At 42.9% G+C, this 72089-nt stretch overlaps 1 protein-coding gene across 2 annotated transcripts; it reads right to left on the minus strand.

Moving 5' to 3' along the window:
- Window positions 1-13211: 13211 nt before the first annotated feature.
- Window positions 13212-49286, minus strand: LOC147880725 (uncharacterized). 2 transcript variants are annotated; one of them, XM_087371195.1, is made up of 4 exons: window positions 49018-49286; window positions 48730-48871; window positions 36693-36738; window positions 13212-13790 (listed from the first exon to the last, which is right to left on the minus strand). In XM_087371195.1, the coding sequence occupies exons 2-4, from the start codon at window positions 48830-48832 to the stop codon at window positions 13550-13552; spliced, it is 390 nt and encodes a 129-aa protein (XP_087227321.1). In that variant the 5' UTR covers window positions 48833-48871; window positions 49018-49286; the 3' UTR covers window positions 13212-13549. The 2 variants fall into 2 exon arrangements, with proteins under 2 accessions (XP_087227321.1, XP_087227320.1); XM_087371194.1 differs by having other exon boundaries at window positions 48730-48832; window positions 48934-49286.
- Window positions 49287-72089: the final 22803 nt, after the last annotated feature.

Consider the following 72089-nt stretch of genomic DNA (forward strand, 5'->3'; position numbering starts at 1 on the left):
GAGAAAGAGAGAGGAGAGAATGGGGAATGGAATGAGAGAGAGAGAGAGAGAGAGAGAGAGAGAGAGAGAGAGTACAAGAGAGAGAATGGGGAATGGAATGAGAGAGAAGAGAGAGAGGAGGGAGGATGTAGAGAGTAGGAGAACAAAATGAGAGAGAGGAGGGAGAATGTAGAAAAAAGAGAATTAAATGGGAGACTGGAGGAGAGAGGAATGGAAGGGACATGGGATGATGGGACGGAGGAAAGGCGATCATACCAAAGAGAATGCAGAATTGCGAATGTCAAATGTTGACAAGAAGGTCGAATGTCGAGAACAATGTCATAGTAATAGAACTAAGAAAGCTTGAGGACCAAAAAAATGTCATAGGAGAATATTGTGAACTGTGTTTCATTATTTTCAATTCAAATAACCAACAATGTAAATGGTACAATTTTCCCACTTTTCTTTCAAATTTTAAAGAATATTATTTTTTTATTTTAAAATTTAATAGTTACTTTTTTTAATTGCAGTTTGGTCTCCCCTAACATGTGACAACCACATTTAGTTAGGTTAGTTAGTTCAAATATATTTAAGTCAAGTAGTTAGTATATATTTAAAGAATACTTTAAACATATTTTAAATGAAATATAGTTTTAAATAGATACTAACTAATTGTCTTTATTTTATATTTTACTTTTCATAACATCTTATTTTTCTCCCCAAAAATGTATTTAAATTACCAATCATTATATATTAAATCTAATTTACTTATCTATAGTTTGAATGTAGGCACTTCTTTTGATTTGGTGTTTATGGTGGCGTGTTACTGCTATACATGGAAGCAAAAGCAAGGACTATGGTTGTTGATCCAAAAGGAAGAAATTGAGAGAGAGCCTCCAAAGGGGGGTACATACCCCTAAGCTTTTAGTGACCACTTAGGGATCCACCTTGCATGACTTCTTTACAAATATAAATTATCTACTGTAATTTCAAAGATACTCAAAACATATTTAGTTTAAAATATATTAGTTATAATTGGTTATGATTAGGTTATATTATAAGTATATTTAAAATAGTTTAAAGTATATTTAACATATATTTAAATTACTTAGTATTAGAATTAGAATATTAGTATTTTAATTTGTAATCCTAATTTAAATACTTATATTTGAATCTTAACACAGCATATTAGTTAGAACATATCAGCATAGTTAGTTTAGGATTAGAATATAAGTGTTTGAATTAGGATTCAATCTGTTCGTTTGAATTAGGTTATGATTTTGTTAAATTATAAGTATAATTAAAATATAATTAAAAGTAAATTTAATTAAAAATCTATTCAACATATATTTAATTTTTAATACTTAGTATTAGGTCAAACATTTTAGATTAGCTTATTTAGATTCATGAATTAAAAATATATATAATGTATATTAGTATTAGGATAGTATTCGTAGATTAGTTAGTATTAAATTAGTTAGCTTAGTATATAGTTATTTTAAATAAAAAAGTTTGTTTTTATTTAAAATATATTTATGTTAATTAGTTGATATATTTAAATGTATATTTAATTTACAATAGATTTAATTTATTTAGTACTAGGTTAGTATTAGATTTGCTTTTTTTTTTTGAGTATTAGATCAGTTAGTATATTAGATCCAGTGCTATTGAGGGATAAACTGCCTTGGATAAGTAGACACATGGGCTAGCCATCCCATACACACATACCCATCTCCACCACTAGGCTAGAACGTAGGCCATAACCTTAAGTATATTTCTTTAAACTTTTGACATTGTTATCCTTTTTTATGGACATAATTTATTAATGTAACTCATCCCAACCCTCAGGAACACAGGCTTTCTTGGTGCTTCGGGGTTCCCACCACCATGGGATAGGGGTCCTTACATTTGGAAATTTCTATGGTAGTTCATATATTTTAGAAAAATATGATCTAACCTTCTTAGATTTTTTTGATGGACATGATTTATCAATGAAACTCATCCCAACCCTTGGAAACAAAGAATTAGCTAGTAATTCTAGGCTCCCACATTGCACTAGGCAATGTATGTGCTGGTTCAAATATATTAGATAACCATAATCCCAACCTTGGTACCCTTATTGATTAAAACCATCTATTAACAAAACTCATTTGATATGAGTTTCCACCACCATGGGTAGGGATCATTGTAGTTTACAAGGCTCATTGTGACTTTTTAAAACTAACATAAGTTTTGACATGGTTCCTTATCTAAGTTTTGGTTTTTACTTATATCTATGCAAAGCCCTTATTAATTTTTCATATAGGTTCCCACATTATGGAGCAGTCTAAGGAATTTTCAAACCTCGAGATTAGAACATTTATCTCTACCATCACCTTAAATTATGATGGAAAAGAGTATGCTTCCAAGAGCTTTAGAAGGTGGATTGGACATAACATTGGTAGGAGAGCTCGATTTTTTCTTAAAAAGGAAAGAAAGCTATTCCTTGTGATGTCAAGGAAAGATTTTGAGAAAAACAAAGACCATGGGTTATGTCATTTTTCAAGAAAGATATGATTGTCAACCAAGCTTGTAGTAGATATAATGATGGAGTAAAAAAGGACTTTAGAGAATCTTTTTTGCAAAATCTTCAGATCCTAAAGTTTGGGTAACTATTTTATAGAGATTCTAAATGTTTTGTAATGTTGTCTCCTATGCATTGGAGGCTCTTGCAAATGTGTGGAGACAATTTTCAAGTGTAGAGGAAAATGGGATGCGTACAAAGATCATGGTTGAGTACTTTGAGAATACACAATATGTAGCTCCAATTCAAGGATGTCCGCAAGACGCAAGAAATGAAGATGAGTCATCTCATGCACCTTCAATTTAGGTATAGGGAAGACATGCACCTTTAGTTAAGGATAGGCAAAACATGGACCTTTGATTTCTAGACCTTCACGTAGATTTTCAAAGGGGTAATGGAAGGTGCAACTCAGGAACAAAATGAAGAAGTATCGTAATCATTGAGTGCATGGGGTTTACAAATGATACAGGAAGAGCAAAGATGATCCACAACGAAAAAAGCAACCACTTAAATGCTTATAGATTTCTATACTTGCCCAGGTGCAATTGTGCCATGGGAAAAACTAGCACACCAATTTGGCTAACTAGTTAGTTCATCTTATTTGTTTAACACACAAATTGATAGCCTCACACTTTGATGGTCAAAATTACTAGCTCCCTTGGTTTTAGTGGGAGAAGTCATGATCTTGGATCATGGTTTGATGAGACATGGTTTTGATAAGCTATTGTCCTCATACAAGATTTAGCGATCCATAGTTTGCCATTTAACCTAACCAGATGGGCGTAACTCCATATGTAACCAAACGAGATGAACTTAACTTAGTTCCATCCAATTGAACTAGGTGGGACTTAGTTCCCATCCAACTAAAATACATAAACTAAGTGTTTTCCTTCAAGTTAAACTTCTCTTCATTATCCATTCACATGTAATTATGTGAATTATCAATATTCCTATTTCAAAGCTTTGCCACATGGGCTATGGCCATTATCTACCTTTTCTTAGGATTTCACCATTACATATCTCAACATGGATCATACCTTATGCAATATGGCAAATTAACCTCAAAATCTACTATCTTTTGATATAACATGATTGTGAGTCATAATTTCTTTTAGCTACTACTACAATTCACATTGTGGCTTCATAGACCATCTATTCCATGCTTATATGTCTAAAAAGTATTCCATGCTAGAAGTTTGCATCTAAATATATTCATGGATATTATTACTCATAACAATATAACAATGTGCATACTTGGCTATAATAAGTGACAGAAACACACGTATCATTGATAGAATCAATATCTCGAATCAAAAAATAAAAAGTAGAAATTCTACCATAAATAGATCTATCATGTAGTGATATCAAAGTGCAAGGTCTGGGCAAGCCACATTGCAATTATTGACCTTGTCCTTCAAAAGTAGATAAAACTAATGTAGGAAGTAAATAATTGTAGGAGTAACACATTGACTCAAAAGGATTAAGAAACGGTGTTTATATAAGGAAGGTACACTAAAAAAAAGAATGATGTTCCAGATGGCTTGAGACACTGGTTAGATCATGTCAAATTTCCTCATAGAGGGTTAACACAAGTAGCAAATGCCTTTTTTTGTGTGATACTTGTCTATTGTACTTTTTATAACCCAATTTAATGCTGTGATATTATTGTGTGATTGACTTGAAAGGCATTGAAAAGACAAATGAACTATAAAAAATCTCATAATCATGCTATTTGGAGGATGACTACATTGTGAACAAAGGTGGTGACTTTGAAGGGAACTCACAAAGATATCAATCTTTAAATCATACTTGTGTTTCTTTGTTACTTATATGGTTTCATAACCATACCTTTGCTCCCCACATTAAGGAATAAATTACATGGAATTCATAAGAAAATCTTGACCATGGGTCAAGAAGATGCCAACACTCAAACATGCAACAAGCAAAGAACTATTTTTAAACACTTGAAAGAAGAAAAACCTAAAGAGCAATGGAAAGCCAGTGATTTTTCATTTATATGAATATCTTTTAACTTAAATTCTCTAACCTAAATAATTGCAAAATAATATCAAATACTTTCCTTGATTACATTTCAATCTTTCTCCCATTCTCCCTCTACCCGTGCAAGCAAATAGGCAAATAAAAGACATTTCTTGCACTTGATAGGGCTATGACTTAAGCTAGAATTCTCGTATTTAACCAAATTGAAATCCGTAGTTAGGTTTTCATATGTACTATCTAAAATTTATGTGAATGATCAAGGTATCCTAAAAGCCACTAAAAGATTATTGGTTCCAAGATTATGTCGCTCTTAGAGATTCAACTACATAAGCTTGTTCTATCCTCATTAACTATGCATTTTTGCCTAGAACACCAAGACTCACCCCCAAAGTCCAATTTGATTGTGATAACTATAGGATGTATCATATAGTTCACAAAACCCTATTGATATGCAAAACATCACACTCCCTCTAGGCCTCATTCTCTCTAGGCATGCTCATTCCCCATGTTAAGTATCATGTTTTGGGTGAAATGTGGGTTTTATAATCAATTTCAACCCTCAAATGCTTCACGATCTTTTTTCCCATAAAACTATTGACCTCAAAGAGCTTACTCATTTTGTGGGAAAAAGTTGGGGGAAAAAAGTGGGGAACCCACAAACTACCTTAGCATGTTTCCAATTCCCACAAAACTACCACAATGTCTTAAGGTCTAAGTATGTCACAATCCAGTATGAGACATTCGATCTCAATGGTCAAGTCATGTGTTGTACCTTGGAGGCACCAGCCTTCAAGGCTTCCATAGTAGGTGTAGCAAGAGCTATTAGTTATCAATGGCATCCCATATGCGAGAACACTTCCATGCACTCAAGAACAAGTCCTCTTATTAAGTAATATTTGTAGCAAGATTTGATCTACACCTGTGCAAGTTTATGTAAGGAGAATAGGGTCAAAACCACCCCTTAAACTCTAGACTTCATCAAGTTAAATATATACTACTTAGTAAAAGTCTAACCCCAATCTCCAAAATTCTTGTCTAAAACTCTTATGACTAACTTGCATCGTGGCCTCTCTAGTGTAGCTAAGTAACGATCTCACTTGGCTCTAACCATGATAAAGTTAAGTTGCCCGATTTTATTAACACTATATCATTAGTGAAGTTGATCCTAAAGTTACCAAGGGAAACTCTCAAGGACGGAAAGTTCATAAAACTACCAAAGAAACATAATTATATACAAGAATTCAAGGATGTAGACACACACATGTGTGTATGTGTGTGTGTGTGTGTGTGTGTGTGTGTGTGTGTGTGTGTGTGTGTGTGTGTGTGTGCATGCATGTACAATGTGCATGGGTGTGTACACGTGTACATACGTCCATGCACGTGTATGTGTGTGTGTGTATGCATGGGTGCATACATGTGTGCGTGGTTGTGTGTGTGTGTGCACATGAGAGAGCATGCACACATGTGTGGGTGTGTGTGTGTGCGCACGTGCGCCCATGCATGCAAGAGAGAGAGAGAGAGAGAGAGAGAGAGAGAGAGAGAGAGAGATTCTTTTTTAGTTTTAGTAAAATACCATAGACACACACACACACATACATAAGAAGGCAACATCTAGCTATACATGAATGACCTTTCATCACTCATTGTGATAATCTCCGCACATAATTAATCAAGATAAAGGGACCTCAAATAATAAACTAAGAGATCTACAAAAGAGGTATGCTACAAAAAATTGCTCTAGTGAGCAGCTATTTCATGGATACATCTATTAGCATTCTCTAGAAAAGATTTTTTTCATGAAGTTGATAAAGGAAAAGGGAGGAGGAGAGAAGTGAAGGAGGAAACAATGCTGCATGTCAGCTTCTTCTTGCTCACTATTGTGGCTCCCCCCTCTCCCCTCCCTCGCCTCAGCTCTCCTTCAGTTGCCTCTCTTCCCCCTTGTGCCCCCCTCTCTAGCAGCCTTTGCGCTCCTCCCTTCAGCCTTGCGACAACCTCATTCCCCCTCCTCAACACCTTTACTTTCCACACATAGAGGCTCTGGTGGCTCCTTTAGTGCAACCGAGACCACAGCCGCCTGGTTCGCGGCTTACTTTGAGTAGCCATTTGTAGGCTGGACTACCCTCGAGTGTGGTGAGATCCATTGCGAAGCTGTGTGCTGTCCCCTAAGGCCACCTCTAGGGACCGAAGCTCTCTAACATGATGACTTGCCCTTGTGGTGGTTTTCCTTAAGGCAAACATCCCCTTCCAATGCTGCCTTAGTAGGTGGTGAGGGCCTTTGCCATAGGCCTCAGTCTCAAGAGGGCCTATTTCAAAGGTTTTTTCTTGCCCTTTTGATGTTGTTTCAACCATTGGGAGAAGCCCAGAACTAGCCTTCTCTTTGGGCTCACTATGTTCCTATTTGGGAGTCTTTTTGGCAAAGGTTTCGAATGGCCTTTGTCTCTCATACCATTGCTAAGAACTTCCTTTTTGCTGGCCTCTTCCACTAGCCTTTGGGGCTCTTTTGAGAAAGCCCAAATCCTCTCCTAGCCTCCTACTTTTCCCTCTTTTGCTTTTCCCTTCCTTCTTGTAGCACAACAGTTGTGTTTATTCTTCTGAGGAACAAATCTTCAACTTTCCCAACTGTTATAGTTCTTCTCTCTCTAAGTATGTGATTCAATTCAGGCAAGCTTATCATTGGATGGAGACCATACACAGGAGGTCGCTATCTATGGGAGAGGGGTCTCCCTTCTCCAGTTGAGCTCCCCCAACACCACCCGATCACTTGTGGAGCAAAGCCTTCTTTTAGTGGGCAAGCACTCTTGTCCTATCTCATCCCCCGGTACCATGGGTTCACTGTTGATGACATGTCACTACATGCCTCACTTCCCAGTGACTCTCCGATTTGAGAGGCTCCCCAAGGAGTATAGACCCATCCTTCACTCCATTGGAGGAGCCTTTGGCACAGTGGTGGAGTCACCACTCAGACAGCAGCGATGGTGGTTGCAGATGATGGAGTCTCTCGACTCATGTTGATTGTTGAGTGCCAAGATACTCTTCCATAGATCTTCCTAGAGACCCTTGATGGAGTCGCCATAAACCTTGTTCTCCACCAAGTGTTATGCACAACCGTGAAAAAATAGTAATTGAGGTGTGTTATTCGTATGGGCACATACCCGATAGGAGTGATACTTTACACCCACATCAATGCACATGAGATATGCTTTGGATGGTCGAGGTTGCCACAAACCCCGTTTTTTACCGTGTTATGCACAACTGCCAATAAACATTCTCTCAGGTGTATTATTCGAACGTGCTCATACTTGATGGGGGCAAGTTACTTTGCACGCACGCAGAACCTCCTGTGTTGAGGTGCATGCAAAGTATCATGCACATCAAATAGTGCTCTGGATGGCGTAGTCGCCATAAACCTGTTCCTCTAGTGTTATGCATACCGTCAAAAAATGTGATCTGAGGTGTGTTATTCGTATGCACACATAACCGATGGAAACAACACCTTGCACACATCTCAATCGCACCTATGTTGAGGTGCGTGCACAGTATCCCGCCCATCAGATATGATTTGGATGGTCTAAATCACCATAAACCCCGTATTTGACCAAGTGGTATGCACACCATCCAAAAACACGCTCTGAGGTCTAAGTCACCATAAACCTCGCATTTCACGGAGTGTTATGCACACCATCCAAAAACACGCTCTGAGGTCTCTTATTTGTATACGCAGATACCCGATGGCCACGATACTTTGCACGTGCTTCAATCCCACCTATGTTGAGGTACATGCAAGTATAGATAGCACATTGAGATCTGGGGGTTGCTAGGCCAGTTGTTACGCTAAGGCAGATGGGACCCTTGGCTAGGGATTGCAAGAGGGGTGTAGGCAGGGATCCCCCTCAGTCGTGCCAAGAGCCAAGGGTCGCTCACCCAGAGAGAGCGAAAAAATCCCAACAAGTATGCTTTGAAGATTCAATAGATGATGAGACAGAAGTCGAGAGCATAAGGTACCTCCCCAGTCTCAGGGGAAGTAGTCAGCCCATGTACCTCAAAGGATGATACCTTCTTCGACGTTCAGATAGATCTACCAGCAGTAGGAGGACTAAGTCCCTAGGAGACAACCCAATAGATCCAACCTAACAGCAAGATTCGGAGGGTCTCTCAATCACGGCGGCCACGTCTCTAGTGGCTTACTTCGTCTCTCCGTCAGTCTTGCATGTCCTCCCCCCCCCGCCTCAACTATACCTACCCCCACGCACCCTCCTCCCCCTTCCTTCTCCCTCCCCCCCACCCCCTCCGCCTACCCCCAACTATTGTCACCCTCACTACCCATCCTCCCTCCATTAGCTATCCACCTCCTCCTCCTCCTCCTCCTCCTGTTGTTGCAGTGTCGGATTCTTCCTCCTTTCGCCCCCCACGTTCCCTCACCCTGACTCGGAGCCCCCACACTCCCTCTCAGGCCATAGCCTTGCAGCCTCAGTCCTCCTCTAATCTTTAGGATTCTGCTTCCTTGCAGAAGGCATCCTCACAAGATCTCTTCTCGCAACTTCCAAGCTCGAAGCCTCACCCTGGGCAACCCTTATCGAGAGATTTCTGGAGGATTGGACCATGGAACTACCTAGACGTACCAAATGAGTATCCCCTCGCCCTGGACATGATAATTGTGATTTTGTAGCCCCATAAAGAGGGCTCGATTGGAGTGGTAGGTTCTCGCACTCGCCCCTAAAGGGGTTCAAATTTTCCTCAAGGAAGAAACCCCCTGACTGTTAGATTGTACAATGAAGGAGCACATATGCCGCAAGATAGAGTAGATGGGCCCTCAGAGGATCGACATTTGGCTCAACCGTTGGCGATGTTGCTACTTTCAACTAGGTTTCTCCACTGAGAGATCGGGAATAGGTTTCACAATGTGGGTGTAATCCACTAAGGACTAGAGATACATTATACAGAGGTCACGCGTGACACAATGAGTGCGCAACCAAGTTGGGCGTCGATGTTTTTTTAATGATGCAGTGGGCCCTCGAGATAGGCATGGAGCATGTCATGCGTTTGGTACGATGATGCACAGATGTAGAATACTCCCCGGCCAATTCCCCTTCGTAGTCTCAAAGGTTAGACGTGGTGGTGCAAGCTCCTACTCGTAAGCGAGCCTTGTTCTCTCAAGCCTCTCCATAATAAGCTAGGCTTTACTGAGTTGGAACGTGCACGGGCTCCATGATTGTGCACGTTAACAACTGTAGAGGTCAGTGATAAGACAAGCGGTGCATTTTCTTTTGATACAAGAACATATGTTTTTAGCAAGAGATATCAGCCGATTCCGGCCATCACCATCTCTTGCCAGGGAGAGGGCCAAATGTGTGATCCCTTGTAGTACATAGGAGCGAAGGGGTCTGCATCTCAATCTTGCAAGCGATGGTAGTAGATGTCTGACCAAGGGGAGTTGATCATAGACACGATAATTTGGATAGGCATTTACTCTAGTTACTCCAAGATAGGCATCTTGAATGTCTACGCGTCGTCTTGTAGGCATATCGGCCTATCTTTAGGAGGCGAGCCTTCTAGATGTAGACTCCTAGGATGTTGGAGGTAACTTTAGCAATCTAGAATTTCGGGAGGACAAGCAAGGCAGAGCTCCTTCTCGAAGATGTCGATAGTAGAGAGGAGCACTTGGGAGGATTTCATTTTCTCTATTGCAAGACCAAGAGGTCCATGAGGTAGTGGCAGAGATCTGGAGTCAACAGGTTGATGGCCCAAATGGAGGATGGGCCATTTGGGCTACAAAGGTGATCTAGAGGATCAGTGAAGCATTGCGCTGCCACCATCTCCTCCAAGCACATGAAAGAGCTTTGAGACGAGACCCGGCCTCCATCGAGCATCTCACAGAGCAGGACACAAGGTTGGGGTGGCTAGCAGACATACACAAGCGCGTGCAGCTAGACCACCAAGACATGGAGACTCATCGTTGGGAAAAGTTCTCCTATCATTCTTCCAAGACCCTGTTGGGTGTAGTAGAGTGATAGGATGACTAGGTAGTTCTTTCAAACCACAAGACCTAGGTCAGTGCGAATACAATTGCAGAGATTGAGAGACACGGACGGTCACATGCATTTGGACCCCCAAGAGTTCTATAAGATTTTGTTTTTGGTTGAGGAGTCTCCCCTAGTGATCATAGCCAAGGAAATTATATGGGGTCACATCTCGATAATAGAGTCGCAGAGCATGAGCAAACAACTTGAGATGCCTTTCATAGATGATGAGCTCTTTGAGGCTCTTAAGGCCCTTCCCTCGCAAAACTACTTCGGAGAGGACAGTTTAACTCCAGTTTTCTTTCAAATGCTCTTGGAGCACATCTGCTAGCCTTTTAGGAGACCTTTGATGTAGGCTCGCTACATCTGTCTTTGAGTGGATTTATTTAACCTAATAGGGGGTGCCAAAGCTGACTCACTCCATGCTAGTGATATGGGATCTCACTCCATGCTCTGGGCAAGCTAGTGATATGGGGTCTCACTCCATGCTCTGAACCCTGGAAGCTCCTGCTGTAGCAAGGGCTTGCAGCACCAAGTCGGCAAAGATAGATGCAATGATTTCGAACTCATGGTGTGAGAGACTTAGCACTATCTCGACCTCACATCTTTGGTATGAGAAAATACTATAGGACTAGAGTGCCTCTCAAGGTGCAATTTCTATAGCAGCCATGGGCCTTCTACTGTCGTAGATACTATAGAAGATTTGGGAGGCCTTTTGACAACAAAGCTAAAGAGAGACCACTGAAATGACGGCGTTTTGGATGGGCTGCCTAGCAGTAAATTAGAATTGTGGGCCGCTTGGGCAAGGCCTAGACTATTGACCCCAAACTCCGTTTTTTCATATTAGAAGAGAGCACACTGAAGACTGGTTATGGAAGGGTCGCCCTCTCCAAGACAGTCAATGGGATCCAAGGGAGTGGTTTTGGCCTGTTCGAGTAGAAGAGGTGCTCTTTTTCTCCTAAACAACACTTATTGACCGACGCTTGCAAATGGAGACAGTATCCAGAACCCCCTCAAGGGAGCCACACTGTTTTGCGCAAGAGGTCCCCATAGGGGTTATCTCTTGCTTATGATCACGTCGTTAGACTACCTAAGACCATGGAAGATTTCCTATTTCTTCTAGATGCTAGCTCACAGAGACCTACCCATTGACCCTTGGTTGAAGCAAATACGGGTGGATGGCAACTACCACTGTTGTACGAAGAGTGATAGAGGCAATACCCCACTGTCTCTGGGAATGCCCAATAGTGCAAAGGAGTTAGTCAACAACTTTGAGGATAAACGCTAGCACCCAACAGATGCAGAGGGACATGAGGCAGCTCCTCCCATCCGTGTTCACCATGTACTTTCGACAAAGGATAGTGTGTGGGAGACAATTTTCAACATCACTACCTCAAAAATCTAGATCGTCCCACTGCAACTAATGGAAGGACAACATACCACTCTGACAACCACTCTTGTCACTACCTAACAAAGCATTATCTATACCCTGCGTGTCATTTGGGAGCACGAGACTCCAAGTTCCAAAGCGATTGTCAAAAGCCAAGAGCATTCTGCAAGGCATGGCCTGCAAGCATTTTATCTATCCTCACCGTGAGGTATTTGTTGGTTACATAGCCCACCACCGTGGTTGATAGTCCCCAAGGATGTTTTTATCGAAGCTATGCTTATATATTAATATAAAATCTTGAAGTTTTCAAGATCATTTTTAAAGTTTCACAATATTATCATTAGAGTGTAGTACATTTTTATATATTTTCTTTTCAATTTCGAAGGAAAAAATGTAAATCCTTGCAAAACTTTAAATTTTTTTTGCTTAAAAGTTTCAAATCTTGACGAATGTTGCAGACATTTATTTTTATTAGGGCATACAAACTTTCGACACCAATATAAAAGTTTAGCTTCTTAACAAAACTAACTTGAAAAAATCATCCTTGATAGCCCTTGTTCCAAAGACTCCCTAAGCAGTGTGATGGGTTCTCAAGAAACAGGCTGGTTTTCTCTTGGCAACGACTAATTTTTCATTTTTTCCTTTTTCCCATGATAAGCCCCGATCTGGTTTTTGCTAATTGTATGGTGGTTTATTTCAAGCATAAACAGAAGTTCCTTTTCTTGGGGTGGGGTGGGGTGGGGTGGGGTGGGGGGGCGGGGGGAGGAAGTTGATAAAGACCAGATGCAATGTGTCCAGAGTTAACCTTCTCTTGTATAGCATCGATGTCAAGCTGTGGCATCCAAAAGTTATGTCCATAATTGTAGAAATCAAATGATCTAGACCGAGATCAATAAACGAATCGACATGCTAAGCTCCAGCACTTCCATGAAGCCTAGTTCCACAATAGTTTGCACACACGCACCACACATGTCTTTATGCACCTATAATATGTATCCAGCATAATATTACTTAAGGAAATTGTGGCTTGATAGAAATTATTTGTGAGTACATGTGGAAGAGAGGGCCTACATACTAGTATAAAATATTGAAAAAAGACTAAATATTAGACAAGTATTAGTACTAGATATAAATTAGAACTTCAAAATACAACTATGAAATATATTATCAAACATAAGATACGTATGCTGCAAAAACCTTGCTGAAGTGAGCAACTGTTTAAAGGAAAGACATACCAGAAAGCATTCTCCAGAAGTTACTTTTTCTATAAAAGTTAATGAAGACCTGTCTTGATATTAATATATTCCAATGTTGACCTTATCACATACAGCATCAACTCCAATCTGTGACATTGAGACGCCATCTGCATCCATAATTGCGGAGCTCACAGATACAAATCCATGTGAAATAGACCCAGTAGAAAGGGGTGAAGGCGTTCATTAGTACAAGGCAAAAATGTTATTCATGTTCTCTGGAGAAACTTCAGTAAATTAGGGTGCTCAAGATAACATAAAGCTTAAAAATGAACACCTAATATCATCATATTTTTTGGGAGGAGTTACCAAAATGAATCTGTCCACATAACCTAGATTGTAGGCGTTAGTTTTCATACTTCAAAGAAGAATCACTAGAATCAGAATCTGAGCTATCCGAACTTGAGTCCTCATCTGATTCAGGTTCAGGTTTTTTAATTTTAGACCTCTTTTTGGATAGCTTTTTTACGTAGTCCACAGTAAAGAAACTTTCATATTCCTTATCCAACTCTTCCATTTGTCTTTTTACTTCACGAAGCTCATCCATCTTCTTTCTAAATTCGTCTCCTTCATCGCGTGTACCAGCACTGCAGAAATAAAATAAAAAGGAAGAAATTAAAAAACTGCAAAAATAACATATATACACACTTACCTTCTTGGAGGCATGTCTTGTGCTTCCAGGAACTATTATGTACTAAAATTTTGGCAGAGGTCTAAGACAGCACAAGCGAGCAAGCAAAACAGTCTTATGTATCCTGCACACCTACAAAACTAGAGGCAAAACAAAGCACTGAAAAGCACACAACTGGACATACACGTTTAAGTGAAATATGACTCACATTACACCAAAAAATGTATCTAAAAGGGTGTAGGTTAGCAATCTACCTTGCTACTTTGTGCTGAAGGCTAACGTGATGGATGCCCAGTCATGGAGGTTACTCAGTCCTTTTAGCTACACGCTGATTTTGTCAGTTCCCAAAGACCTAAGTGCCTCTCAGAGTTTTCATCTTGTAGCAAGACCACAACAATCCCTACCCGGTTTTCTTTAGCATCACAGCAGCGGGTCACTCGAATGGAACCAAAGCAAGAAATAGGGACAATCGGGGGTCTTGTACTCAGTGGCAGAGGATCAGAGAGGTTGGATGTTTGAGGTGGAGCTCGACCATTGACCTCAAACCACTCTGGATTGGGCAAGATCATTCTCAATGGTGCCTCGGATTATGAGAGGGCAGACCCCTGTGTATGGTGCAGTGGGGACCTAGGCAAGCAGTTTCAGCCACCCACACTACTAGACAACTTCAGCTCAATGTGCTGGCTTGGACTCCTTCAAAATGAGAGCGGCACTGGCTCGAGCAGCAAATGCCACATGAGATCCTTACCAAGTTTCGGTCCCACCTCTGGACTAGCCTCCACCCTAGGAAGATCTCTTATTTCTTCTAGCTCATAGAGGTCTACCCATAGGACTATGGTTAGAACAGATGAGGGCAGATGGGCTTGTCATTGTTTTGACGCCAAGGACCCTGAGACGATAGCTCACTGCTTGAAGAGCTGTCTGACAGCACAGAGGATCAGGCAGTGCTCTTTCAAGATTGTGGCTAGGATGCAACGGATTTGACAAGTCTTCACAGGGAGCACGCCCTCCAGTCTGCTTTTACAATGGCTTCAACACCTTGGCTCATAGAGATTTAAAACTTGACAATTAGGGCCAAAATCATGTTATGTCCCCATACGTGCCAACAACTCCTAGTAGATACTTGACTAAGAGTTCACACACAGATCGAATAACAAAAGAATCAGATACCTAGCTCACATTCCAGTCATAGACATGGAGTTGAGAAGCTTCAGGTTCTCATCCTGTCACGGATGATCCACAGTAAGCCCTCCGTTCCACATCAGATAGTTCTAGCTGAGTTCAGGGCATCCTCACTACAGCTCGATGCAGCATTCAAGATCACATATCTCTTCCACATTTGGCAATATGGATCTTGCACCACAAGACGACACAGGCTTCCTCGGTTTGCTTTATACTCCTCCATGACATGCCAGTAGAAGGGGACCAGAGGTGTTTTTATGCCCGTACTCGCAGATGGTTTGAAAGCCTTGGGCTCAATATAGACAGGCTACCGCCATTCCAGTATAGTGTTGAGGCCTCCTCTACCTCCCTCACCTATCACGAGGTGAACCAGGTCATAAAGCTAGCAACATAGCTAGCTAGTTAGCTAGCTGCACCACTAGCAGCCAACCAACAGCGCCACCACAGCTGCAGAACCACCACCATCACCATTCTGAACAGAAATGGTAGTGTTTTTAGGGAACAACCCCTTACTTATAAAAATCTCCCTCATTCCTGTTTTCTGTGTGGACTTTCCACTCATGTGGTTAAAAGCTGTCCTCTCAAGAGATCCAAAGCCAAGGAGCCAGAAGCCAATGCTGCCAAACAGTCCTCTCCCACTGAAAAGTGGGTACCTAAAACACAGAACCCTCCTACTAAAAGCCAGCCCACTGGTCAGAATCCCACTAGAGGTAGTGATAAGGATATCAGACAGACAGAAACAGTCAATAAGAATTTTTGTGATCCTCTCAAAGATCAAGAGGAGAGTCTGGAGAAGAGGGACAATGTAAATCAAGATGATAACATGGTTATAGAGGCTGGTTGGTCCAAAGAATTTGAGGAGGATGTCAATAGGGAAGATGCAATGGAAGATGCAGAAGCTAGTTAGTCAGAGGATAATCAAGGAAAGGCTTCTATACCTTCTCAGGAAGATACTAGTCAAGGCAAGGCATTCACAGTAGTTCAACATAAGAGAAGACAATCCAAAGCAGCCACAGTGCCAATAAACAGCCCCAACCCCAAGGCTAAAAAGGGGCAAAAAAAGAATGTTAGATAAAGCAATGACCTTCTTGACTCTCAATGTTAGAGGACTTATGGACCCTGACAGAAGTGAAGAATTAGCCTTCTGGCTAAGAGCTAATTCTCTATCACCTCTCTTCTTAGCATTGCAAGAGGTCAAGGCAATTAGGTCTATCCTTGAGGATAGACTAAAAGTAATAGATAGAAGAAGAATCTGGTACTTCACTGCTCGTGAAGATGGCAAAGGAGGTACAGCTTTAGGAATCTTGTCCCATTATAAGGATAGTATTACTCAAGTTATTACAGATGTCCATAACAGATGGTTAATTCTATAGTATTGTATGAAAGGAATTGATATCTCTATCATTTCTATTTATGCTCCTAACTCAGCTTCAGAAAGGAGGTTTATGGGATTCTCTACAGTGTTCAGATGGCAATTGCATAATTATGGGTGTGAAAAGAGTGTAAAGAACACTAGCAGCTGGTTGATGTCAGTAACAACAGAGAGTTTACTTGGTGCAACAGTGAATTAGGGGGGAAAAAAAGGAAGGCTAGACTAGACAAATTCTATGTTTCCCAAAGCTTGTTGAACAGGCATCTATCTTTAAGGGTGGTGACATACTCTTTCTTAAGCTTGTCAGATCACAAGCCTATTTTGTTGAAATGTGATTTTGGATCTAGTGAGAGGAGTCCCTCTTGGTTCAAAGCTGACCCCAAACTTTTCTAGTTTAAGAGTGTACAAAAATTAATAAGATGGCTTGGAAAAGTGCTTTTTCAAAACACACCTCAGCCTCACATGCTTGGGAACTCGCTGTCAAGGATACTCAAAATATTTTAAGAGCAGCCACAAAGAAAAGGGCATAGATCAGAGCTCAAAGGATGGATGGCTTTCAAGATCATATATGCACTTTAAAACAAGAAGCCAGAGAAGGGGATGAAGAGGCCCATGCAGACCTGAACAAGGCAAAAAAAGAGCTCAGGAAGCAAGAACAGCTCAGACTAAATGACTCCAAAGTTTATTATAGAGACAAGTGGGCTGGAAAGATTGATAGGCCCACTGAGGAAACCTTCAAATAATCAGGAGAAAAAGGTGTCAAGAAGAGACCCCTCCTCAAAAGACCAAATGGCCCCTACCTAAATAACTCTGAGAAGAATATTGAATACATCCAGAACCACTTCAAGGATCTACTCTCCAACACTTGTCCTCTAAATGAGGACACTCAAAGAGCAAGGCAGCTCTGTCAAATAATAAGGGATAAAGCTGTTAAGTCTTTTGACCTCCCTTACCTAGAGAGACCCTTCAGTCTAGAGGAGTTAAAAGAAGCTGTGGCTGTCATGGCAGATGGGAAGACTCTAAGGGAAGATGGTCTACCCATTGAGTTCTACAAATTTTTTGGGAGCTAATTGGACCATATCTTTTACTGCTATGGCAGGAAAGTGTTATGAAAGGCTTTCTTTCTCTTCACATTAATGGAGGCATTATAAAACTGACTCCTAAGGAGGGCCCTAAGGATGAGATAAAAAATTGGAGACCTCTTACAATGTTGAGCTGCAGCTACAAAATATTTGCCAAATCTTTAGCCCTAAGGATTCAAGGCAAAATGAAGGATTCGATTCTCTCAGAGCAAAAGGGTTTTATCAAAGGACGTCATCTTTTGGAAGCAATCATCAATATTTGGGAAGGATGTGAGAATGCCAAGGAAACCAAGCAGGATACTTATTTTCTTAAGGTTGATTTTGATAAAGCTTATGACAGGCTGGAGTGGGACTTTATAATCCAATCTTTGCAGGACATGGGAATGGGCCTCTTTTTTATTTCTAGTGTCAAGCTTCTAATCACTAATGCTACAGCTAGGGTCAATGTAAATGGTATCATGAGTGACCCCTTCCTTCTTAAGAGATCAATCAGACAAGGCTGCCCTCTAGCCCCTTTGCTATTTGCCATAGCTGCAGATTCTCTAGGTTGGCTTCTCAGAAGCCAAATACAAGACGGATCTGTGAAGGGGATAGAATTGATTAATGGTAAACAACTAGTATGCCAACACTTTGCTGATGACACTGCTTTGACTCCTAGAAACACACTACTGATCAAGATTTTAGGTGTGTCATGGACTACCTGGAAGTTTTCTGTCAAGCCTCGGGCTCATGTATTAACCACTCCAAAACAGGCTATGATACTCTCAGTGGGAAAGATCAGGGGATTCTCCAACAGTTAGGTTGCATTAAGATACAAAAAGGGACAATTTTCAGACTTTTGGGGATCCCAATGGGGTTTGATGTCACAATGAAACAGAGGTGGGACTGGGTCTTGGACAGATTCCAAAAAAAGCTGGACAAATGGAGAAGCTTTCAGGCCAACTTGGCTGGTAGGAAATTGGTCCTCAACCATTGCCTCTATCCTATTGTTATTTTCTCTCTCTCTTGTTGGTCTCCATCCAAAACTGGTTTAGACAGATTCATCAAACTATGTAGATCCTTTTTATGGGAAGGTTCTAACAAAATCTCCAAGGTAAGATGGGAATACTGTATCAAACCCAAAGAAGAAGGGGGTCTAGGGGTGATTGACATTTCCTCTGCTACCAAAAAACTTTCTACTACTTGGACTATCAAAGCTGCTCTTCACCCAGAGGAGGATTGGTCACAACTGCTGTTGAGAAACATGAGATATATTAGACCTTTGCAGGGCACCTAACTGGAAAATGTATCCTTTTATCTCTGATCTGTTTACCCCTAAACCCTATAAATCCAAGGGAAGTCCCCTATGGAAGTCTATCTAGGGAGCTTTTGAAGAGATAAAATCCTAACTCATTTTCTTTGGCAAAGGCACCTTTATGGCTATTGATTCTATTTGGGTGTCATCAATATTTAGATCTGCCACTCTGCCAGATGAACAGTTCACAGTTGCAGCCAGCTATTCAAGAAAGGTTTTCAGTCTTGGAGTCAACTTTGGAATAGAGAACATATCAGATGGAAATCCTGGCTTGAAATCAGAAGAGAGTTCTCCTTAACTGATCAACATCAAAGACTGATTATGGGAAGACTAGAATTATGGCAAGGAGATGTGATTTGGAAGGGAGGCTTAGTACTATGCATGCACAAGGAGTTTAGCTGGGTGGGGTGCTCCTCTTTATTACCTATTCCAACTCCCACTGCTGATATGGAGAATCTATTTAGAACTCTCAACAGCAGGTGGAAATTGAATGATGACAGGAAATTGAATGATGACAGATCCAAATGGTACCTTAGATTCCACAGAATTTGGACTAGAAGTTTCCAGGGTTTTCACAACTGGACGTTGAACCCGTTTCATATGATGGGAGTCGCCGGAGTCCTTGGTGCTGCTCTTTCGTGTGCCATTCATGGCGCCACGGTGGAAAACACCTTATTTGAAGACGGTGATGGCGCAAATACATTCCGTGCTTTTAACCCAACTCAATCCGAAGAGACCTACCTGAGAAAATGTCATGTCTTGCTTGGCTAATTCTACATAAGGCAGTATGGTCTAACTCAAGAGGACTCACCATTGGTAAAGGGGATGGCAAGTGTATGAGATGCTTAAACTCTGTTGAAAATGTCTTCCATCTTTTTGTTGCTTGCCCTCATGCTAGAAAAGTATGGAAATTCATTTAGATGGAGTGTGGGGAGCCTGTTAACTGAAAAGCTATTCTGCTAGGAGATGGTTGCAAAATAAGGCATGAGCCTTGGTTTCTCATCAAGGCCCATGCTCTCTGGTTCATCTGGGTCTCTAGAAATAATTTTCAATTTAATCAAAAAGATATTTGTATTGATGCTATGTTTGTTGCATGGTGGGACAGAGAAAAAGGAGACTTGACTTCTTTATTAGTGCATACAACCTTGAACACCACCCAGTACCTCCGGCACAAATAGGAAAAGAAAGGGAGCTAGGGGACAGCCTTGGCGGACCGAGCGAGAGAGAGAAAAGGCCTCGCCCATGTGTTCCACAAATAAGCATCTGACTAGAGCTCCTCACATAAAGCGCAAAGACTCCTCTAATCCATCTATCTGAGAAACCCAACCTCTGCATAGTACCCTCCAGGAAAGACCACTCCACTGTGTTGTAAGCCTTCTCAAAATCCAAGAGAAGGATGGCCAAAAGTTGTGATGCCTCCCTGGCCCAATCCACTGCCTCCCAGAACGTGAAAATGTTATCTAGGATGTTGCGCTCCTGTACGCCAGTCTGTGTATCATGGATGCGATGAGGTCACAACCGCAAACTTAAGACCTTAGCGAGGATCTTGTATGCCGTGCCAAGTAGGGTGATCGGTCTCCACTACTGGATGTCTGACCTATCTCCCCCTTTCGGGATCAAACTAATCCCCCCCTGCTCAAGGACTGAGGAAGGGAGCCCGTGTCAAAGATCTCCTGGTAGGATGAGCGGGAAAGGGTGGAGATGATCTCCCAAAAGTTGCGAAAGAAGGTCGGAATCAAGCCATCTTCGCCCAGACACTTCTGGGTCGGAAGGGCCTTAAGGGCTTCCCAGAGCTCCTCATCCGTGAAAGGCTCCTCCACTCTCCTACACCAACTCCCACGAGACTACTGTCGGAACATGTACTGTCGCATCTGTTGCCCACGAAGCTCAGCCCTCACAGGGTCTGGCTGCTGCCAAATCTCTGCAATAACTAGCTGAATCTCCTCATCCTGTAGTAGGTCCTTTGGGATGCGTACCCCCTTTTGGGGAAGATCACGACGGGGCTGCTCTAGGTGTAATACTGCTGGAGAGTGGTCTGACATCGTAGTACCTTCTAGAATCCCTACAGAGCCACCTCTGTGTATTGCACAGTCCCCGACATAGAAGCGATCCAGCCTCTTAAGCAATCCCTCATGTCGCCTCTGGCCGAATGAGATCAGGGATCCTACTGAACTCTGACTCTCTCCACAGGTCTCTGTCACCGATCATGAAGATGAATTGTTCCCATGTGCTCTGCTTTGCTACTATTGGCAGTTCAGAGATGGCAGTTCAGAGAATGAGGCACCACCCTGCTTGTCCTCCCCAAACTCCAGGTTTTTGAAGTCTTCTTTAACAATCCAAGAGTCAACATCTAAAAGACACTTTGTCAGTCTCCTCCAAAAGTCCGGAGGGTGGTGTCTGCACGTTGGGGCATACACATTCAAGATCCCAATCCTGGACTCTCCCATCCTGGCTCCCATCCAAACCGCCCATCTTGGGATAAGCTCCCCCTGATCGTAGACCTATGAGGCCACCGCCTAGGAGACCGAGATGCAAACCCCTCCGCTCCGTCCTATGACAGGAGACCACACCTCTGGGCCTCTACCTAGAAGAAGGTGGTGGTGCCGTTGGATGTCTAATGCTAAGAACATGTGATCATGTACCAAAAAGAAGTCCACTACTTGCCCTACCACTGTGATCTGCAACTCCTGCCAATCTTCCATCATGCATAAGATCTGATCCCCCATCATAGCATCAAATACTGCTGGGGTCCACTTCTCCAACCCTGTGGAGGTGAACTGGAATCGCCAAACTGGATGCGTCTATGAGCCCACTACGCTGATCGAACCCCCTTTCGGGGCTGCAAGATCATGAGCGTCACCTCCAATGGCAGGGGGTAAGAGTCTGGGATCTCTAGGTAATTCCAAGCCCCAATCTCCAAAAGTCCCTTGGAAGAGGGCGACCAAGATGGAGTTTGGGAGCTGACCGGGAGGACGAGCCCCTTCCCTCCGTATCCCACCCCGAATGGGAGCACTGAGAGGGGGGCGGGGACAGGACATTGAGACGAGGAAGCGAAAGGGGATGCAAATGTGTCCTTGCCTACTGGCAGGGGAGCCAAGGCAAGTCCAATAGGGGGGAGGGAGGGGGGAGAGGCTAAAGAAGTTGTGGTGGAAAAGGCAGAGGGGGGAGGGGGGACGACAGAGGGAGGGGGGCAAGTGGTGAGGATGACCATAGCAGGAGGGGCGAGGGGGGGAGAAAGGGGAGTGGGGAGCTCGGGAGGACGGGGAGGGCATGGAGGGGGAGAGGGATCCAGGGGGGAGGGGGCCGGGGAGGACTATGGACCACGGCTCTGGATCTCCTCCTCGACCATTACCGGAGTACCCTCTACAGCTTCTGCCGCAACGTCAGAAGCTCCTGAGGCACGCTCCTGACGCAAGGGTGACTGTGGTTGCTGGACCTCCACTACGGGAGGGTCACCTGGCTAGTTGAGAGCCCATATTCCCTCCCAAAGTTGATTCTCCTTGAGACCTATCGAGGTGGTACACTTCGACAGAGAGTGGAGTTCTCCGGTTTGCAAGGCCAGTGTCTTCGTTGCAAGCGGATGGGATATTTAGCTTGAAACTACCCTCGTGGTTAGGGACGGGCTCCTTCTCCTCCACCCCCGTAGGATAGGCAGAGTAAGTAGGCCAAGGTCCATCACCCCCTCAGATAGGAGCAGTAGGAGTCTCAGACCCCCTGGGTGACACTAGACCTAGGTGGACAAAAAGAAAAAGAAAAGAAGTGAATTGGCTTCCAATTGCCGAAGGCGGCGGGCTTGATGCAGGGAGAGAGAGAGAGAGAGCAGGTCGAGAGGTACCCACAGAGGAGCAGCAACAGAAGCCCTTGGTTAGAGACCCCTCCCCTCCACTGTGGCACCCTATTGTCTGCTATCACTAATGCTGTCGAACATGGCGGGGAGTCCAGCACCGTGCCTAATGCTATGCCAGTAGAAGGAGAGCTCAGTTGGATGAGGAAGACACCTCTTCCGTAGATGGTGACCTCCTAGATGTGGTCACCTTCTAGTGCCAAGCTCGCCTAAATCCACTCTCTCACTTGTCTCCTTGTCTGCCCACAACTGCCTTGTCCTGAAGTGACTGGACTGCATGCTGCACATGTTGCTTGTCGGCTAGAGAAAGGATAACCTTAACGGCTGTAGGATTCGAGGGTGCTGCCATAGAGCCCCTCTGGCCAGGCCAAGGGCTACCACCAAGATCTTTCTCCAAACAAGCCCAAAAACTCCCGCTACAAAGAAGAGAAAAGAAAAAGGCCATCTAGGAGGTGGGCAAGGAAGCTGCCTCACCCCCAGGAGAGGCTAGGGAGAGCCCTTGAAGAAGGAGGCACCTTGAAGAAGCCCCTGCGACCCAAACCCGAACTCACCCAAGACTCGAGGGTCGATGACGGAGACGAGAAAAGGTTGAAGGGCTGCAATGAGGTCCGTTAAAAGGAAACGGGAGGAGAGAGAAGGAGGGAACGAGGAAGCAAGGCGGGAAAAAAGAGGTGGGGGAGGAAGTGGAAGGGAAGGAGGCAAAGGGGAGTTGAGAATGGAGGCGGAGAGAGGGCGGGAAGGAGGCGGGGGAGGAGGCGGAGGGGAGGCAGAGATGGAGGCGGGGGAGGAGGCAGAGGGGAGGGGAGGGGAGGCGGAGATGGAGATGGAGGCGGGGAAGGAGACGGGGGAGGAGGTGGAGGGGAGGCGGAGATGGAGGTGGGGAAGGAGGCGGAGCTGGAGGAGGGAGGGAGGTGAAGATGGAAGCAGGATGGAGGCAGAGGCGGAGGCGGAGGCAAGGAAGAAGGCGGAGGCGGAGGCGGGGAGGGAGGCGGAGGTGGAGGCGGAATGAAGGTGGGGGAGGAGGCAAAGAAGAGGCAGGGATTGGGGCGAGAGGTGGCGGGGAGAGTGGAGGCAAAAGGGGTTGAGGGGAGGAGGGAGAAGGTAGGAAGGGTGGGCAGCGGGAGTAGCAGTATGCTCCTTTCCACCTGAGACATTCCACTTTGGCCGAGATGTCTATGAGAAGGCCGAGACGTCTCCATACGCAACCCTTTATCCGGACATTGTAGATTTCTCGAGCAGCACAGAAGTTCTTCTTGTTGGGGATTTCAACGTGGGGATTTCAACGCAAGGATAGGTGTACGTCAGGTACCGCTTCTTGACTACCGAGACGATGCTACCTAGCTACCGGATATCGACCTAGATGAAGCAGATATGATACGAGTCTCCATTGATAAACGGGCCCTGATCACATCGTATGGACACACTGTTGGATACAGGTAGGATACATGATCTTATTATTTACAATGGTCTCAGTTGTTGGCCTTCATCAAGTGGTTTCACCTGTTTCCCACATGGGGGAGACTCCAGTGTAGTTGACTACATCATGGGATTCCATGCCTTCACATCTCGTATCATTGACTTCTTTGTTGGACTACCTCCTCCAAGGGCAGACCACACCTATCTCTTATTTAGTCTCGTCTCACGATACCACCCACACCACCAATCCCTCCCACCACCTACCATGACATACACGTTCTCTTACCTAACTATTATGCCCGCCTATACACAATGCTCACATACATCGATCACATACCACGGTTAGAGGACAACGCTGCTCTGATCACTCGCTCGCTTCACGAGGCTGCCCTTCATGCCTTTCCCTACACCACCCACTCCACCCATTCCCCGCCTCTTGGTTCTGTCCCCTGCAACAGCTGGTACGATGATGAGTGCAAGGCACTTCGCCATCAACTCAGATTCAAGACCACGAATAGCCTTCCAAACAAACCCGAGACGATGTGTGAGTATCATTGATTGGTAAGCCAGAAGGCGCAGCCTTTTTTTCGTCGAAACAAGGAGTTAATAAACATTTTGTTTAGCAACAAATCCTAGAACTTTTAGAGAAAATTCCTTGAGCAACGATCCCCATCAACCCTTGTTGATGCTTCAATTCACTCACCCGCGACTAATTTAAGGTGCTCTGTAATAATCCGTCCTTGTACAATCCTCGGTGAAGATGCTCGCTCTTGCAATCCTAAGTACAACGTGCTCGGGTGATAGAACAAAGAACACTCAGAGTTCGCGGTTGGTTGTTCACAGAAGAACCGTATGATGACGAGAGAATTCCGAGTACACACACACTTAGGAAAGTAGCACTAAGTGCAATACACCAAAAAGGACAAGAAACTATAAACAAAGGGAATCAACTTATATTGATCTTTTGCTTTCAACCAAGGCGCCTAGGCTTGCAATCAACACTCAGTAAGCTTTGTAGCCTAGCAAGCTCAGGTAAGAGGGAGAGAACTCAGCACACTACTCTCTTGTTCTTTACCTCTCCTTGTTACAACCGCTTTCTACTAACTACCAAAAACCGCCTTCCACAAGACATCACGCTCCTGCTACTTGCTACTAGTCGATCTGCCGCAATTTCCTGCACCTTCAACTGCAAACAGTGCCCGGTCCAGAATCTTCCACCGCTTCTTTTGAGCAAGTCTGCACTCGGTAAATGCAACTTGGAAGCCTACCCATGTTAGCGTGACCCAAGGGCTTACATTTCGCCCCGGCTACCCTTGAGCCGTGTCCTCACGGACTGACAGGAACCAGCCGCTGCACGAGTGCTAAGACGTGTGGATTGAAACCGCAGGGGCATGTCGTCGTCGGGGTGGTGGATTGTCACCACAATGTAAATATCCTAAGTCAAAGTACAGTTGACCATTTATTTGATCATAATTAAAGAGTTTTATATGTGTTAATTATGGTCAAAGAATTCTTTTGATGGTCAAAGGATTGACTACGGCCAAAGATACTTGACTCTAGTCAAGTAAACCTGACTTCGGTCGGGGAGACTTGGTTTATTACCAAGAGGGTTAACTGCGGTTAACCAGAGAACTACAGAGCTGACTACGGTCAGAGAGTGTTGACTTCGGTCAACAAGACTTGGCATACGCCAAGAGGGTTAACTCCGGTTAACCAAGATGTGCCAACTTCGGTTGGAGAGTTATGCCAACTTCGGTTGGAGAGACTTGGCTATAATTAAGGCGCCTCGACCCTTGGTCAAAGCTCCTTAATTATAATCAAGAGTGTTGACTCCGGTCAACAAGAGAATAAATATATATTTTTATATTTGTTTAGGTGTGCACATGTATTCAGTGGGGACGCCCACCGTGACTAGAATTAGTCCACAGTGTGTTATTTGCATGCAAAGCGCTAACAATTAATGGGTGCCATGGTGGTGCGCTTTAATTAAGTGTTGCAGGTACTAAAAAGAGTTATTTTTCCTAAGCGCTACAGGAGCCTAACAAGCATCTAGGAGGTGGTTCGTGTGACCAAGTGCTTTGAAGACTCCAGAGTGGCCCTTAGTGGCATGTAATAGGACTTTTAGACAAGTGGCATGTTGCCAATTTGAAATGAGCTTGAAGCTCTTGTAATAAAGGGATTTTCACGTTTTGGAAATATAGAGGGGTATCAAACAATTTGAAATGAGCTTGAAGCTCTTGTAATAAAGGGATTTTCACGTTTTGGAAATATAGAGGGGTATCAGACAGCTCTACACTGAACTTTTGTAACAGATTCTCTTCAAGTAATAAAATACCTTTGGAGGGGTCCAGCCCGACATGTTGTCCTGGGCCCTAGTGTCTCTGTTGAGAGAGAGAGAGAGAGAGGGAGAGCAGAAAAGAAAGTGTACTTGCTGGTTATTACGAAGGAAGTTTCGTTCACAATAATTGCTGTCTCTCAGAAGAGCGAGATGGATTACATGGATTGGAACGAGCTAGCGAATCAGAAGGGGCAGCTTCATCTGCAGGTGAGGATCGGGGAGAAGTAGCTGAAGGCTCGGGGCCAAAACTCCGTTGCCCATGGGAAGGCCACGGATATAGTGAGCTAATGTCCATGGGGGACCTCTCCAAGTTGGTGAACCAGTCGACAGTCCACATCTCGACGACTGGATCCTCATGCGGATCGGTGATATCTAGTGCCGTCTCAAAATTAGTCACGTAGAGGCGAACCGAGGTCACCCTCTCCCGCCACTTGGTCAGCAGATCCTTGCATAGATCTCTTGGACGTTATTCCTTATTGTCGTTGCCTCGGTGACATGGCTCCTGATCAGCTTCTCGAGCTCCCACAAAATCTTTGAATAGAGTCGGTTTAAGGAGCTAGCGGATACGAGCAACGATTAACCGTCGCTAAGTGAAAATATTATGCTATCTCACGGCTCGCTCTTCTACAAAATGATTAAATGCCTTTATGGCCCAATCATACATAGAGATTACGGGCTGCACTAGCCCGGTATGATGGGGAGTAATCAATTCGACCTCTTCAATTTGCCGCCATGCACGATATCTGATAGGTATGTCACATGCACCCCTGCACTTGGGTGCAAGGTGACACACTGGCTACATCGACAAGTGCATTATAGTTCCCTGATAGGAAATTTTGTCGTATGCTGTGACCCCTTTGTGAGCCCTTGTCCAGGGACAGTCAGGCACAAGCTACGTAGGTCAGTCTCTCGGCCTTAGGTCAAGTCAGTAATTTATAGGCTGGTTGTAGGCCAACCAGTCTGTAAAACAGACCGACTCAGTCGCCTGTTTACAGACTGGGTTGGCTCAGTTCCAGCCCTATAAAAGGGCCCCTTGGCTGCCCTCTTTCCTCATTCAGTGCTCCTGCCTTCAGCTCTCCTACAGCTCCACTTCAGCCTCCTTGTGCAGCCCCTAAGATCCTCAGATCTGGTCCTGCTCTAGCCTCAGTCCCTTGGCCATCAGTTCAGCCTGATCTAAAGGTGACCACGCAGCACAACAGTCGGAGGTTTGGACCAGCAAACGGAGAGAGGTTTGGACACTGTTTCCTCAGCTTTCTCAGCTCTCTTTTACAATTTACACAGCTCACTCTCAGCTCTATATTTCAGTCATCTCTCAGTTCTCTCATAGGATCTATCACTCCTAGCTTTCACTCTCTCACTCACGCAGTAACGCTGCCTTCCGGTAGACAGCACAAGCCTCTTCCTTGCCTTGCAGAAGCATCCTACATCGTCACTGTGGACAGCATCAAGGTCTTGGTATTGGTCGGCGTTGCCTCTCAAGTCTTTGGGTTTGCTATACGTGTGCACAGTGAGCTCTTCAGAAGCGCGTTCCGTGCTCTCTTGAAGAGTGTTCTTTGTATTTCTCAGTTCTCTAAGTATAAAGCAAATTCTCCCCTGATTGGGGGAGGGGGCCCTCGGTGGGTACAGGGACCCAATCGGTTGTCGACTAAACCCTCATCTCCTTTCTCTCTCTATGGTAAACTACGCTCATTCCTCGCTAAAGGTTTAAAGAAGGTCTTGCTGTGAATTACACGATCAGATTACCGTTGCATGTTACAAGGTATCTCCTCCCAGCCGAGTACTCGATGCAAGACTTCAGTTACTGGAACGGCCTCGGAAAGATCCTGCCTTGGCAAAATTGGCTTGGCATCCATAACCTGCTCAAACATCTGGATCCCCTTGTCACATGTGTCTGCCAAAATTGTGACTTGTATTACGGCATCTGCAAAATCGCAGCAAATCTGGGTGGCCATACTCCTTTACTCGGCCCACTGGATCAAGCAGGAGCAGTGCTTGGGCAATTACTTCCTCCTCTGCCTTAAAGCCTAAGGTATCTTCACCGTCGATGGGCTTTAATCCCGAGATACCTGTCTGAGTGTTGGCCTGTGAGCGCTCACGCACACCAGCCTGGCTTGTTGAATCGTCGTGGCGTGGTGACTATCTTGGGGGCAGCTTGCAAGGTCATGAGGAGCTTGGAGAAAACGAATAAGAGATTGAAGTTGGGCATATTGCTCAAACTTCGCCTGTAGGCGAGTGTTCTCCTCCCTTAACTCTTCGGCATTAGCATCTGCTTGTCTTAGCCACCATTCTCTTTTTCCAGCATCTCCACTTGGGCTTGGGCCACCTAGTAGAGCTTTGGGTCAACCCTTGTTTGTTGTGTCTTCGCCAACATGTTTTGCAACTGAATGTTGGCCCCTGCAACACCCACAAGCACAATATGGGACTTGGCAACAACCATCCGTAGTTTGTCAACTTCGTATTTAAGATTGCCGAAGTCTGTTTGCATCTCGGTGTGGGTTTGGCTCAGTTGGAGTAGTTATGGAGCAACTCGTCATGCGCCACTCTCCTACTTTCCAACTGCTCCAATAGGCTCTTGCACTCCACTGTCAGGTCTGCCTCGGCTCGTCTCAAGCTCGCCGTCCGCTCTTCGAAAAGCTTGGCCAACTCCTCCCGGTATCGTGTCTGCAGAAATAGATTATGATTTAGAACTTGGGGAGGAAACTAGTGGTTGGCTAAGTAATCTGGAGCCTGTGCCGTGTGTGTACCATCATATTCTCCCTCAAAATTTGCCACTGGGACTCAATGGCACTCTGATCCTAGTGATTATTCCGCATTAGTAAGGGATCGAGGGAGAATGCCTCTAGCATTGGTAGATCTCGTAAAGGAGAGGGAGGCGAGGGTAGTGCAAGAGTTGTGGGCCAAGTCTTTGTACTGCCACGCTGTTGCTCGGGCCACTGCTGGGCGGGTGTCTGTGGAGACTGCTCGGTGTTGCCTTTGTTTGTTCCCTCGGTAGCTTCATCTGTCCTTTGCTCCCTGAGCATTTCACTTCCATCTAACCCCTTAGCATTCTTTTGAGCCAACTACTCCTCAAAGGTGCCCTTGCCACTATTCCCCTCCAGAGTTTGATCTTGCGCATGCTCCTCGGAGGTGCCCTTGTTTGCCATTGTTCCCCTACGGAGTTTGTTCATGTGCACTCCCCTTGCCATCCTAGCCCATGTTGTCTTCCTGCTCCTGCTGACCCTGCTCTTCCAAGTCTTATTCATTGTCCTTGGCTCCTGATGAGCCTACTCTACCAAATGCTAGAAGGACATTGGGCCACTGTACCTAACCAATTGTGAGACGGTAATACAGCATGCAGAGATGAGGGCCGAGCTTGCAGTGCGTCTGTCCCCTACTCATTGCCTTCAATTGGGACTCTAGCGCCTTTTCAAAAGTGGTGAACCAATCCACTGGAAGGTCGTCCTCCAATGTTGTCATCAACCAAGCTACATAGTGTCGTGGAACATAGCCCACGCTCTTCTTAAGGCCAATGAACTCAGATAAAAATCTGCAAACTACCCTTAGGCCGTCATTAAACGCCTCGCTGATGAGGTAGCCCTATGAATCGAGAAGTTATCCTCGTCATAGTAAGCATCGCACCTTTCAGCAGAGGCTAGCTGTCCTGGCCTTAGGTGTGCTTTGAAGTGGAATACCTCCTCTAGCAACTCTGAGCTCAAGCGGACATGCATATCATCTATCACAACGCTGTGATCTTCGTCGTATGAATCCAAGGTCTCTTCTGCCAAGGCTTCCTTCCACACCCGCATCCATGGTAGTCCGACGAACTTTAGGAGCTTATTGCTCCTCAAGATTCCTCTAAGGATCTGCTTCTCAAAGTTCTCCATCGGGTGCAGAGGCAACACACGAGAAGGTGCTCTTCGTCTCTTTTGTCGATCGAGTTCGCTCTTTGTACTCCTCCATGGCTACAAAGACTGCGTAAAAGCTGATTAGAGATAAAAATGACGAAGAATAGTGGAAAACACAGCAAACTTTTGGGCACAAGAGAGCTGTTGTAAACAACGGAGATACAAGAGCAGTGCAGAGTTGCAAAGCGAATGGAGATGACGACGGAAATCCCCAAACTAATGCAGCCAAACGGGATCTAAAATTGGACATCCCGTCACATTAATGGTTGCATGATAAAGTAGAGTTACCGCTTTCTTGGACACAATTATCATGTATTAATGTCCCCACAACGTTTAAACTGACACATGCTAGTATGCAATGCATCTCTTCCACTATCACTAAACAGCTAACTGGCACTCTTGTTGCCATAAAATTCACCAAAATTTGTCGACCGAGTAGTTTGCATCCGAGTCCTGCTTGGCCGAGGAACCTGTTGCTCGGTACGGCTTCAACCTTGCTTCCATTATAAAACTCCAGGAATACATTCCCTTACAAATCTTCAAGTTGAATCGTCCCATTGGAGAAAAATTCAGTTAACCGGTAGGGACTATTCCATCCCAGTTTGAAAGTTGAGTTAAGAGGTCTCAACTTGGAATTGTATAATAAGACGAGCCAGGGATGACCATTTTCCAAGCGAAATCTTCCGAGCGTCCGAGCGAAGGAAAAAAAAAACTTCCAACTATGTAAAAGTATGGCGAAAATGGATCGAAAGAAAACATAGTTTCACTTAGAAATATGCAAAGTATTATAGGAATTCCTATTTCACACACAAATCTTTACATGAATCTTTGGGAATGGTGAATAACATAATGGAATGGTTTTTGAAGAAACCCACATGTATATGAAAATTCCCTTATGATCCTTCCTACAACATTTACTTAATAGGGGGTGACATTGAAAACCCTCTCTCAACCTATCTTCATGAAAAGGTTTCTGAAACCAGCCTCAGGGATGTTTCTTAAAGAAATTATTTTTCAACACTCTTTTTACATAATAAAATGGGTATATAAAATTTAAGTTATGTGAAAGTGAATGAGTGACTATTCCATATATATTTATGATAAAGCAATCTAGTTCTTGTGAAAATTAATGTGTAAAAACCATGGTTCCTAAAGAAATACCATTTTTTACTTCTCTTGAAAAACATGCTCAGATAAAACTCCTCATAGGTTCTTGCTCATACAAATGATGCACCCAGACAAGCATACCCTTCTTCAAATGCTTAGGCACAATATGCCTTCATGCCATGCCTTTCTCCTGCATTGTATCACCTGCTGCGACCAAGTTGCTCGGAGCCGTAATTCATCCAGAGGCTTAGCTGATGCAATTACCCCTTGATTGCTTTTGATTCATCCAAGTGATGCTCAATAGCAATGCAAAGAATAGAACAATAAATTATAAAGGGGACTATTGCTTCTAACCAAAGGCCATACCAAAAGATAAGCTTGAGTGTTTTGTTCATAGACTCAGCTTCACCATTACCACGAGGATAATAAGTAGTGGAAACTGTAAGCATAATTTTGACTTTAATCTTGAGCAATTGCACAACGTCACTAAGGAAATGTAAACCTTGATCACTAACAAGCTGTAGAGGGCATCCGTATCTACAGATAATGTTTTCAAAAAAAAACTTAGTAGTGTTCCGAGCCGAGTTATCTCGGAGAACCGTAGCTTCAGCCCACTTAGTAGCATAGTCGACAGCTACAATGATGTATTTATTTTGTGTGAACCGTGTAGGTTTGAAGGGCCAACGGGATCAAAACCCCATCTCTAAAAAGTTTCCCAAGGACGAGTAGGCTGCAATAACATAGATTGATTAGCCAAAAACCGTCCAGTGCACTGACAAACATCACAATGCATACACTTAGTTTGAGCATCCATAAACAAGGTTTCCCACCATAATCCTGCTTTTTAACACTTTTTTGGCAATTAACTAAGTGAGCTTCCTGCGAACGATCGCTCGCTCGTGTGGCATAACCCATCTGTGAAGAACTCCATCTGCACACTGGCGATAAAGAAAAGTCCACACACAAGGACCTTACAACAGAATCTTTAACCATTGGGTTAATCATAAACACACCTATGGTACACACCCACTCCACACATACTTTACATTTATTTACATCTACGAGTTTACATTAAATCTCTATGGCCTCTTTGCAATGTGGAAGTGTGAATGTGATTTGCATAGGCTCTATAAGCCTTCAATCTTCTCCAATAGTCATAGGTTGCTACAAGCAAAGACCACTCTCTCCAATTGGGATAGATAGTTTCTCTTCTTTGCATGGAAAAGCGGCCATGTACTCTATTTTCTCTCACAAGGCAAAACAATGTAATCTTGTGAGAGCAACATCATGGCAATGTATCCTGACGTAAGAGCTGAGACTTCTTGTCTCACTAAGATACTAGTCAGATTTGAGTGTCTCCACTCAATGGGTCTTCCAAACGTCCAGCTAGACATGCTCCAAGAATTCCTTTATGGGCTATGCTTTAGATCTAGCTCCTACCATAGTTCCCGTGTGCACAAGGCCTGACATATAGGACCATCCCACTTTTGACCAATCCAAGAAATAGTCCATACCATTTGCCTCCAATGCCAAGTTTTGGCTGCATGAAAGATTACACTTGTAAAAAGTCACATGCATCTCGCTCTTTGCTTGCTTCTTGTTTAGTCCTCCCATTAAAATTCGGATGCCCCTTTGAACTCCAAGCCTTGCTGCTTGTGCCATTGAGAGGTAAGACGATGCTATTTCAATGGGAGCTTCCTTGCATATCTTAACCCCTTTGATTGAACCCCTCTCAAAACATGCCTTGATGCATGCCATGTCCCCTCCAAATTCTAAGATGGAGTAATTGCAGGTCATACGCTTCATACCTAGAGTAATCCACAATATTGACATGGCTCCAAGTTGCTTCACATGGGTGACCCATTGTACATATAGAGCTGGCTGCTCTACACTGAAGAAGGTCGTGTGATGAGCTGTGCTTGTGAAGATCAAGTACAAAATGTACAACAAGAGCATAGTAGGTATTGAACAGTAGGTATACCCATGGATGAAGCATAACTACACTGTATAGCAGCATAATCTACACAATGAGAAGAATGAAAACAGTTGGTTGCAAAGAGTCTATGTTTTGTTACAAGTGAAGATGCCCATCCAGGAGATGCAGTCATTGCTCCCCCGTGATAAAACCCTGAACTCTTTGCCAGAGACATATTTGAGTTTTCATACTTCCCTGAATTTGTCCATGAGGGGTAGTACAGTTCCACTCACTTTTCAAGAGCTTGCGGGGCTATTGTTGCAAGAAGAACGGACAAGCAAAAATATGCCTGTTAAGGTGCCAGATGGTGACCAAGCCTTGTTGGCTAAAGAAAATAATAAGCCTCACCTTGGTGGCTCTCAGCTCGTCCACCAAAGAAAAATTCGGAAAATGCAGGCCAGCCCACAAAAAAGGTAAATGCCATTATTGCAAGAAGCCTGGACGCCATATAAATGAATGCAAGAAAGGTTGAAGAAAGAAAGGAAAAAAAGGGAAGCTGGAATGACAGTTTCATACTCAATTGCATCACATGCAAACAAGGGTAGTGCCTCAGCAAACCTAGTTGCAAAAGATTGGTCCTTTTTAGTATGCCAACTTGTGATGCCAACCATGTGGTTGCCTCAAATAAGTGTGAGACACCCTGCTCCAATTGGCAAAAGAGTGTCTTGTGCCAACAATTCTTCATATCCCATGAAAGGAGTTGGAAGGATTTTGTTGTCATCAGTTGATGGGACTGATTTATGCCTTCCTAATGTCCTCATTTGCCAAGGATAAAGAAAAATTTACTTTATGTGTCCTCCTTTGGGAAAAGAGTCTTGATAGAGAAAAAGACTATCAAATAGTCTTTGGGAAAAGAGGCTTGACTGTCATTTTTGGATTGTACTTTGAATCAGGGTTTGTACCAGCTCAACAACCATAACAACTATCTATCTAATGCATGTGTGGCAATATTGACTGCAGAAATGACAAATGCAAAATTATGGCATGCAAGACTTGGCCGTGTGACTATGACAATTTGCAGTTGTGTTGCGAAGACATGGAATGGTACATGATATGCCTTCTTTGAAGATTCCTCCTGTCTGTCAAGGGTGAATATTGCAAAAAATACATAGGATAGTTTGCAGCTCATTCACATTGATGTTTGTGGTCCCTTAGGGACACCATGTTTGGGACGCATCTATATTTTCTTACCTTCATAGATGATTTTTCAATAATTCCATGGGTGTATCATTTGAAAGAAAAATATGATGTCTTTCAATGCTTCAAGCAATTTGAATCTAGATGTTTGTGGTCCCTTAGGGACACCATGTTTGGGACACATCTATATTTTCTTACCTTCATAGATGATTTTTCAATAATTCCATGGGTGTATCATTTGAAAGAAAAATATGATGTCTTTCAATGCTTCAAGCAATTTGAATCTAGGTGTAAAGTGCAGGCCTTGAGAACATACAGAGGAGGAGAATACATGTCAGATGCCTTCAAATAATTCTTGAGGAAAGAGGGATAATGCATCAGTGTACAGTGCCTTATACACCTCGGATCTTACATGGTCGCTGAGGCTGTCCATGCATGATGCACATGGAACTTTTGATTTTGTTGTATATAGTCAGGCTCTTAGATGCCTTATTTATCTTTGCAATACCTGCCTAGAATCCAGATATTCAGTTCAGTGTATCCCTGCATGCACAGCCCAAAGACACAACATTGGTGTGCCGTAAAGCATGTTTCCAGATATTTGCAAGGCACTCAGTCTCTTGGTCTGTTCCATGTCAGCGGGGTGACTCTGTGATTCAGATTGGGCTGGGGATTATGACACTAGACATCCACCACTAGTGGGAATTTTTTCTTGTTCGTGCATTTCTTGGTTGAGTAAGAAACATCCAGTAACAACTTCATCTTGTGAAGCTGAGTACAGGGCCGCTTTCACAACTTAGTTGAAGGTGTATAGCTCAAGAAATTAATGGCAAATTTTTGTGGTGGTCTGCAGCCATCTACTCCTCTACACACTGACAGCTAGAGTGCTATTGCGGTGACACGGAATCTTGTGTTTCATCCACACACTAAACACGTTGGGAACCATTATCATTATGCCAGAGACAGATTACATGCTGGAGAATCAGTTTGATTTACTGTCCTACACATAAGAACACTGTAGATATTTTCATCAAGGCCTTATTCAATGAAAAGTTTGAAGATCTCCACAAAGCTTTGAGCTTCTACTGGGTCTCCTCTATTTTCAGTGTACAAAATTCCGGAACACCTCTGCAAAAACTGCTTGCACACCTCTGTAACACGGCCAAAGTTGAGCTTTGTGCCTCGAGAATCGCCCCCCCCCCCCCCACCCCATCTCTCAATCACAATTAGCCTAAGTTATTCGTTTAATTTGTTACCTGCCATGCCTCTCCCCTCCCTCTCCGCCTCATTGCTCAGCCTGTGCCTCCCTCCCCCCTCTCCCTTTCTCTCAGCAGCGATCACTTTCTCTCAGCCTCTCCCTCCACACTCCTCCATCTCTCCCTCCCTCCCCTCTCTCTTGCTCTCCACTCTTCCTCCCTCTCTCAGCATTCTCTGAGCAACCTGAGCTCTCCTTCACGTTTACAAAAGATCTTGGATCCTTCGACCATTGCTCAGTGTCAAACATGAGCACGATGACCTCCTGACCCACACATCTAATCTCAGGCATACCCAGGGTAACCACTAAGAACAAATCCTCTTTAATTACCACATAAGCCTGACTTACTAGATCTCTACTCTTCATTGGCCTGGTCCCTCCGTTTTTTTTAACCCAGCCTTTTTCTTCCAGCAGCATGTTGCAATATAATTTTCCTTCTTGCTCTCCCCATCTATCATTACCTTTCTTCTTGTTATTGGGTTTTTCTTCCTCTTGCTTCCCTTACTTTTACCTTTGCCATTTTGATCAACTTCTTCTCTCACAATATATGTGCAACCAAGTGGCTCTGGATCTTTATTTGTCATACCGGATAGTTAGTCCCATCCAACATACCTCCATCGTCAAAATTTGAAACTCGTATGTAGACACCATGTCTGACAATGAGATTCACTACATAGGAAAAGTCACCTTCCTCTTTCACTTGATGTATCCAACAAAGGTATTTTGGCTTTACAGACCTAGATGGGATGATGTACCTTGGTGCATTGCTAAATCTTGAATATCCTTATTATTGAGGTAGTAAAATGCTCCTATGTGTAGCTGTAACATGCTATTGCATCATGAACGCACGGAGTAACAAACACACAAGGGTAGCAAGGGGAGGGGGGGGGGGGGGAGAGAGAGAGACTAAATCAATCATAAAATAGTAAACCAGATGATGTTGTAAGTGCATAAGGGTTCAACTTAACGTACAAAGTTCTTGTCATAAACCACAAAGCCACCCTCCGCAGAACCAGCCCTAAAAGAGCATCAAAGAAGGAGATAAGTTAATCAAGGTCTTGTGTACCATAAGATTGTACACTATTAGACAAACATTACATAATGATATTATTGGTGCCTACATAAAAGAGCAATCTAAGCTATTTATCATTTAAGCATATTGTGCTTTTATTATCAATAGCAAAGGATTTAAGGCATTTGACCATGGCATAAAAATCAACGTAAGAGTTTGAAATCTTATGCCAAGTGCACAATTACTTTTATGTGTCTCTAAAGTGTCAAATCTACATTCTATGTCCTTCAACAGCGAATACCTAAAGCTAACACAAAAACAATACATGAAGCTGACACAAAAACACCGGCAAACCACGAAGAGTGCCAAAACAAGAGGAAAAAGAAAGAAAGAAAGAAATATATACCTTTGTAAGACTAGAACAAGAGGAAAAAAGAAAGAAAGAAAGTTTATTAAAGTCTTCCAAACTCTGAAGGTTCTATAAGACTGAAAAAAACAGATAGAATGAGCTGAATGGATAGAGCAACTTAGTGGGCATCCACACCCAAGACAAATACAAATACTAGTACTACATATCATCTAAACCCATGGGAGAAAGATAGATTTGCAATGTGATACCACTGTGATTGTCCTCTACATGCTATCTCAAGAACCAGGTCCACTGGGTGCATGAAAATGGATACGAGAGTCTCAGTAGACAGAAGCTACAACGGAGATTGGTGCAAGGGAGAAATAAAACCCATTATATGTGCTATCTGACTGGAAAAAACCAATAATCACCTTCTGAGTGGAATTGGGCTAGGTCTCTCGATCTCGTCTCTATGTCTTGAAGAATAACTGGTCTATGTGTCATACAGCCTCGTAAAGGTCGTAAATGAAGATCGCTAGCCATCTCTGATCCGAGCAAACTAAGAGACTAGAGAGGGCTCTAAAAAGACGGTGATGGAGGCCTTGAACCTCATAGTACACAGGACATCTGAAAGTGTAGAGCTCCTCTGGCTCAACCTACTCTAGATTGCATAGTGTAGATGAGGCCCTCTCTAGGTATGCCCTCACCCTGCATGGAACTGTTCGATCAAGATCCTTAGGGAGTGGAGAAGGTGCATCTGTGTGTAGCTGGTGGGTAGATGATGTTAGAGTATGGCATCTCATAGTGAGAGAGGGCCTCATTGTTAGTGTACCCACCCAATGAGGATAGGTTAACCTTGTTCACGTGGAAGCTTGGTTTGGCTACTAGTAGCAAGGCCTGGTTAGGTTGGCTAGTAGGGCTGAGTTGGGACCCAATTTTGGGCTCCCAACCTGACTGGTGGGGTCAAACTAACCTAAGCCGACCTTGATTGGGTCGGGTCAACCGACCTGCTGGTTGGTCCATGTGGCCAGCCCGTGCTAGCCGACCAGGCTAGCTGGGAGCTAACTATATGCCCCCCCCCCCCCCCCTTCGCCACTCTTAGTACACACATTGGAGGTCAATTGTGTGAAGAACCTGGACTTTTCAAGAATGCAAATGTGTGCAATGCATGCAAAATTTGAATGCCAATTGGCCCTCCAATGGGACTCTTTAATGTGTGCAATGCATGCAGAATTTGAATGCCAATTGGCCCTTCAATGGGGAAAGAGCGCCCTCATGAGAGTACTTGTTTCTCTTATTCAACCTACATGCAAGGTGGAAGAGAGATGGCGGATAAATGCAATGTGGTAAAGAGAATTCTACGTTCAATTCACAATGAAGGGTGATACCCTTTCATTACTGTCCCTTGAGATCACTCAAGTTCCATCTTCCCATTTAGACCTACCTTAGTCTCTATGGCCCATGCATCTACCATAATGCACCATAATGCACCCTTCCCTTCCTGTTGCCCCTAGGACCTAGACACGTGGGTGCACATCTTTATTAATAGAATAAGTGTTACATGTCCAAATTTGATGCTGTCTGAAGTAGTGGCTCCAGCTTGACAGCCCTATCTACTCAGATGATCCACCGCCATAACAATTCGGTCGATGTCTATCATAAATACAAATACATGTTCCACCATTAGCATATAATATATATAATAATGTTCTAATGTCTACTAATCATGGATTAGTGATTTCTCTTCATATTACATCTGATGATACTCCCAGGGAGGTTGCCTATGGCCCTCTCTGTACTGATGTATAAGCAGGTCTCTTTTGTCCCATAGACCTTTTTAGGTCTCCAGTGGACATTAATAAACTTTCTTTCTTTCTTTCTTTCTTGTCATGACACTCCCTCCTACTTGAATGGGCAGGATTCCTCTTTTGGATCCTCTCTTGTCTCTTTCTCTTGCGTACGCTTTTCTCTTTTACTTCTACATTTGTATCTCCTCTTCATAATCTGCAAATCATAGTGCCCAAAAACGGCGTTTCTGGTCACCCGAAACGGTTCACCATTTTCGAAACCAGAAAGGGCGTTTTGGACAAGGCTTTTATTTTTTTTTTTGGGGGTGGGGGGTGGGGGGGGGTTGGGTTGTGCTTTTGCAGTGTCGCTCGAATTTATCCAAGGAAACATATATATAGAGCAGCAATGTAAGAGCTTGTAGACAGCAATGCTCAGCTATAGAAGCAAAAGTACCAACACACACACACACACCCGCCTCAACCACCGAGTAAGAAGTTAGAACCGCATCGGTAGGTAGGGCAGTTTTTGCTCTCCCTCTCCAGCCTCTCCTCTTGCTCTCCTCTCATCCTACAACCCCCCTCTCAGCCCACTGCCCCTCCTCCTTGCTCTCCTCTCTAGCATATCCTCGTTGCTCTCCTCATCCCTTGCCCCCTCCTCTCCTCTCCTCCTTGCTCTCCTCTCCAACCTCTCCTTCTTGCTCTCCTCTCCTCCTTGCTCTCCTCAGCCGTTGCTCTCTTCTCCTTGCTCTCCTCAGCCCTTGCCCTCTCCTCGCCTCCTTGTTGTCCTCTCAGGCCTTGTTGTATGACATGTGTATTTACCTTAAAAACCGAAACTCCGTTTCCACAGTTTCTTATGGTGCCCGAAACTCCGAAACACCATTTCCCGCCTATTTCCGTTTCCACATTTCCGAAACTCCTGGGAACTATGCTGCAAATAGTCTTTCTTAATAGTATACGATCTCTTCTGATTCAGAACATAAATCTCATCTTCAAGTTTTGGTTCCTCTTGATGCTAAACATTCGAAATGCAAAAGTGCCACTGCAGTGCCTCTTCAATATCTCTTTATGCTCAGAATCCTCTTCTAAATACCATGCTACTGAAATCTCTTCATAATAACCTGCTCAATAAGCTGAAACATATTCTTAACAAATTGGTTGTTAGAAACATAGTGGAGAGAGAGAAGAAGAAGAAGAAGAAGAATATATTATCGTCCTCTGAAGACCAAAAATCGGCCTATGGGACCTGAAACAATACAAAACCTTACATACATAAAGACTCCTCCCTCAAAGGGGAGGGTAATAAGAGAAACTACCTTTATGTCTAGGTGAGTTTCTGTGCTTAAAAAGCTTAGATACAAATGTTCCTAAAGCTGAGGGTGACGCCTTATGTAGCAAATCAGCCAGTCTGTTATGTCCCTCAAGAAGAGAGCTGAACTTTTTCCTAATGTGTGCATAGTAAGGGCATATCATTACCATGTGTTCTTCTGTTTCTGGCATACCCTGGTCACATAATTGGCATATTCTGCTCTCTCTTGGCATGTCTTTCCATCCTCCTATTTCAATTTGCAGCTGGTGTGATCGGGTGCGAAGTGAAGCCAAAGCCCTCCGCTTATGCATTGCCATAGGTGTGCAAATGTACTTCTGCGTGGCTGACTCCTCTGCCGCATAAGTGGGCCAATATTGGGGGTTGATAAATGTGCAGTATTAAGAGAGAGAGAGAGAGAGAGAAGGTTAGGATGTGAGGAAATGATGCTCAAATGAAGACATAAAGTAGGTTTTCATTCATTCATCAAGTATAACAAGACAAGTGAAGTACAAGCCTTATATAGGCTACACACTCACATACTAGTATCTAGTGCTTATGGGATAAGTCCCATAATGACACGTGGCACTCACCCATGACACACACATGAACTAGTACTAGATCAACTAGTACTACACACCAACACATCAATCCAACACACTCTTTGGCTATGATATCTCCAACGCCCCTCTTCAGAGCAAAGAGTGTGAGACCCAACCTGAAAGAGTAGACCGATCCCCCCTCCACCACAATACTGCAAAGAGCAAGTCCAACTATCTAACACCTCCCGTGTGATAGCGACTTCTCACTCAGCTTGCGACCGGCAAGGATAGACCAACACTCGTCACCCCCCCTTACTTTGAACTGGGTGGTCAATACCATCAAACCAAAATAAAAGACAATACATTCATTTTTGGGGGACAACCCAGGGCATACTATCTCTTATTGACTCCAAATCTATTCAGTTTAGAGGGACAACTCAAGGCTGAGAACCTTTATTGACTCGACACAAACGCACATAGCATAGGGGCCTAAAAAGCTCAACCCTGGTCAATGAGAGAGGCCATGAACCTCTGCTGTAGCTGCATGTATCTCCTTCGGGGGCTCTTCAGGTTCAGCTTGTTCTTCAGCCAAAAGATTGGCATCATGCTTCTCTTATTCCTGTTCCTTCTCCTTGAAGCAATGGGCTTCAATGTGTCCTTTTCTCTTGCAAAACCTGCAAATAATATTCTCCATTTGATTGTGGAAGCAAATGTGTGATCACCAAGAGAGGCAAGAGTGGCTTCCTTATTGCAACGGTCCTTCTCAATGAGGAGTGCTACCATATCATCAAACGTGGTAGTGGCAAGGCGAAGGACTTCAAGAGTGCTCTCAAAGCCAGAAATTTCATGCATAGTCTTCATAAGGACAACCATCTTATCTTCATCATTAGGTGGGCTCTTCAAACTTGAGAGTTATTGAACAAGAGATTGAAACCGGGCGAGATGATCACTCAACTCAGCGCTCTCTTCCATTTTCAAATCATAAAACTTGAGCTTCAAAAAGACTTTAGAGTTGGTGATTTTATTACCAAACAAGGTCTTGAGGCGATTCCAAATCTGCTTAGCTATCGGCTTGAAATCCACATGATGGATGAGAGAGTCAGCTAAGCAAAGACCAATGAGGGTAATGGCCTTAACATTCTGCTGCTTTCAAATCCTTTGATCAAGTAACTCAACTTGGTCATCCTCAACAACATCCCAAACTCCTTCACGCATAAGCAACAATTGCATCTTGGTTTGTATAAGGCGATCTACATGGAGGAAAAAATCATTTATTCTCAATCCATACTCTACAATGAATATACCTAAGTGTTGGCTGAATGGATAGCATTTACTCTTGGTTCTATGTTCACCACCGATTCCTGGGATAAGGAGGTAGAAGACTCACCCTCCTGCTTGGATGCTTTGCCTTTCCCTTTTACAGAATTGGTCTTGGCAATTTTGGCTAATAGAGGAGGACATTATGCCATGGATGCCCTGGCTTGTGTTTCTTACATCCAAAACATTTACCCTCCTTAATCAGCCTTGTTTTCTCATCGTCGTCGGTCATGGAAGGAAATGGCACCTTCAGTTGCTCTACAAAAGTGGACCATTGAAAAATAGGCTCTTTTCCTGTTTATAATAAGGACCACCACATCAAAGCTTCCTTCTATAGATGCACTGTGCCAAGAGCACGCTTCTCATTATCGGTCTTATCTTGATGGACAAAATATAGCTTAAAATGGTGAATCCAATTAAGGATTTTATCCGCCTCTCTTGCTCCATCATATTTTGAAAATTCTATTCTCTCTCGGGGTTGGAATTTGGCTCTCTTCAAGAGGGTATTTAAATCTTCACCACCAAAATTCAGCACTCTCTTAGTTCCAAATTTTGTCATAATGGACTATTCAATCATATTACTAAGCTGAGAAACCAGCATATCAACAGGAGACGCCTCTCTCCCTCTTGCACTTGAATTATAATCCATGTTTACAGGATTTTGAGTTAAAGGCGCGTTGCTCTTGGATGGACTCATTTCTCCCTTCATTTCTAAAGGAGAAGTCCCTATCAAGAGGTTCTTGAAGAAGAGATGAAAGTAATTCTATTCATGGGTTATCGTACTCGAGATGTTTGTAACTCTCATCTAAACTATCCTCTTCAGGAGGAGGTGAGTCCCCTTCTGGTTGTGGAAGAAAAAGGGCAAGTTAATTATTAAATCTCCCTTCCCCTTCCATTCTTCCTTTTAGTAGTACAAGAAAGAAAACAACTTGCTGTAATTTCAGAAAAGGGGTTTATTTTATAGAAAAAGTCAAGTGTTATAGAGTTGGTGGTACTTATCCACCAACTCCAACCTCGCTTCTGTTGTCATCATATCTTTATTTGATGTGAGCATAGGCCCCGCATCTTAGAAGTACATGCTGCTCCTTTTCCACCTCCCTGTAGGGCAAATTTTACATGTTCTTTCTTCTCTTGGGACCCTAGGTCTTCCCCACCTTCCCTTCTCCACTTCCAGATCATGTGAGCTGGTTCTCATTTTGCATTTGGATGTCTTTTTAACATTGATACCTCTTCCCCAAGGTATTTTTGCATCTGGCAGTAGTCCATTGGACTACTTTCATGTTTGTACATCAAGATTATTGCTAGCAATCCTCCTTTGCATGATTGCCCGATTGTTTCTCTTCTTACTTCTCTTTTGGGCTCTTCTTCTTGTTTTTCTGTTGTAACTAGTAAACTCGATATGGGCTACTTGTTTTGAGTGAATTGGACCTCTAGACACCGTATAGGGGGTACTTAGTGGGTGGATCACCCTCTTAAATCTTGTCCCAATCCGACATCCCGTTGGGGAGAAGGGGGGTCTATTTTCCTCACGGTTTAAGGGTTTTAAGGGTATATTCGCACAGGGGGTTCACACCGTTCCCGGTCCAAACACCAAAAATTTTCAAGAGATCCCTTCTCTCAGAACCTCTAGATTCAAAAATGATGGCACTTCCATCTCTGCTCGCTTATCGTGATAGTCAGGGAACAGGCGCAGAGAGACCTCCCGGCAACCAAACGAGGTCACCCTTCCCCTGCGCTCTCCTGCTTCCGGCCTACCTTCGCATGCGGCTTCCTGCTCTGTCTTACAGCTTCCTAGTGCACCTTGCGGCCTACTCGTACGCCGGCCTGCTTACCCCTTCGTAAGCTCACTGCCCGTGCACCTTCTTCTACGTCTCTCAACCCGTGCACTGCCCTACCGCCGTGCCTTTTCTCGCCCCAGCCAGTGGTGGACTGTCGCTACTGACTTGTCTAAACACTTCTTCTCGTCACGGTGCTTGACTTGTCTGCCCACTTCTTCTCATCTCGATGGTGGATTGTCACTCCTCTACTACCAAATGTGAAAAACCCAGACTTTTCAAGAATGCAAATGTGTGCAATCCATGCAGAATTTGAATGCCAATTGGCCCTCCAATGAGGAAAGAGTGCCCTCGTGAGGGTACTTGTTTCTTCTTGTTCGACCTACACGCAAGGTGGAAGAGAGATGGTGGATGAATGCAATGTGGTAGAGAGAACGCTACATTCGATTCACAATGAAGGGTGATACCCTTTCATTGATTCCCTAGAGATCACTCAAGTTCCATCTTCCCATTTAGACCTAGCCTTAGCCTATGACCCATTCATCTACGATCCAATGCACCTTAATGCCTTCCTATTTCCCCTAGGACCTAGACACATGGGTGCACATCTTTATTAATAGAATAAGTGTTACATGTCCAAATCTGATGCCGTGTGAAGCAGTGGCTCCAGCTCAACTAGCCCTATCTACTCAAATGATCCACTGCCATAACAATTCGGTCGGTGTCCATCATAGATACAAATACATGTTACACCATTGGCGTATGATATATATAATAATGTTCTAATGTATACTAATCACGGATTAGTGATTTCTCTTGTCATGACAAGTTGCAGCATTTCTCTTGACCAGCCCACTTGCTTGTGGTTGTATCCCTGGATCTATGTCTAGTTACTATTGCCTCTCTCTCTCTCTCTCTCTCTCTCTCTCTCTCTCTCTCACACACACACACACATGCTTCTGCACCTGCACAACTCTCACATGGTATCATAGGCATCGTTGATGAGGGACCACGAGAGGGACGAGCTGACCCAGATCTAAGGCATTGCTACGTAGATCGGGCTGCATTTCGGAGGGGCTGATTAAGCGATTGAAGAACTGCTTCAAGGTGATCTGACGCAAATACACTAAGCAGCTGTTTGGTGTAGTCTACACATGGCATGGACAGCCCAAGGGGTCTCGGTTGGAAGTTGGCAAAGCAGCCTGGTAAGATCCGAGACCTTTCATCCAAGGTGATCAGTGCTTGCAGCAGCCTGGCGCAAGGTGTTTTGAAGAAGAGGCAAAGTACGTTGTTCGATGGAGCTTGCCCTAGGCGTGGTCAAATCCAGCCGGTCGGCATCGTGTTGGACAACCTGCCTAAGGCGTGGACAGCCAAAGGGGTTTGTGTTTGAGACGTCAGCAGGGCAGTCTTTTAAACTCCTCCATCTCGCCTTTCCTCACTTCTTTTCTGCCTAGTAGGACTGCTCTTGTCAAGTTCAAGCAGAGGTTTAAGTGGAATTTGGAATAATTCCATGGGACCCCTATGTACGAGTAAGGAGCGGCATGAACTCCGCCAACTGGAAGATCTGGTTTATACACAAGGGCTTATCGGAAATAGTTCAGATCTACGAAAGGAAGCTGAAACGTCCCAAATACTTCCACGTCTGCCATGATGGCCATGTTGCAGACTATGATATAGATGCAGCAACAATAGTCCGAGGCTCTCTTAAACCGCATGACCCAACTTCGGGAAATGGGGGAAGATCGTGAGCAAACCGCTAGAGATCGCGATAAAGTAGCTCGAGAAGCAAAAGAGGAATGTGATCGAGAGGCTCGAGAAGCCAAGGAACTTCGGGACTACGAGGCCCATGAGGCCAAGGAGCTCAAGGAGCGTACCGCTTAAAAAGAAAAGGAAGAATGGGACATCTCCTCATTTCTCTACTCCGACCAGTGGGGGAGGAAAATCAGAGACTCCCACCTCCAGACAAGCCTTCTTTTCCAGGGGACCTCAACTTCATGCGGTATGATGGTAAGCAAGAACCTTTAGTATTGGCTTCGTGGCTCAATCAATTCAACAGTTATTTTTCAGTCATGCCTATGAAGAACGACGAGTGATGCATCCTAGCATCCATGCACCTTACAAGCGAGGCGGTCACTTGGTGGCTCAGGTGACACAAGAACCATATGATACAGACAAGGAGACACCTCTTTACAAATGGACAGAATTCGTGAAAGGCCTCCAATCATGGTTCCTACCACCCCAGTACCCGGACAGGCTCTAGAGTCTGTTCTACGAGCTACGCAAGGGAGACGGTGAATCATTATGCCAACAAATTCAGTCATATGTTCATATAGTTGCAGCTAGGCGGCATATCCCCTGCTCAATTAGGTCTGTAGCATCGCTAGTCTCATTGTGAAGATCGGGCCTAAGCTCTCTCATGCTTTCCCATCCTTTTCTCCCCTCTTCCTCGGCATGCCATTAAACACGTACATAGCTTCAAACTGTTGTCTTGAATAGTTCATCTATTGGGTGGTTGGCATTTTCCTTGACTCCCGCGAGGAAGCTAATATCTTATTTATAAGCCACATCCTTGAGGATGAACATTTCTTAGTGGTGGATGATATGATCAAGATTCAGTTTTTTCCCCCGGATCAAAACTAAGCCTACATCAATGACCAAGCCATGGACACGTTGTTGTATCATGACATTGCAACTCTTTTTGAAGAAGGAGGTAGCAATAAAAATCTAACTTGTCCCTTATAGACAAATTTAGAGAAGAAAAACCCAAGGTCTCATGAGCTTAAATGTTTACTCAACATGACTTGTGTACATACATGGCCAAAGCAATACGTAACTCTCCTTAACATAACTAAGTGCTAGAGAATTAAAGCCCAAAATCAAGTGTGCTTTTGGGAGGTATTTTATCCTTTGTTGGAGAGAGCTAGAGTATGGGATTATAGACAAATTAAAGTGACTTAATGAAAGGTCAAGGATCCCTTTGATTCCGCTAAGTTGTGTTGTGATAATGAAGTGCACTTGTGGATACAGAGGCTGCCGATTTAGTTGATTCCTCTAGGCTCCTAATATTTCTTACCCAATCACCCCCCCATGGCCCACAGCCTGAGACCTACGTTGCTAGGCAACAGGAGACATCCTACAGGATTTGAACTATGGCCTATGGCTTGAGCTTGCGAGTAGAGTCTCTAAGCTTCTTCTCCCATCAAGGTTGCATTTTCTCCATCGAATGGGACGCTGCCCCTAGGACCATTGAGCGTGACTACCCTAGATGTGTCGAAGATCATAACCTTGGTTTTACTAGGACTGACCTTCAAATCATGTGTCTCACAGAAGGTGTGAAGTGCATCCAAGTGTCACTCGAGGCCCTCAACACAAGAGGAGAGTAAGACCACATCGTCTACATAGAGGAGAATCTGAATCAAGGAACCGGCAAGAGATGAGTCCGTCTCTCCTAGTGTCTCGATGAGAGTCTCAAGCTCGTCGATGTGGAGGCTGAATAGAGTTAGTGACGGTGGACAACCTTGTTTGATGCCAACAGTACTATTGATCTCCTCCATCCATCTCGTAGAATGCTAGAGACCCTCTCATAATGTACCATAACTGCCCAAATAATCTCGACTGTATCCCAAATCCTACGAGCATCTAATGAGACGGACCCTCAACACTATGTCAAAAACCTTACGAAAATCCACAAAGCAGCAATGAACCCTATCTCTGTGCTCTAGCCTCCTCAATGCAAACATGAAAACATGGCAAAGGAGACAAAGGAGACAGAACATCAAAAAAATCTGTAGACCAAGCACAATAAGACAGTAGGACGCCATCGACAACCTGAATAATAGGTAGATGTGCAGCAGGCTCCCGACTGCTAGTACCAATGTGCATAAGCCTTACATTGTATGCATACTAACACACCCGTGGCTTCAAGAAGTTTTATGCCTTGACAGATCTCAAAGTGCAATCAGAGTTTGGATCGGTTAATTGGATCAACTTGGCTCCAAGTTCAGGAAGATAGATGCACCCATAAGAACAAGAAGGCCTAAGGTGGCACACTGATGCTTTCAGGCCTTGCAACAATAAAATTCTCCAAGAACCTGCCTTAGGAATTAAAATTAGTTATTACAGACGGAAAGTGGATAGTCTCACATCATGACAGTGGTAGAGGAGGCACTGCATTAGGAATTAAAGTAGTTTAGAAAGTAATATCTCAAAGGCCATCTCAGAATTAGGAAAACTGGCACACGTGTGTAATCTATTGGTAAGGACTTTCTTGATCTATAATTTCTGTATCCCCATATCTATGCAAGGGAGAGAGTTCTTATGTAGGAAACATGGAATCTTTATGGCCAGTTATCCTTCTAGGAGCAATAACTGCCTCAGATAACGTAATCAATCAGACATCGGAGAGTTGAAATGCTCTTGAACTATTCAGAGTCTTTTGTGAGGGTGAGTGGCAAATTGTGATGAATACAAACGTCAGACACCTTCTTATGCCAACAGTGGACTCATACTGGGAGCAGTTTTTTGTCTTGTAATAATCATCAGCCTCATCATGAGTGACCGTATGTTTATATCATGAGCTACTTATCCTTGGGCTGAAGAAATCAGGGAGGATGTCATAGCACTATTAGGGCTCCAAAAATTCAGGCATGATGCTAGAGTGCTAGAACTTAAGGAGACATGGCTACAACTGCTTTTAAATATAAAGATTACTCATTTGTTTCTCCCAAGAAATGAGTACTAGGTGAAATTGCTTACGCAACAGCATCAGGAGCCGAAAACAATTTGACAACATAATCTGACACTTGGTTAAATTTTAATCGAGTAGATTGAAATTCCACTATGCACAATCATCTCGTAATTAGTCCCCTCCACTGACACTTCGGAGCAGGATTTTGTACAACATTAAATGTAAGATGCCACTTACCGCTGTGACCAGCTACTTGCTCTTCAATATCTCTAGAGAACTGTGGGGAACCACTGAATCCCTGTTTTGATCCAAGGACTTTCCTGCAGATGCCTCGAAACATCTGCAGACGACGAGCACAATGAAACCGCTAACAAGGAACCTAGTTGAAGCAATAAAAGGATTTCAGTCAGTAATGAAGACAGCCCAAGTGCTTATATCTACCTTTCCACACTATCGATACTTTCCCTTGACAACGTAGTGAGAAGCACTAATTTGCACTCATTCCTCAACGGTGTCTATCGATACCTCAACGGTGTCTAGGGACCATTCTCACTTGCCGTATTGAGCTCAACATAATTGGGTTAGGCATGCATGGTAGAAATAGGTATCCCCTTACGATGTGCAAAATGCACCATGGGATTTCAAAATGTGGAAATGTGTAAAATGCAACAAAGGAAAATAGAGGAGAAATACACGGAACAAGGTGAATGATATTCAATCATTCATAAGGCCTGTCCAAGATCAAAAAAGTAAACAAAAAGGAATCCACTGAAAATGGTGTGAAGGAAAAGGAGATAAAGGGGACACACACACACACACACACACACAGAAAGAAGGGGGGGTGTGGGAGAAAAGGTGGAGATCGTGTGTAAGAAGACTTGAGGAGATAAAGAAGGGAAGAGAGAGAGAGAGAGAGAGAGAAAGTCGACCACTTTAAAGTCTGGGGAGAGAGAGAGAGAGAAGGGGGGGTGTGGGAGAAAAGGTGGAGATCGTGTGTAAGAAGACTTGAGGAGATAAAGAAGGGAAGAGAGAGAGAGAGAGAGAGAGAGAGAGAGAGAGAGAGAGAGAGAGAAAGTCAACCACTTTAAAGTCTGCATTAAAGTCCAATGAAGAAGAGCCAATAGGAAAAATGCACTTCCAAAAATTCAAGAAATGCCTAATTTCTGCTTTGCCAAAATCTCATCGTTGCTAAGGCTACCCTAAGGGCAAACCAAAAAGCTATTTTGATGAGAACCATTGATGTGACACTTCTCTACTATTAATGTGACATTTCTTTATAGCCCTCTCTCGATTCCCCTTGGATATGCACCAAAGGATAAATGTCCAAATTATGCTTTTCCAAGGGAAAAACATCCAAAAAGGTCATCCTTATTTCTCCTCTTATTTCCCCTCCATGATATAAGCCCCTTAGTTATGTTAAGATTAATGAGGCAATTGCATTTTTATTAGTTATGCAACAAGTGGCATTATATGTCATGCAAACTCGTTTATTTCCATGCTAGGGGTTCTTTTCTCTAATATCAAAATTAATATGCATACATGAGCTTTCAAAGGATCTTGGAAAAGACGATTTAATGCTAATAGAGGAAACTGATCATGTTTTGAAATTTTTAGAAGGGACCATGTTTTCAAATTTTGAGATGGTATTGACCCTCATAAATTCTTCAACTCTTTAATCTCATCAAGGACAAGCTTATGCTTCTCGCAAGTTGACCCTTGTTGCTAGCTTTCCATAAGTATGTCTAGCCATTCAATGGAGGACAGCTCCTAGCTCAGAGATCCTCTCACACCACTCTTGGCTATGAAGGTCTTCATGTCGTTAATATTTTCTTATGCCTTACTTATTCTTCTCTTTTTCTTTTCTTTTTCACTCTCTTGATTCTTTTCTTGTTTTCTTTCTATGCTTACATCCTGAAGTTCTAATCTCGGTAGCTCAATGCCTTCTTGGTGGGAGGAGAGCAAAATAACCATCATTTATAGTGTTAAAAATGCTATTAACCCAATCGTAGCACCTAGCCTTTGTATCATTTGTCCGCTCCAACAAGTTTCAAACTTTGCTCACACCTCCATCCAAGTGCTGCCACTAATCGATCAAGAGTAGTAGTAGAGAACCCGAGGTATCGAGCAATTGTCAACCAAAAGACTTGGAAGTGAAAGACCAATTTTCACATGATGTTGAAACTCGGCTAATGGAAATGCAAATTATGCCTGTGGGAGAGATTCTCAAGTAGAAGATAAAGAAGACAAGTTGGAAGAACAACATGAGTTCGCACTCCATTGAGTTGGAAGAACAACAAGAGTTATACCGGTGTCACTTTACTGAGGATGTGACTAGAGAACGTGAGATCGTTGAGCCAAATTTCACGATTACTTGGCTTGGTACAAAGCAATTAGTGCCCCAACTAACTGAAGATCTAAATTTGGGCACCACAGAAGAGCCACAAATAGTGGCGGTAAGTGCTCATTTGGTGGATGATCAACTTAAGCTTTCAAAGCTTTGTTGGGCCAATATAAAGATGTGTTTGCATGGAGCTACACAAATTTGCAGGTAGTTCCTCTTGAAATATGTCAACCCTAAAGTCCCAGTAGTATTGGATGCTAAACCCATGCATCAATAGAGGAATAGGATGAATCCTAACTATGCAAAGCAAGTAAATGCCAAGCTTGACCAACTCATTTGAGTAGGGTTCACGTCTCTGGCATTGATCTGAGTTATCAGTTGTTTCCAATCATGGTAGTGCCTAAGAAAAATGGTAAGCTCCATGTTTGTGTTGATTACACGAACTTGAATGCTGAGATAGTGCTAGATCCTTTCCTAATTTCGATCACAAATGGAATCCTTGATCAAGTTGTAGGTCACGAGGTGTACTCGTTTATGGATGGCTACTATGGGTCTAATTAGATCTTTATAGCACTTGAGGATCAACCCAAAACTACTCTCATAATAGAGTGCATTGTGTATGACACTAAGGTCATGCTATTTGGTCTACGTAATGTGGAATTTATATTTCAAAGATTAATGGTTTAGACTTTTCAAGATTATCTAAACGAGTGCATTTGGTCCGTCTTGAAAAGGTGTTTGCCAGTGCAGACAATAATTTTTTGAATCCTGTTAAATGCATTTATGTGCACAAGTTGGTGTGTCACTCCGTCATGTGATATCCAAGGAGGGTATTTTGATTGAGCTGAATAAGATCTGAGCCATTGAAAAGATAGAAATTTCAACACAATTTGTTGGGACAAATCGATGTAATGGGGTTGTACTAAGGGGTACAATGTCAATGTGAGTTTGTGTGTGACCACATGGTGGCTAGTGTGACCTGGTTAGGTGGTAGAATGTTTTATTAGGTGTGATTGAGAGATTCATGGACCTGATTAAGAGATTAGTGGAGAAATTAGTGGATCTAGAGATGCTCTCCCTTGGGCACGCATTCTATCAATTGCCTACATAAGGGCACTTCTACTCATGAATAAGCACATATTTTCTCCATTGTTGATACTCTCCATGCTTACATTGTTACTCCATCATGTGGTATCAGAGCCACTCCATCCTCCTTGAGTTTCCATCCCACTGTGCCACATCATCATCTTCTTCCCCATTTCTTTCCTTTCTTCCCTCTCTTGCTACGATTTTTCCTTAAGCTTGTTCTCCCCATCTGCTGCACCATTTCCCAATCCTTCTATGCCCAAGCATCCCCTTGATGGGGCAAACCTTTGGCTAGGAGGAATTGGAGAATGCTTGTGCCCTTTGCTTGTACCAACACAAAAACCAATCCGTGACATTTCACGTAATGTGACCTACTGCTGGAACAATATCTATCTAATTCCTCTTAGGGGAGGCTGGGCGACACCTCAAGCTAGCTTGAATTCAAATGTGAGTCACAATGCTCCAGTATTTGAGGAGAAATCACTTAAAGACCAGTCGGACATGGCACAACTATCATGGGTAGTGCTAGATGAGACTTCACTAATCCTTGTTGGAGGACATTCACTGGTGTATGACCTTTCTTTTACCCATTAACCCCTCTCAGAGCTACTCTTACTAGTTTGAATTTTGGCCTCCAAGTTTTTTCTATCTCTCCTTGCAAATTTTGAATAAGTTTTCTTAATGGTTGACCAAGTCAACTAAAAATTGGGGCTTTTGACCTTGACTAAAAGGTTTCAATATATTGACTCTTCTTGAGCATTAGAACTCAGTTATAGAAATCATGGGTGTCATTGTACTTTGCATTTATGGAGATGACTTAGTGGTGCTCACTTGATTGTGATCAATGGCATGCTTGTCCAATGGCCACCTCTTGTGAGTCATCTAACCTTTAGTACATCATAGTAAAGAAACCTCTCAAGAAGAAGCCCAAGTTTTTCAATAGGAAGGTCACAAAGCTTCCAACCAAATCTCAAGTTCCCTACTACTATCGGTCTGCAAAGAATCTTGGTTTTTTAGATTTTCTTGCTTGCAATATGCACTTATATGGTGATGGTTCTTTTTGAAGAGTTGTAAAGGGATTAGACATTGGCATTATTGGTAAGACCTTCCCTATGGCTACCAAGACAAAAATAGATAAGTTTGAGGGTGAGGGATTTCACACATGGTAGACCAAACTCAAGCTTCTTCTCATGAAAAAGGGGATTTGGAATATTGCTAATGGGGAAGAGAAGAAACCTAATCCTAGGGAAGGAGAAGCATTATGGTTATCAAGAGATGAAAAGGCATTAGTTATAATTGCACTTGGTTTAAGGGCTACATCGACACACCTTGAGACTGTCTTTGGAGCATAGGGGAAATGTTCCAAGTATAGCCTACATTAGGTTCGTTTATCTAAAGCTTTATAAAGGAGAATCGATATCCTCACATCTAAACTCCATTAAAAGTATATTGACTCAACTATCTAGCATCAAGTTTGATCTTGATGATGACATTATGATTGATATCTTGCTTGAGAGTCTACCTGATGAGTATGGCACCCCTATCGTACCATTGTAACTACTCTCACTAATCTACCAGAGTCAAGTTTTGTAGATATAGAGTCATCCCTCTTGGAAGAAGAAAGAAAGGTCAAACAAAGGAAGGACCACAAAGAAAGTGAGGCATATCTGGTCAAAAGCAACTTCAAAGGACCTACAAGCAAGAGTAAGATAAAGTGCAATTTCAATGGAAAGCTTGGTCACTTTGAAAAGGAGTGTTATGCAAAGAAGAGACTTTCACCAATTCTTGTGGAAAAATTAGAGAAAGAACAAGAAGAACCAGAGGAGATTAAGGCTCTCACTGCTTTCACCACCCAAGTCAGTGTGACCAGGTTAGGTGGTAGAAGGTTCTATTAGGTGTAATTGAGAGATTCATGGACCTGATTGAGAGATTAGTGGAGCAATTAGTGGATTTAGAGATGCTCTCCCTTGGGCACATGCATTGTATCAGTTGCCTACATAAGGGCACCTCTACTCATGATTGAATAAACATATCTTTTTCTCCATTTTTGGTACTCTTCATGCTTCTATTGCTGCTCCATCACAATTAAGGTCCTTTGTTGGATTCCTTAGCTTCTATAGACGATCTGTGAAGTATTTTTCAAGATTTCAACTCGATTATATGAAATGACCAAGAAAGATACCAGGTTCTGATGGAGTAAGGAATTGTCTACAACATTTTGTGAACTAAAGAAACATGCATCTGAAACACCTATTCTCATACAACCTAGATGGGGTGTTATTTTCATGTTCATGTAGATGCCTTTGGATATGCTATTGGTCAGGCATGGGAGACTGGAGTATCTAGTATACTATGCAAGCCAGTTGACTCCTTCAAGTGCAATTATAGCACGACTGAGCATGAAGCTCTTGGGATGTGCGGAAGCTTTGGATTATTTTCTTAAAATTCCATTAATTTTCTCTGTTGCTTGCTCTATTTGATTAGTAAAACAGTAATCCAAGGACAATTGGTAAGATGGATGCTGTTATTGCAAGATTTCAATTTTAAAATTATTCATAAACTGGGCAAATCTCATTTAAGAGCAGACTGCTTGTCATGCTTACTAGCCTCAAATTAATGCTAAAGGAGTCACTATTGAGCTCGTAGATGCTCATTTGTTTGCTATGGATTTTACAAAAGCAAAGTATGATAAGATGCTACACTATATGTCATAAGGAACCTTTCTTGAGTGGGTCCTGAGCATATGCTCAAAAATTAGCAGAGGCAGTTGGCTTTGAAAGCTTGGAAGCATATTTTGATTGGTGGCCAATTGTATCATCAAGGTGCAGATGGAGTGTTGTGTCGATGGTTTTTCCACATGAACATGGCATCGTACTTACCAAGGCTCACAAGAGACCAGCTAGAGGTCACTTTAGTGGGGGCGATCTCACTGATGTGCTGAGAAAGCTTTTTAGGCATAGTTGTGGTGGAGCACTCTATTTAAAGATGCACATGATCACTATGTGGAATGCAACGTCTATCAAAGAACAAGGAGACTACTTCCAAAGGATCACATGCCATTGCACCCAATTCAGCCCCATGAAGTGACGTGGCACCCACTCATTGAGCCACATTCCAATGGGCCACAGGGGGGTCCCAATCCCACCACCTAGCTGCCCATGGGAGAGCACAATCCCCCAAATGGATCCAAGGATATGAGCCTTGAGGCCTCCATCCTCAAGCCATTATATGTCTTCCTCCATGAGTATCCCCTTTGCATGTGGGATGGAGCTTATAAATGTGGCAGACTCACATATGGCTTGCCAAACCATATGCTTCATCACTCCTCCTCAAGCCATATGTGTGGTCTTGAGCGGTGTTAACAAGGGAGATATGGTTACCCCTCCTCAACCTTGGCAATACATGCCATGTGTCAAGTTGTGGCCACCCCACCTTTGACACTTGTACCATCCATATGCCCCATGCGTATGTGGGTTATACCCACATGTCATGTCCACCATACCTCTACACCTGTGTCACTTCTAATCCTTTTGCCGTCAGTTTGCCACGTGTGCTTTTTCACACCTGTTCTCACTGGTCTGTTGTCACGTCAACCTCTGCGCGTCACATCTACCCTTATGATTGTAGATTTCTCTAATCATGTGCCCACATGGCTCCTTTAATCATTCAGCTATCATTGTGCTATAGAAGGCAATTTGGAGATTTGGAGCCTCCCCAAGTACTGAAATTGCTTTCTGGTGTTGAAGAAGGCAAGTTGCTTGATTGGTCCATCCCCAAGTGTTAAAATCACCTCCCAATGTACTTGTGATCCTTCATGGGTGTTCTCACATGTTCTATCTACCTTCAATGTCCACTCATGTTGCGGCCTTATCTATGCACTTGGGACTCCTTTTCAGTAGCTTTATAGACCTATGGATCTCTATAGGTTCTGGCTGGCACCACTATGCATGTGGCCTTCAATGCATTATTGTGTGTCCGTATGGTACTTCTCTCATAGTTTCTCCTTGTGACCACACATGGTACTCATTTAGGGTCTCATATCTAGCCTCATTGGCCAAGATCACTCTGCTTGCTTTGCAGCATAAGAGTCTACTCTGATACCATAAAGAAATGTGTCACCCTCTCATTAGACCACATGGGCAACATGTGGGGTCCCAATTCCATTACCTAGCCACCCATGGGATAGCCCAATCCCACAAAACGGATCTAGGGATATGAGCGCCTACACCCTCTAGCTTCCTCCATGAGTACCCCCTTTGCACGTGGGATATATTTTTTGGACCTTATACATGTGGTAGTTCACATATGGCTTGCCAAACCATATGCTTCAACAAACCATGGGAAGTTTTTAAGATGTTGACCAAAGAGTTCATGGTCACGCATCAAGTTGCTACAAATTACTATCCTTAATATATTGGACAGGCTGAGTCAACCAATAAAATCTCAAGCTATACTCACAAAGACCGTGAGTGCACATTGTAGGGATTGGGATACCAAGCTACATGCTACACTTTGGGCTTATCACACGGCATATAGGGTAGCCACTAATATAACACCTTTTAGAATGGCTTTTGGTTTGGAAGAAATGGTACCCTTTGGAATTTTTAGTTCCATTTCTTTGAGTAGTTGTTGTGTTGAGCGTCAGCTGGAAGAACTAAAAGAGTCAAAAGACGATTGCACCAGCTAGCTAAGCTAGACAATCTAGACATCAAGTAGCATGGTCACAACAATTGATTCACTGAAGAAGGAAATATTGGCATGATTGACACATCATAAAAAAGAATCTTAAGAATGGCATGTTGGTTTTACTATATAATGCCACATTAGGTCCATTGAAAACTAATCTCAAGCTCAGATGGAATGGGCCCTATAGGCTTATGGAGGGCTTGGATAACATTATTGTACAGTTGGAGGATCTACAAGGGCAAGTGATTCCCTAGTTCTGTAATGGAAGGCAAGTAATGCCATATTAGGCGTTGACTTGTTTAGTCACAGTGTGTAAATAAGGAACATGTGGAGCACTACCAAGTGGGAAAGGGACTCTTTAATATTGACTTAACTAAGAGTGATCATGGAGTGGACACAGAGATGACTCTACCCAAGTCATCACATGTAGCAGTAATTCCCATGGTGCATCCTTGCGAACGGCTGGTTGCATGTGGATTCAAAGAGCACTTCAAACTTTTTTTTGTAACACTCTACAGTGTGTTTTCAGGTTGTTCAAGCTATTTGTGCCCCCATCCTCACCCACAGCTCTCCATCATCCATATTTCCTTTGTTTCCACTCTAGTTCCTAATATGTCCTTGTCATCCCCTTCTTCTTAGAACACAAGGAGTGACCTACCAAGCATCATAGGGTAACTCTAAAGATGTCCAGTCCCCATCTAATCAAGCAGCTAGAGACCACTAAGAATATGTTGAAGGGAAAAAATCTATGAGAATTCACTAACTTGAATTGGTAAGAGGTTTGGGACACCAAGGTGGCTGAGGAGTGGCTCAAGGCCTACGATGTAGGAGAACATAGTTTCTCGATTATAGGGCTTAGGATTTAGGGGTTTAGAGTTTAGTGTTTAGGGTTTAGGGTTTACGATTTATGGCTTACCATTTTAGGTTTAGGGTTTAGGGGTTTAGGAGTTTAGGGTTTAGGGTTTACGATTTATGGTTTACGGTTTAAGGGTTTACAGTTAGGGGTTAGGTTTACGAGTTTAGGGTTTAGCAGTTTAGGGGTTAGGGTTTAGGGTTTGGGGTTTACTGGTTAGGGTTTAGGTGTTTAGGGTTTAGGGTTTAGGGCTTAGAGGTTTAGAGGTTTAGAGGTTTAGGGCTTAGGGTTTAGGGTTTAGGGGTTTAGAGATTAGGGTTAATGGTTTAGGGTTTAGGATATATAGAACCATGGATTTGCATTTACCCTTACAAAATTGTTCAACATGAGGTGCATCAAAAGGTTATCCACCCAAAAACAAGACGCTATGCTACTCTAAATGCAATAACACCTAGCCAAAATCTCTACATCTCATGCTAGCAAGGGTTCCCAAGGGTGTGAAGTAAGCAAAGGGATATATAAGACCTTCCAATGGTTATCTCCCCTGCATGTACATGCACACAATGTCTACAGGAGTTACCATGGAGCAAAACACATACACATGGCCTACATCATATGGTGACCAGAGGTGTTTACAAAGAAACACAATAGTTTATTCCATTCATTTTGGAGGAATATCCAAGTAGGGTACCTTGACTCAACATAAAAGAGAGATCTGGAGCATATATGGAGATGGGTCAAAAAGCATAATCATCAAAGGAGGCCTCATCTTGTGGAGGCACATCAACTAAAAGTAAATTGGCAGTTTCTGGTTTTGTAGTTGCTTCCTTTTTGACCTTACAAAACATTTCATGGTGATTGTTTTTGCCATAATATTTGCAAGGATTGATCTTGAAGCAATCTTTTGAGAGGTGATTAGTCTTCCCACAATGTTTGCAAGGTTGAAACTTGCCCATTTGAGTTTTTATGGCATAAGCTGTGTCATTGCCTCTTCGGAGTTGCTTGTGCCTTTCTTCTTCTTGAAGAGCAGTAATAAGACCTTCAAGAATAGGATTAGGAAGATTTTTCAATGTGGTAACAACATGATCATAATCTTCAGGCATACTTTTGAGCAATACTGCCATTGTATCATCTATAGTGATTGGAGAGTTGATAGAAGCAAGTTGAGTCATGAGACTCCGCATGTGATTGGCATGGGCAGCCAAGGGAGTGCCACTAACCATCTTCAATTCAAAGAAAGCAATCTTAAGTGACAATTTTGAGATGTGAGAGCTAGCACCAAAAATAATATCAAGCTTTTGCCAAGCTTCAGAAGGAGACTCCAAATCAGAAATGTGATGAATATAGTCATCTCCTAAGCTAAGAGCAATAATGCCATAGGCTTTCTCCTCTCTAGCAGGATCTCGTGTCGGGTGTGTAGGAGCTGAGGATTCTCTAGCATTAAAGGATGTTGAAGAAGAAGTTGAAGCAGGTTTGACAAGCCCCAAGAGGTTTTCCCTCATCAATGCAAACTTAACTTTCATCTGCCATGTGTGAAAGCCTTTACCATTGAACTTATCAATATTCAAGAAGGTAGCCATGAGAGGGTCTAACCCAAAAAGGGCAGTGTCTACTCTCTTACAAGGCTAGAAAGAGTTAAAAAGCTTCAAAGTACAAGCATTTAGTGTAGCAAAGACTTGTAACCAAATTCCATACTAAAAATCATAATGGAAATGATACTTCAACTTGCATGCTTCATAGAGGTGGCTAAATGAAAGTACTGCAAGCAAATCCAGGTATAGCAACCTAAAGGAAAGTTGTAGCCACAATTGTACTGATGCTATTCAACACTTTAAAACATCAGAAATGCCAAAGTAGCATCTAATGTAGCACCAAACTCACAACATTGTCAAAACTATCCAAAACAGAGGCCTGATATTGGAGGGCTTGTATCTCACTCTTCAAAGCAAAGAAAAGAGGTCTTTCTAGGTAGAAATAAAGCTGGTATACCAGAGAAGAGCCACTGAAGAAGAGAGGCAAAATGCCATGTCTGTGAAGATAGTGGGAGAGACGGAAGGAGTCTCACTTGCGGCTTTCTCACATGCACAATGGGGAATACGCACAAAGGTAGAGGTTGAAAACAGTTTTCCCCTTCTTAGTTGTGAAAGCCACAAGAACTCTAATACAAAGAAATAGAAGAACCCTATATGTGGGTCTCAAACCAAACTCAACTAACTAAGGTGGCATACTAACTGAGCCACAAACTAGAGTAGATAAGGATAGCTGTCATCCAGCTATTATTCGTGGGCGGTGTACCAACCGCGTCTGCAGCTAACAAGTCGGTGACATAAATGCACAACGGTCACCCTGGCATATCGCGAGTGGAGCTCGATATCTCAACACTCCCCCTCGAGCTCAATCCCGATTCCTGCACAACACCAAGTAGGTCTCTGAACTTGCGCAGCTTCTCTGCGCCCAATGCTTTCGTGAATATGTCAACTACCTGATCCTCTGTGCTGACATAAACTAGATCAATAAGACCTAGTAAAACCTTCTCCCGCACATAGTGATAATGCACCTCAATGTGCTTTGTTCTAGCATGATAGACTGGGTTATTTGTTGCCAAGTGAATACTGCTCATGTTGTCACAATAAATGACAACTGGCCCATCTGTAGACTGATGCATATCATAGAGTAGCTTATGCAACCAAGCTACCTCGCATGCAGCCATTGCTGCACCCCTGTACTCAGCCTCTGTGCTTGACAAGGCAACTGTAGGCTGTTTCTTGCTGCTCCAAGTGACTGCAGCACTCCCAAAAGAGAACACATATCCACTAGTAGATCGTCTATCAGAAATACTACTAGCCCAATCAGCATCAATGTATCCATGCAACTGTATCTGAACCCCAACCTCATAAAATAGTCCATACTGCAATGTGGACTTCACATACCTGAGTATGCGTCTAGCCGCATCCAAATGCGGTTTCCTTGGAGCCTGCATAAACTGACTTACCAATCCAACAGCATAGCTTAAATCTGGCTTGGTAATAGTCATATAAATCAAACTTCCTACTATGCATCTGTACATAGTAGGGTCTTCCAGAAGCTCACCTGCATCTGTGCTCAGCTTCACATTTTGCTCCAAAGAAACTGAAATAGGCTTACAGCCTGTCATCCCATATTTGGACAGCATGTCCAATCCATACTACCTCTGCAAGAGCTGTATCCCACTTGGTGATCTAATCACCTCAATGCCCAAGAAATAACGCAGCTCTCCCAAATCCTTCATCTCAAACTTCTGCTTCAATAGCATTTTCACATGAAGGATATCTTCATCACTATCACTTGTGATGATCAAATCATCAACATAAATGACAAGCAGCATAATCCCTTTCTTTGTTGTTCTCACATAGAGTGAGAAATCTGCCTTGGAAATCTGAAAGCCAATAGTGACAAGATACTGTCCTATCTTGTCAGACCATGCTCTAGGTGCTTGCTTCAAGCCATACAAGGCTTTCTTCAACCTACAAACAAACTCAGGATGAATAGCATGAACATAACCTGGTGGCTGCTCCATAAAGACCTCTTCTTGCAAATCACCATGCAAGAAGGCATTCTTTACATCCATCTGGTGTAAAGACCATCCCTTTGATGCAGCCATAGCAATGACTGCTCTTACAGTTGCCATCCTTGCAACCGGACTAAATGTTTCTTCATAATCAATGCCGTATGTCTGTGCATACCCCTTGACAACTAATCTTGCCTTGTATCTGTTCACAGAACCATCTGCATTGTGCTTGATCTTATAAACCCACTTACAGCCAATTGCATTCTTGTCTTTAGGCAAAGGCACCAATTCCCATGTAGCATTTGCTTCCAAGGCATCCATTTCTTCATCCATGGCTTTCTCCCATTTTTCATTTCCCATGGCTTGTTCAAAAGAAGTGGGTTCTGGTTCTTGTATCACTTTGACCATATAGGCATAGTGAATGGCTATAAATCCATCATATTTCAGCCTATCCACAGGATACCTAGCTCTAGTAGACCTGCGCAAAATAGGCTCACTTCCAGGTGCTCTCAAAACATCCCTGGTCTTCCTTACTCCAGGTGTAACAACAGAAGGAATACCCCACTCATCATCAATGCTCTGTTCTGAGCCACTGGATTCACCATCCACATAAGAGTGACCTGCATTCACATCAAACATGGGCTGATCTACCTTCTCTTTTCCTTTTCGTGATACCTGCGTACCACTATCTGCATTGCTTTGAGGAGATTCTCCTGATCTCAATCTGCCTGTCCATGGTGAAGTATGTGAACCATTGCTAGAGGACACTGCAGGTCCACTGATATTTTGTGACTGTTGCATTGAATTCTGTGCAACATTACCATTTTGCACATCTACATCAATCATCACATTTACTGGTTTATACCAGCTGCTCATCTCATCAAAAACAACATCTCTGCTCACTGTAAACTTACGACTAGAAGGGTTATAGCATCTATACCCTTTCTCCTGCAGAGAATAACCAATAAAGACGCACTTCTCAGCTTTTGGATCCAACTTGGACCTCAACTCATCTGGTACATGAACATAGGCAATGCAACCAAAAATTTTCAAATGAGAAATGTCTAGTTTCCTACCAGTATACATCTCCTCTAGCGTCATGCCGTGTATTGCTGCAGTGGGAGTCCTGTTCATTATGTAAACTACTGTAGCAACTGCTTTAGCCCAATAATAATCTGGCAGATCTTTCTCATTTAGCATGGCCCGAGATACCTCTCCAATATGCCTATTCTTCCTTTCTACAAGTCCATTTCGCTGTGGGGTATGACTGCATGAATATTGTTGCTTTATGCCATGCTCTTGCAGGAACCTTGCAAACTCATTTGAGAGGTACTCTCCCCCTCCATCTGACCTTAGGCATTTTATTTGCAGGCATGTTTCTTTTTCAACCATAGCTTTAAAATCTTTGAAGTGCCCAAACACTTCACTTTTCTTTTTCATAAAATACACCCAAACTTTTCTGCTGAAGTCATCAATAAAAGTGACAAAATAGTGACAGCCTCCAATAGATGCAGCTTTAGTAGTCCACACATCAGAGTGGATTAATTCCAATGGCTTTTTACTCTCTTGAACATGCCTAGGAAATGGTTTCCTTGCCTGTTTTCCAAATTAACAGGCTTCACAAACCTTATACATTTCTGCAACCTTGAATTTAGGCAATCCTGCAACAATATTTTGGGCTTGCATTGATTTAAGTCACTGTATATTAACATGACCAATGCGTTTATGCCAGATATCAATATCTGCAACAACACCGGTCCCATGTGCAAACATTGCTGCACTCAATTTAGGCATGTCCGCATCCAACGTAAACATCCTACCCTTCTTCTTTCCTTTTGCTATCAAGCGACCGTTATTTTTCATATCCTCAACAAAGCATCCATGAGGATTAAATCTGACCTGCAAGCCCTGCTCAACCATTTGACTAACAGAAACCAGGTTCTTGGTGATGTTTGGGACATGAAATACATGAGACAGGTATTTCTTTTTCCCATCCTGCATAGACAAAGGAATTTTACCAATTTGCACAATAGGACGTGCAGTATCATCACCAGTCTCCACAAATCCTGGGTTTTCCATTTTCCTTGCATCTTGCATCGATTCTGCATGACCTGTCATGTGGTTTGACGCACCTGAGTCAACATATCACACATCATTTTGTTCTTCTGCACTTGTCTTAGAATTGGTCATATGCTGCACCATAAATAGATGCTCATTTCTGTCATCACCCTGTCTACTGGAAGATGCATAATTGCCTTGCTGCAATTGTCCATTCATAATGTCATTTTGCTTTTTGTAGCAGTCCTTAGCCATATGACCCATTTTACCACAATAGTAGCATTCAACATTGTTGTTTGCATTTTGGCCTCTCTGCCATCCACCACGGCCTCTTTGGCTCCCCCTGCCTCTAGAGTTACCACGTCCTCCTCCATAGGACTGGTTTTCTTGAGTTTGCTGCATATTCTGATTTCTACCACGGCCTCCAGATTGGCCTTCTCTACCTCTGCCTCTACCTCTTCTAGCATTTGAGTAGAAGACAGTTTCTTTTGAAGTTCCTCCTGAAGAAGATGCACCCCCATTGTGTTGTACATTTTTGCCAAAGTATCCCATGCCTCCTTTGGCATACTTGCATCCTGAATATGCACAATCATAGAATCAGAAATACTGATAGACAGCCAGTACATAACTTTCCTGGCTCTCTCATGCCATCCTTAAAATGCCTGCATTTCCTGTTGTTGGGAACATTAGGAAGAACTGGTTCTTCTTCATTTCCTGTAATGAACTCCTAATAGCCTTTTCCCATAAGGAAATTCGTCATTCTAAATTTCCATGCCTGGAAGTTGTTCTTGTCAAGCTTTTCTGTGACAACCTGTGAAAGAGAATCAGATGCCATTACAGAACACTGCAAAATATTCTGTCACTGCGAAAAACACAGCTTTTGTCTCACACGGGCAAATCTGCAAAACTGACGAAAGTGGTATTTGACCACAGAGTCACTTCCTAGTGACAATTTTGCATCAACAGGCAACAAGCATGATTCTGCAACTCCCAATATCTCTACACACAGGCATACGATGCAATTTCTGTGGCAACTTTTCACTGACCAGCCGAGCAGTGGTCGTACAACAAAAACAGGGCCTTTTTCTTAGTGCCTGCAAAGAACTTCCACCTTCAAAACGGGCCCCGAAATGGCCTCAAATCAGAAAAATAAAGTCACCCTGGGCATTGCCTTACCCACAACATATACTGCCCTCTCGCCACACCGCAGACAGTGCACTCTTGCACTTCTGGCTGTGCTACCTACAGAGATTTGCTCCCAAACTCAAAATAGGAAAGCAACACTAGTCCTCTTATCAGGACACCACAAACTTGGTTTGCTTTCTTGAGCTCCTTACCACGAACAAGGCTCTGATACCATGTGAAGATAGTGGGAGAGAGGGAAGGAGTCTCACTTGCGGCTTTCTCACATGCATAATGGGGGAATACACACAAAGGTGGAGGCTGAAAATAGTTTTCCTCTTCTTAGTTGTGTATAGAGCCATGGATTTGACCTTACCCTAACAAAAAAGTTTCAGCATGAGGTGCAGCAAAAAGAGGTTATCCACCTAAAGCAAGACACTACACTACTCTAAATGAAATAACACCTAGCCAAAATCTTAATAATATCATTTCTTAGGGGTTTAGGGTTAGGGTTTAAGATATATATAGCCATGGATTTGACCTTACCCTAACAAAAATTGTTCAGCATGAGTGCTACAAAAAGGGTTATCCACTCTAAAACAAGATGCTCACCTACTCTAAATGCAATAACACCTAGGAAAAATCTTTATATTATCATTTATTGGGGGTTTAGGGTTATGATTTAGGGTTTAGGGGTTTAGGAATTAGGGTGTAATGTTTAGGGTTTAGGGTTTTGGATTTTAGGTATTAGGGCTTAGGGTTTAGGATATATAGAGCCATGGATTTAACCTTACCCTAACAAAATTATTCAGCATGAGGTGTGGCAAAAAGAGGTTATCCACCTAAAGCAAGATGCTACGCTACTCTAAATGCAATAAGACCTAGCCAAAATCTTTATACCACCATTTATTAGAGTCCTACTCAGTTTGATCTTGTTTATTTCATCGATGCCCAACATGTGTATGAGAAATCAACATTAGAGTACCACTTATGTTCTAGTGCATGGGACAAGGTTTTGTTTATAAAAAAGGCATCTACATACCTATTTATGGGACAAGATTTGGTGTGGTTCTTGGGTCTAATGTGGATTAGAGGGGTGCCGAGTCTTATGCGATTATGAGATATAGAGCCATGGATCTGACCTTACCCTATCAAAAATTATTCAACACAAGATGCGGAAAAAAAGGTTATCCACCCTAAAAGAAGATGCTACGCTACTCTTAATGCAATAACACCTTGCCAAAATCTTTATACCATCATTTAGTAGAGTCCTACTAAGGTTGGTCTTGTTTTGACCATCAATGTCCAACATGGGTATGAAGGGCTGACGTTGGAGACCCATTCGTGTTATAATGCATGCAACAGGGTTTTTTATTTAAAAAATAATGTATACACCTATTTATGGGACAAGATTTAGTATGGTTCTTCATTCAAATGTGACTTAGAGGCATACCGACCCTTGTGCCATTATGATATCTAGAGCCATGGATTTGACCTTACCTTGTCAAAAATGTTTTAGCATGAGGTGCGATAAAAAAAGGGTTATCTACCCTAAAACAAGGTGTTAGGCTACTCCAAATGCAATAACACCTAGACAAAATCTATATGCCATCATGCATTAGGGTCCTAGTAAGTGCGGTCTTGTTTCCACCATCAATGCCCAACATGGGTATGAAAAATCAACTTTGGACACCCACACATTTTCCATTATAATATATAGAGCTATATTCTAAACCCTATACCATTGAATTTAAATTATAAAACCTATTCTCTAAATGCTAACCCTTTATTGGAAACCCGTATTTCTAAATAGAACCCTCATAAATTTCGATCACCATGAAATTTAAACTAAAAGAAGTAATTTTATAAAAGTTAGAATTAATAAGTAGATTATTAAAAAGAGACTAATGTTATTTATAATTGTTGCTACAACTTGCTTGCAAAGGAAGCGCACAAAGGAGATAACTACAAATTTTATTCGACAGATGAAGTGATTTTATGTTGCAAAAGAGAAATAGTTGCATTTGCTACAATCCATGATAGTGATCCAAATTCTATTTGCCACTTTAGAAGACTTGGTGAAGATAAAGTGACAGTTATTGTATCAAAGATTCTTAGTGCACATGTTGAGCTAAAGTATGAATGTCAAAATATGGAAACACTTGGAGATGTTATGCCCTATAATACTTCAAACAATCATTTATTACATGGGATAGAGATGAGACTTATCCAACACATGTCATCGAGAATACAAAGTGCATATCTTCGAATTTTAGAGTGGGAGATATTTTGCAAATGATATCATTTATAAATAAGAACGTAGCAGAGGGTCAAGTATTGGGATTTGAACAAGTGGAGTAGTGGTCATTTATGCACATGAGGATTCTGAAAGTTCCTAATGATAGTATGGATGATAATGTAGCCTCATTATATGGTCCCTACTATGAGGCAGGTAAGGGATTGAGATGGAGCATGCATTTTTTGAAGATTAAAAAGAGGCATGTGGTATTCAATGATGAATATAAGGTATACCACAATTTCAAAGGACTTAAAAAATATTCCAACGTGCCAAGATTTGTCCCTTTAGAGATGGATGATTCCAATGTACTCAACTATAGAAGTGACATATTATCAAGAGTGGATGAGCTCATTGGTATCGAGAATTTTTTTTTTTTCAAAAACGATGTCTTATATGTGGTGTCTTATTGTTGAATTTATGCACATTGAGAAGGGCAAAGATTTCAAAAGTGATGTTTTATCAAGCATGGATGAGTTGTGGATATTGATAAACTTTGTGTCGAATAAAGTTATAGAGTTGTAAAAACCATGCAAGATGTATCAATGAGTGATGTTCTCTTGAAAGTGGAGGAGAAGGAGTTTCAAGGTTCTCAAGACTTTGAGAGCATGCAAGCTATGGAGTTGTGAAATCCATGCAAGCTATGTTGATGAGTGACGTCCTCTTAGGAGTAGAGGAGTTTCAAGTCTCTCGACACTCTTAGAGTACATTTAGTACAAATGGCCCTAAGATTGTATCAAACCCGCCAAAATGTGGAGTAATGAAATCCATGGAAGGTGCATCAATGAGTGATGTTTCTCTCAAGAATAGAGGATTTTCAAGGTTTTCACCTCTCTATGGCCACAATTAATGCAAATGGCCCTACAATTGTTGTGGGGGTTAAAGGTCACTGTGCCTTTTACCCCGATTATGTACAATACTCAAACATGTTTTGCACCCACCAAAACTTGTGTGGCTCTCTGTTTCTCTCTCTCCCTCTTCCATTCTTGCTTCCGTTGAGAGCACTCTCAACTGGTATCAGAGCCCGGGTGATCTAGCTGAGCGTTCGTGAATGCCTGGAAGCTCAGCAGCTCTGTGGGAGGAAGGAGAAGCTCTGTGGGAAGCTTTGTGGGTGACTTTACTTGCATCCGAGTGTGTAGAGACCTTGGAGGAACCTTTGGAAAACTCACTTTGGCTTTGCGAAGTGGTTTTGAGAGCCTGTTAAGTGTTTTTAAAGAAAAAGTCATTTTTTGAGCTTTTCCCTATTTCGTTCGATGACAAAGACTCCGTATTAACTTGTAGAGGCAACTATTGCTTGCTTTTGGTGTCCACTTCACTTCAGGTGCTTGGAAACACATTCATTCTTGAATCTGGGATCATTTCATTGGATTTCTGACTCACTGTGTCAGTTCCTACGTTTTTCTACCCGGGTGTTGAAACTCAAGTTTGGAGCAACCATTTGCAGATCTGTCAATTCCGATGGACTCAGGAGTCCTAAAACTTCTATGTTGCTCATCATTCACACTCCAATGGTACAAACAGTTTTATTTCCAAAAACGTTTTTCAGTCCGTGTGTTGGACCCAGTGATTGAGACCAGGTTTCCAAAACCATCTATCCCATTGCATTCCGGACGCCCAAAAACCCCTACCTATCAGTTCTTGTGCAATTCGGTGGAGTATTTTCAGAGTTATAGATCTCTATGTATTCGATTTCGTCTCTCTATTATGCATTTTTCATTCTAAGGTTTTGAAAACTTAGATTTATGCCACATGGCAGTGGATAAGTGTTGACTCCCATTTCTCACTCATCGGTTGGGATTTTGGAGTTCCGGCAAAAGAGAGATATTTGCAGATTTTTTTGCTAAGTCCGATTATGCAATGGCGCCCATGTTTTAAGGCATCTCAGGTTCTATTTTCAGTAGCGGTCTTTTCCGTGGAACCATGATTTCTTGAGCATACCTTATGCAGATCACTTTGGTTGTAGTTTGACGCATGTGCGCTCATTCGTGGTGTGCATTGGGTTGCAGTGGATGATTTATAGGCCATTTGGATGCATTGCGATCCTTATTAGATGCACTTATAGGCCCAGATTGCCTTGTGGGATGCTATTTTTTATGGACGCTTTGCACATGGATGCTATTTTATGCTGAGGGATAGCTTTGACACATTGGAGGTGATGCACTGATAGTGTTATGCTCTCTTGGATGAGATATTGGTAATGCATATGCCCATGGATGGTGTTTATGCTTGATCCATTTGGCACTTATTGGCATTTTGGATTGCCATTGCAGTTGGCATTTTCTTTTGGGCCAGATTTGCTCATATGGATGCATGGTACATGCACATGAGTCAGCTGCATCTTTTGATGCTTTGAGCTTTGAGTTTTGGTGATATTTCAGTCTATTATGGCATACACATTTGGATGCACCTGGTATTTGGTGTGATTCTCTCTTACAGGCACTAGCATTTGGGATTTTGCTTTATTTGCATCATGGCATCCTCTTCCATGTCTGAAAAGGAGTTTTTCAACATTAAAAAGTTTGATGGGACAAACTTTTCTTTGTGGAAAGAACAGATAAGGGATGTGCTTATTCAAAAGAAGCAGATTAAACCCTTGGCAGGTATTGAAGCTAAGCCTGCAAATATGTCTAAGGATGATTGGAATGAGTTGGATGCATTAGCAAAGTCTACTATTAGACTTCATCTTGCAGAGTCAGCTTATTTCACAGTAGTAAATGAGCAGACTACGGAAGATTTGTGGAAGAAACTATGTGCCACTTATGAGAAGGAAACTGCCTCTAATAAAGTTACCTCATGAAGAGGTTGTTTGAGCTGCAGATGAAGGAAGGGGTCTCCATTGCTTCTCACTTGAATGAATTCAATATTATTTTCAGCCAGCTTCAAGCTCAGAAGATGAATTTTGATGCGGAGACTAAGGCAATAAATCTCTTATGTTCATTGCCATCCTCATGGGATACCTTCTGTACAGCTGTCAGTAATTCTGCACCTGGTGGAGTATTGAAATTTGATGATGTTGTGGGTAGATTGTTGGCCGAGGAGATTAGATGGAAGTCTATGGACAGCAACAAGCAGGATGCAGCCTTAAATGTGCAAAGGGGCAGATCACAGTTCAGGGGGAAGTCCCAAGAAAAAGGGAAGTCTCATAGCAAATCCAAGGCATGGAACATTGAGTGTTACCACTATGGCAAGAAGGGCCATATGAAAAAGGATTGCTTCAAGCTGAAAAGAGAGCAAAAGGATAAGAAAACGAATGCAAATTGGGGTGCAAATCAAAAGAAAGAGAGTCCAAGGGAGGACAAAGGAAAAGTGAAGATCAAGGAGATCAATGCAGTCACACATGATAGTGACAATGACGTTCTCTTCATGTCTAGTTTTTTCTATAGAGTTGCTTACTACTTCAAATGATGCATATTCCCAGGATTGGATTTTGGATTTTGGTGCTTCATTCCATGTTACTCCCCATAGGGAATGGTTTCCACTTATGACAGTGGAAAGACAGTTTGTGTGCATCTTGGAAATGACTATGCATGTGACATAGTGGGAGTAGGTGACATAAAGTTTTCTTTTGCAAATGGGTCTGCGTTTATTTTGAAACACGTGAGACAAGTGCCTAAGTTGACTAAGAGTCTTATTTCAGTGGGTCAGCTAGATGATGCTGGTTTTCACACCACTTTTGGCTTTCAGAGTTGGAAAATTCAAGAGGGCTCTATGCTTTTGGCCAGGGGTGCCAAGTGTGGGACTTTGTATCCCTTACATGTATCAGGGGTATTTGATCATGTTGTTGCAATAACCGAGCAGCCAAGCACTTCTTTGTGACATTGAGATGATGGATCATCTATTGGTGGAAATGATGAGCCAAATGTGGTTGATATGCAGGTGGGATAGCAAGCTGAAACGCCCTTGAGAAGATCATCTAGAGTGTCTAGACCGCCTGATAGGTTTGTTCCAGGGGTAGACTATGTGATGCTTATTGATTGCAAGGAGCCTTCTTGCTACAGAGAGGCTATGATGCACGAGGATCAATGCAAGTGGGAGTATGCTATGCAATCAGAGATGAGTTCACTTATGAAGAATAAGACTCGATTTCTTTACCACATGGAAAGAAAGCATTGCCATGTAAATGGGTCTACAAGATGAAGGTCACAGGTGATGATGTGCCTAGGTACAAGGCCCGTTTGGTCGCTAAAGGGTTCAAGCAAGAGAAGGGTGTGGACTTTGATGAGATATTCTCTCCGGTTGTGAAGATGACCACACTTAGATGCATGCTTGGACTAGTGGCATCAGAGGATATGGAGCTTATGCAGATGGATGTCAAGACAACTTTCTTGCATGGAGATTTGCATGAGAAAATTTACATGGTGCAGCCGGAAGGCTTTGAAGAAAAGGGCAAAGAGCATTTAGTTTATAAGCTAAAGAAGAGTCTCTATGGTCTTAAGCAAGAACCTAGAGAATGGTATTAGAAGTTTGATGCTTTCATTCGGTCCCAGGGCTTTAGAAGGAGTGAAATTGATCACTACCTCTATACTAAAAGGGCTGAGGATAATAGCCTGATAATCTTGGCACTATATGTGGATGATATGCTATTAGCTAGCAAGAATACTTATGAGCTAGATGCATTAAAGGCCAAGTTGCATGAGGCCTTTGATATGGAGGATTTGGGACTTGCAGGTCATATTCTTGGTATGCGCATCACGCGTGATCGGAGTAGGAAACTCCTTTGGCTTTCATAGAAGGAGTATGTTACAAAAGTATTGCACCATTTCAATATGGAGGGGGGGAAGGCAGTGAGTACTCCATTGCCTCCATATGTGAAACTGAGTCATACAGATAGTCCCAAATCAGATGAGGAGAGGGCCATGATGGCCAAGGTTCCTTATGCATCAGCGGTTGGGAGTCTTATGTATGCTATGGTAGCTACTAGACCAGACATTGCATTTGTAGTGGGAGTTGTTAGCCGGCTAATCCAAGAAAGAGGCATTGGGAGGCAGTTAAGTACATCATGAGGTACATGAAGGGTACCAAGGAGATGTGCATCTGCCTTGGTAAAGGAGACATGCGTGTACTTGGGTACAGAGATTCAGACTATGCAGGGCATGTGGATAGTAGGAGATCCACTTCTGGTTATGTGTTCACCTTTGCAGGTGGTGCAGTGTCGTGGATGTCTCGTGCATAGAAGTGCATTGCTTTGTCTACCACAGAGGCTGAGTATGTTGCAGCAACAGAGGGTTACAAGGAGGCTATAAGCTTGATCGGCTAGTGGGAGATTTGGGGATTCATATAGGTGTACCGACATTGCGTAGTGATTCCATGAGTGCTATTCAGCTAGCATGAAATCCGGTCTTTCATGTAAAGACCAAACACATTGAGGTCATGTATCATTTCATCAGGGGGTACTTGAGGACAAGCGCATAGAGCTTGTCAAGGTTCATACAAATGATAACCCTGTAGATATGCAGACGAAGAGTTTACCTAGTCAGCAGTTTGAGTATTGTCATGTATTGATGGGCATTGGATAGTATGCTCACTGGTTGTTCTCCCTTAAAGGCACATCGTTCTTTAAGCGGGTGGTTGTGGGGGTTAAAGGTCACTGTGCCTTTACCCCGGTTAT

This window comes from Dipteris shenzhenensis, chromosome 32 (genome assembly GCF_047967505.1).
Source record: "Dipteris shenzhenensis isolate YYH24624 ecotype China chromosome 32, Dip_SZ_1.0, whole genome shotgun sequence".
Classification (NCBI taxonomy): domain Eukaryota; kingdom Viridiplantae; phylum Streptophyta; class Polypodiopsida; order Gleicheniales; family Dipteridaceae; genus Dipteris; species Dipteris shenzhenensis.

What these genes read in the sequence shown, in the direction of transcription:
- LOC147880725 (XM_087371195.1), bottom strand. Translation starts at nt 48,832, where the DNA reads ATGTTTCGAGGCATCTGCAGGAAAGTCCTTGGATCAAAACAGGGATTC. An exon ending in GCAAGTAGCTGGTCACAGCG is followed by an intron (nt 36,739 to 48,729) that starts GTAAGTGGCATC and finishes ATGCTCTTTTAG; the next exon opens with GGCTGGTTCTGCGGAGGGTG. An exon ending in TGGTTTATGACAAGAACTTT is followed by an intron (nt 13,791 to 36,692) that starts GTACGTTAAGTT and finishes TTATTTCTGCAG; the next exon opens with TGCTGGTACACGCGATGAAG.